Source organism: Scardinius erythrophthalmus, assembly GCF_964197995.2.
Source record: "Scardinius erythrophthalmus genome assembly, chromosome: 15".
Lineage (NCBI taxonomy): Eukaryota > Metazoa > Chordata > Actinopteri > Cypriniformes > Leuciscidae > Scardinius > Scardinius erythrophthalmus.
In genome coordinates, this window is record NC_138235.1 from 28,179,004 (window position 1) to 28,233,778 (window position 54,775).

General features: G+C 40.2%; 2 protein-coding genes across 10 annotated transcripts; one reads left to right on the forward strand and one right to left on the reverse strand.

Moving 5' to 3' along the window:
- Positions 1-1,045: 1,045 nt before the first annotated feature.
- tmem107l (transmembrane protein 107 like) lies at positions 1,046-5,454 on the reverse strand. Of its 2 annotated transcripts, none has more exons than XM_081385714.1 (6): positions 5,376-5,454; positions 2,866-2,956; positions 2,710-2,777; positions 1,755-1,855; positions 1,392-1,488; positions 1,046-1,282 (listed from the first exon to the last, which is right to left on the reverse strand). In XM_081385714.1, exons 2-6 carry the CDS (start codon positions 2,950-2,952, stop codon positions 1,213-1,215), a joined length of 423 nt encoding a protein of 140 aa, XP_081241840.1. In that variant the 5' UTR covers positions 2,953-2,956; positions 5,376-5,454; the 3' UTR covers positions 1,046-1,212. The 2 variants fall into 2 exon arrangements, with proteins under 2 accessions (XP_081241840.1, XP_081241839.1); XM_081385713.1 differs by lacking the exon at positions 5,376-5,454 and adding an exon at positions 3,078-3,244.
- Positions 4,804-53,114, forward strand: huwe1 (HECT, UBA and WWE domain containing E3 ubiquitin protein ligase 1). Of its 8 annotated transcripts, none has more exons than XM_081385708.1 (82): positions 4,804-4,868; positions 7,707-7,757; positions 9,139-9,208; positions 9,301-9,399; positions 9,479-9,685; positions 9,784-9,936; positions 10,298-10,360; positions 11,027-11,104; positions 11,266-11,313; positions 11,437-11,605; positions 11,742-11,842; positions 11,950-12,100; positions 12,193-12,320; positions 12,421-12,561; positions 12,658-12,763; positions 13,257-13,364; positions 13,466-13,567; positions 13,683-13,763; positions 14,002-14,108; positions 14,336-14,534; positions 14,640-14,731; positions 14,863-15,065; positions 15,197-15,254; positions 15,445-15,621; positions 15,755-16,000; positions 16,088-16,221; positions 18,342-18,442; positions 18,686-18,874; positions 18,977-19,193; positions 19,406-19,528; positions 20,455-20,692; positions 20,783-21,124; positions 21,402-21,524; positions 21,647-21,742; positions 21,900-22,169; positions 22,476-22,628; positions 22,755-22,882; positions 23,111-23,192; positions 23,299-23,475; positions 23,583-23,736; positions 23,962-24,359; positions 24,460-24,655; positions 24,760-24,927; positions 25,062-25,210; positions 27,299-27,365; positions 27,485-27,708; positions 27,931-28,142; positions 28,263-28,445; positions 31,325-31,497; positions 31,590-31,729; positions 31,828-31,903; positions 31,993-32,091; positions 32,451-32,578; positions 32,683-32,842; positions 32,999-33,227; positions 33,499-33,677; positions 33,751-33,840; positions 33,951-34,111; positions 35,211-35,253; positions 35,940-36,296; positions 36,515-36,725; positions 37,312-37,436; positions 37,523-37,746; positions 37,847-38,241; positions 39,080-39,749; positions 40,622-41,306; positions 41,714-41,808; positions 41,923-42,079; positions 42,289-42,421; positions 44,891-45,096; positions 45,258-45,517; positions 46,722-46,824; positions 48,245-48,394; positions 48,476-48,721; positions 48,845-48,962; positions 49,721-49,861; positions 49,991-50,278; positions 50,371-50,476; positions 50,569-50,686; positions 50,777-50,958; positions 51,687-51,877; positions 52,057-53,114. In XM_081385708.1, the coding sequence occupies exons 3-82, from the start codon at positions 9,164-9,166 to the stop codon at positions 52,157-52,159; spliced, it is 13,728 nt and encodes a 4,575-aa protein (XP_081241834.1). In that variant the 5' UTR covers positions 4,804-4,868; positions 7,707-7,757; positions 9,139-9,163; the 3' UTR covers positions 52,160-53,114. The 8 variants fall into 8 exon arrangements, with proteins under 8 accessions (XP_081241834.1, XP_081241831.1, XP_081241838.1 ...); XM_081385705.1 differs by having other exon boundaries at positions 4,827-4,868; positions 11,938-12,100; XM_081385712.1 differs by having other exon boundaries at positions 4,827-4,868; positions 11,938-12,100; positions 45,258-45,340.
- Positions 53,115-54,775: the final 1,661 nt, after the last annotated feature.

The following is a 54,775-nucleotide window of genomic DNA, read 5'->3' on the forward strand; positions in this document are numbered from 1 at the left end:
CAAATAGACCATTTTTTCCCAGTTCATAAATGGCTGGATAACTGCAATGCTGTACCGTAGCAATGAGTATTGAGCTAAAACTGAAGAGTTTGCTGTTTCTTTGGATAGTGTGAATATGTGTTCTAGTCACGGTTTATTTGTGTGTTTTCATCCATCTTAATGAAAGAGTGTGTGCAGTCCAGCTGAAGTCAGCTATGCTCAGTTCACCACGTACCTCGCAGGCTCACAGACTCATCATTCCTGTGAAGGACTAACTTCTCTTGGCAGTCCTACAGCATATCAACAAACACCTTGATGTTTGCGTAGAACATACATTTTAAGCTTATGGAATACATCGTGTAGTTATTTGGATTCACATAAAATTCTCTGTGTTGGACTTTTCTCTTCTTACTGCTGTTTTTTTTTTAATCATAGGTTTTAACTTTTAAAAATGATTATTTTAAACTAAAATAACTTATACAGCAAGTATAGTATCTGGCAATTATGCTTAAAAAAAAATAAAAATAAAAAATTCTTCTAAGTTTTCTCCAGAAACATATTTTATCCATTATAGGAAGGCATATAGAAATCTCACATAAATATTTTGTGGTATATCTTATCGATATATATAAATATATTGAAATTGCCTGCTCTGTCTGTTATTGAAGTAAGTGGTAAATAAAAATGGTAACTTGCTAAAGTGTATCTTGTGACTCTAGCAGATAGTTGGTTAGTTCTCACTCTCGATCTCCAGGAGTTGCACGCCTTCACTTCTAGCTGCAATGTCAACATATCATGATTTCAGCGTCACATTCAGCGTTCACTCACAAGAAGAAAATGAGGTTATACAGGTTTAGAATAACTTGAGGTTGAGTAAAGAGGACAGAATTAGAATTTTTTTTATGAACCTAAGCATCTATGCATTTGGGGAATGCACTTAGTATAACTGTAAATTATATAAGTATAATTCATAGTTCATCTTGTGCCTATTTTTAACAGGTTTTATGAGTAAAAATCTAATCTACTGAAAATGTGAAGCATGAACAGACTTAGTTAGTCATCAGTTGTATCAGAATATATTTTTTTATTAATTCATTACAATGGGTACAAAATATTATATATATATAAAAAAATTAGAAACACTAGTTTATTGTGCCAGTGAATGTTATTCTGAATTACTTCGGTGATGGAAGGACAATATTCGACTCGCCAGAATCAAGAGGGCAGAGACACTCAAAGAGGCTTCTTCTTAAATCCAAACACTAAAACAAAGAGGATCATCTCATATAGTGCAGGAATCACACTAAAACATGGAGAGGAACATGATTACAAAATGTTTTCAAAGAAAATTCATTAATACGTCAATTCATATTCACAGTTATGCATTGTCAGTTAATTATTTAGCGACTGACCTACAGAAGCCAAAGATCCACCAGTAGATGGTGCAGGTCCATTGCTCAAACAAGAAGAAGGCCAAAGCCACAGAGCCACTGGCGTGACATCCAATAGCTGCAAAGTGACAGTTAAGTGAAATTCTGAACCAGTATGAGAGCAATAACATTTACAACTAAAAATGACTCATTGCTAGCATTGCAAATGTCATTTTACCAGTGGCATGATCAAACACGAAGTTACGAACATCTCATTGTTTTGAAATGTACTGCGTTAGTTTTTGGACTGCTCTAGGATAATACAAGTAAAGCTATCCATCTCAAGAGGACAACTAAGCCTGCTTTGCTGAGCCTGTGGTGATGATGTGCTACTGGTAAGGATACACAGAAGAGCTTGATTATTGTTGAACATAGAGACTCCACAGAGGAACCCAACCAGCTCGATGGCAAACAGGCCCAGGGTTACGGATAATGCCACCACAAGCCTGCTCTCCAAAATGAATGATTAGGAAGATCAATGAGCATATTTACTATGCATACAGTACATATTATGAAGTAAATAACATGACGGTCATTCTCTGTTCAGAGATAACTCAGTATATATAAATATATATTACAGTTCAAAGGTTGGGGAAATTATTTTAAAGAAATGAATATGTTTATTCAGCAAGGCTGCATTAAATTGATCAAAGTGACAGTAAAATATTTTTATATTATTACAAAAGAAAAACTATTTCAAATAAATACTGATCTTTTGAAGCTACTATTTCTTTTTTAAAAAGTATCCTGAAAAAAAAAATGTATCACAGTTTCCACAAAAAAAAATTAAGTAGCACAATTGTTTTCAATATTGATAATAATGAGAAATGTTTCCTGAGCATCAAATCAGCATATTAGAATGATTTCTGAAGGATCATGAGACTGAAGACTGGAGTAATGATGCTGAAAATCCAGCTTTGCCATCACAGGAGTAAATTTAATAATAATAATTAAAAAAAAATTACAGCAGAAAACAGGTAAATTGTTTCAATTGTAATAATATTTCACAATATTACTGTTTTACTGTATTTTGATCAAATAAACGCAACCTTGGACCATAAGAAACTTCTTTCAAAAACGGTAGTGTAAATGAAAGAACTAACTAAAAGACTGAAATTATTGAAAAAAAGAAATGTCTGCATTGCATAATGATTCATTAGGCTATATCTTTTTTTTTAAGGATTAAAGCAATTTAAGAAAAGGTTAAACTAGATTTTTATCATAATATTCATTTAATTTGTCATTGGCCCACACACTTTAATGAAGCAATACTGTACATAACCAAGACAGTTGTCCTTACCGTGTGTCCTCTAACCTGTATTCTTCATTAGTGTAATCTAGTGGGAGGCAAGCTCTGACACTGTTCTCCTGTGGGATAGTTCAACTCTTAATCACAGGCCTGACTGCAATGATATAGTGTGATCAAATAATGATTATACACACGAGAAGTTCTTACCCGCGACCAGAATATGATGATGACTATTACAAGGTGCGCGATGAGAGTCAGGAAACGGGCTGGAACCAGACTGCTTAACACCGACATTGAACTAGACACAAGAACACGACATCATGCGAGATTAAACTGAAAATGAACATGCTTATTCGTCTTGTAAATTAACGTTAGCGGTTTACAGAAAGCGTGTGACTTCTAACCGCGGATATACGTACCAGTTTCTAAGGTGTTAACACCTGCTAAGATAATTCAAGTAAACGGGCGACAAAGTAGAACCTGAATATAACGCTTCTAGGCATCTGTTATAATGAATTACAAAAGCTGTGGACGGTTCTCCTTCTCACAAGCTTCAGGTTGCTACGACAATACTCTTCTTCTTGTTAATTAGCGGTTGGCAAACCAGCTTTTAGGTGCATTACCGCCATCAACTGAACCGGAGTGTGGCACAGCAATGCGGAAGAACTACCATGACAGAAAAAAAAAAAAAAAAAAAAATTACTTATTCAATTACTTAATTCTATTCTCATATATGATCTTGTTGCGTTTATATATTGCAAACCTCATCTTTCATCATATATTTTCTTGCCTTTTAATGACGTCTAGCTTTTTCCTGCAATTTTAGTAAAACTTAATTTTCATACTCTGAGTCTTTACAATATAATATAACATGTTCAACTGCCTCTTCTACATTACAATGACTGCACAACCCATTATCATGCTTTAAAAAAAAAAAAAAAAAAAAATTACAGGTTACCATTCAGTCCAGTATGACACTAGCCTGGGTTTCCCCATACTTATAATCATAAACATTGTTGTGAATTCTCTTCCTATACCCACTTTTTTTTTCAATACTATATAAATGTCTTCCCACATTTCCTTCCATATATTATTTGTAGCGTTTCTAATAATTGCCTTGGTTTCAGATTTGCTGGATTTTCTCATGAGAAATGTGATTTCAACATTATTGCATTTTAATTCGTTTTTTGTTTATCCACTATCTCATGTGCAGGAATCCAAAACACTCTTCTTCTATTTGGCGAATATGTACTACGTAGGCTACTGATGTAGCCTACTAAAAATAATAATAATAATAATAATAAAAATCTAACAGATTTTTGCTGCCACCTATTGGCAGGAGTCGCTCTCTGACTGTGGTTCTCAAGGGGGTCCTTAGTAAACTTTCAAAGGGGACAAAAAATGTCTTACAATTAATAAATTACATTTAGATGAATATGCATAATTGTTTAAGCTTGAGAAAAAATCTTGCATATTACATGCACTGCTGAGATCTTTTTCACGGCAACATAAAATTCTGGCAAATAAAACTATTTAAATGTGTCCCCTCAACAAACGTCACTGAACAGGTGGCATTGGAAAATTCTTAAAATTAATCATGATTTGGTAGGCTTTATTTATAGACCTATTTTCTGGAAGTCGCAATAAAAACATCTGTTAGAATTCTGTCAGAATTTTTGCAGAAATACAAGATAGAATGCATTCACTGCTATATCTGTTGGGATCCAAAATCAACTTTGACAATGGAGAGTTATAAAAATGTAGATATATAGGCTAGCTCTAATACAAATGCAAGATTTTTTAAATAATTTTTTTAGATTATGGTGACAAATACTTTTGCCATTTGGGCTTCAGGGTATAGAAATGACAATAATAGGCAAACACACCTTATTGCCAATTTAATCACTTGCATTATCGTATCTTTTTTGTTGCATCTGTTTTCCTTCTTGGACAGTGCATTTTGGGTACCTGAGGAGCACAAAGGGAGCCGTGTACGACCAAAAATTCATTATTATACATACATATATTTAATTATACTGAATACTGATCATATTTTGTATCGTTCTGTCTAGGAGCAGATCACTGAAGGGGCTGGTCTGTGTGTCTACAGGGGCTACTATTGGAGCAGAGGAAGCCAACTGAAATATCGCGAGATTTACATCCCCACTCGCTGCTGTAAGATGGAGAAGTTATGTTGAGGCGCAATCGAGGTAAGAGCTTAAATAAGTCTTTGTCTGTTTGGTGGAGACGTCTGTGGAAGACTCTACATGACCGTTAAGAGTAACAGACGGGTTTGCTTGCGAACTGTACGTGGATACTGTCATTAAAATGAGTGTTTTTGATGCAAAGACCGGACACTTTGCTAATATAAACCGCCATTTTTAATTTGCGGTCGGACTAGCATTGTGGTGTTGAATGCTCGCGCGATGTGCGCGCGCATAGATAGACTGAAATCTGTTTACACTCTGTAGGAAGAATCTCTAAAATTAAATATGATACTCGTGCGTGAGTGTAAATGATGTGAAATTGGCGAGTAATGTCATATATGAGTCTATCAGTGGATCACGACGAAAAGAGCATGCGTATGTGATAGCGTGTGCTTATGTGATAAATGAGATGTACAATTAAATATTTTTGTAGGATTTCTGCATTTCAATCTTCAAGGCCTCAAATTTAGGCTTCAAAACATCGTGTTCTCTGTATATGGATGTTCATACCCATTAATTTGCTGAGTCGTCAAGTCCAGCAACAGTCTTGACACCTAAATTCCTCTGGTATGGCCTTTAGGGGGTTACATTTCGCAATTTTGGGTTTAAGTTATGTGGTCCCATTATAATATACAAATTTCCTTCAGAAGAATTCACTGTTTATATCCCCCAGACATCTGTCTTTTATGATCTACTATTGAGATTACAGCTGATGGATAATATGGGTCAAACTGACCCTGACTGATGTTGTAAAGTGACTCCACCCCCCTAACAGTTACTCCCCGGTTTTGTTTTATTATTATCTAAACTGATGCTGATGACTGGAATGAAGAAATGAAACATGCCAAACTACAGTAAACAGAGTATGGCAGAAAATGATTAAAATCTAATTATAATCATACTATAAGTGTAATGCATTTATTTTCCAGCTAGTTAAGTTAATCAATATTAGAATCAATAAAATCCATATTTGGGAAATCTATATTTTATGTAATATCTTGACATGGTTCATTATCTTTTAATGTTGTGCATTAACCAAAATATTTCCAGACTGCTTTAATGATTGCAAAATACATAAGCTTTTCTTTATGGCTAATAAATGCATTCCAATTATATCTGAACTTAAACCTTCAATATATATATAGCTCCTAGGTAGTATTTCAGATAAATGTGTTTTTAACCTGATAAAGTAGACTTCAATATCATGTGTGACACGCTACGTTCGCCACAAATGCAGCTACGCACAAGTGCAGCAGTAAAAAGTGAGAAATTGAGCCGTCCACTGGAAGTCAGTGTTATGGTAGGCCCGAGTGGGAATGATTCAGCGAGATATTCTGCGTTTCTCAGCTAACCAACCACACCAGCGCATGCACGAGCATCTCATCCGCCGCCAACACCGCGCGCGCTTCACCGGCCACAGTTCATCGAGACGAAGCGCTTGCTGAAAATGTCTGACAATATACGCTACGGTACGGCTGTGGAAGCGCTGTGACAGACGCTGTTTTTGTGAGCTGGATATTTGAGGGGAGTGAGCGGGTTTGCCGGAGCAGGCCAGGCTGAGCCGGGCTCTAGATTAGACCAGAGCATGTGTGCAGCCCGGAGGAAAAATATTGACCTGTGTAACGTAGCTTCGCTCCTGACGTATTCCGCCACTCTCGAGCCTTATATGAAGGGTTTGGCAAATGTTTGGTGGAAAAGATTGGCTATGGTAAAGATTTTAAGAGTGAGTTGAAGATTGCGGGTTTGTGTTGACATGTTGAGGGGAATTATGTGCCGCTTTGAGCTCTGTAGCTCGCGAGCTCGGAATCAAAGATGTCGCGCGAGCGGCTAACGGTCAAATTTCCTTTCAGTTCGCGTCCAGTAATTGTGTTACCGTTTATTCAAAAACCGGCGATGATCGTGTTTTATCTGCGCCATTAAATAAGAATGACGTGACCACGTTTATCCGCAAAACTTAGCTTGCTGACTGAGGTAGCTTGTTAGCAAGGAAAAACTAGATAGCATGTTAGCTGCCCTTTTCCTCAAATTGGTCTCCGTTTGCTGGCTTGTTTTCGTTAGTAAATAGCCTAGTTAGTGAAATAATATGTCGGGTTATTGTTTTATTTTCACAGTGGCTGTGTTACTTTCACTTGGTCTTACAATTTGTTTGTTTACGGTGTTGTACTTTCGTTTATGGGCTCCGGTTAGTAATGTCATTGTAATTTGATGTATTCGGAAACTACTGTAAGTTAGCTGCTGTGGTGCTCGCTCCCACGACTACAACACCATTTGCTTCTCTGACAAGAACTAAATTAGTGTGTTTCTATAGTAATTGCATTTACGTTTAAATAGCTTAGCTTGGTAACGTTGAAGTTTTGTGTAATGTGTTGGCTTATTTTTCCATGTCAGGTTCCTTGATCACAGGCCAGTGCTTCTCTTTGGCCGGGTTCAAGGTCCTAAATCAGTTTTGTTTCTCAGTAGGAGTGCACAAGTTACTAAAAAACGCTACATTGACAGCCTTTTGTTTCAGGAGCAAATGGAATAGTTGAATTCATTAAGGGCATGTTTGTAAGATGCTAGAGATTGTCTGTGCCCAGAATCTATGCCCTATATCTGAACCAATGTGGGTTGCTTTTCCCTTGGCTTGTTCTCACTTTCTCTCACAAACAAACTCTCTTTTGTTAACTTTCTGTCAGCCCTGATTTAGTTTTTATTCTACAGCTAATTAGTATAGGACTGTTTTTAACCATATAGAATAATTATTTTTGTGCCTTTGTTGTGCATTCGGCAGCAAGATCACAAACATTCTTATGTTCGTTCCTAGGAACTGTTTCACTTTCGTCTTTCTTTCTTTTACTTTAGGTTTTTGCACATGAAAAATGCCGTTAAGTTGGAATTGCCAAATCATATACCGTGAGTTCGTTTACATTTTCTGAATTTGAAGGGTTATCTGCTTAAACATAATTTGGATGAATGTTTACATTGCTATTTTGGCACTTAATCCTACATTTGGATCTGATTATTTATGAATATGTAATAAAAAATACACCTCATACTTTTCATACTGCACTTAACCCTGAGTTGTTGTCATTATAAACCACTTTTTAACCCCCAGGTAAAGAAACATTTCACACTTACCCGGTTTTGTGTTAACCCCACATTACATTGCTAAACTTGTACAGTGTGAAATGATGCAGTGTTGGAATGTTACAGCTAGAAGCTAGGCAACAGACACCTAGTTGCGTGCCTCATATTCACATGCTTTAGACAGTCACAGAAACACTGCCTGTTGTAGGAACAGTAGTTTGGCGTAAAAAGTTTGACAGAAAATACGTCAATTGGCGTAAAGAAGAGCACGTTATTTTTACATTTATAGTCTGAAAAGTCCATTCAGGAAAAACTTGATAGTGTAGTCGGCAATATATAATACAAAGACTTAAGAAATGCAAAGACAGTGTACTCGTTTTACTTATTAATGGGAGAAAGTACAACGCACAATATGGCGGAATAGTCTTGCCTTCTATATAAAAAAACAAAACAATCACTGATTGGTAAAGTTACAGCAGCTGCCATTAGAAGCTTCAGATGCTATTGAAACAGTCAGTGTTCTGAGTTATTAGAACACAGCACGTAGTTATTATTCAGCACGCAGGACTGAATATGCGCATTGGCCTGAAAAATACGCTTTTTTGATGCTATTTGCGCATAAGAAAGAACATTTATGAGACCGTTGTTGTCAGATTTCATTCGTAAGCTTAGTGAACAGCTTTGGAGAATTTGATGTTTCCCCATTCAAAGAGATAGATGTACTTGCATGACTGAAACAGCTGCCCACGAGGCATTTCAAAGATGGCCGGGATTGGCTGCAAAGTGAAATAACTTGCCTTAAAGGGACTTTGGTATAATATGAGGATGCACAATGCTAGAGGCTTTATATACACAAGTCATGTGCTGCTTTCATCCAATCATGGACACTGACACTGAAGATAAGGATTAAGGACAGTATTCCAGGGTTTAGGAATGTACTGTGTGAAACTTCAATTTATGAATACCCAGTATTCATTTTTAACCCTGGGTTAAGGTCAAGTGTGAAACCTGAAGCAAGATAACCCACAATTCTGTTAATCCAGGGTTTAGAATGACCCAGGGTTAACTAATTCAAGTGGGAAAAACCCTATAGTCTTTTTTTTTTTTTTCATACTTTGGCAGTGCTATTATTGAATGTCATGCAGTGGCATGTAGATAAGCATTATTCATTTAACAATCAACATTTTTTTGATGTGCTTTTTTGTAGGAACCGAGTGTAGAAATTAGTGACCATGAAGGTTGACAGAAGTAAATTGAAGAAAACCCCCACTGAAGCGGTCAGTATGCAGGATTTCTGTGCATTTGGAGTATTTGAGGTTGTGTGTGCGCATTTCCTCATTGTTGACTTGTTCTTGCGTTCCTCCTCCAGCCTGCCGACTGCAGGACTCTCATAGAGAAGCTGAAAGGATGTAGCGATGAACAGCTGTTGCTGGAACTGCAGCAAATCAAGACCTGGAACATTGGCAAGGTATACACTAGCACATGTACCATCATAGTGTTTAATATGCATGTCCAGATCTCTAATGACGACCTGTTTCTCTTCACAGTGTGAGTTGTATCATTGGGTGGACCTGCTGGACCGTTTCGATGGCATCCTCTGTGATGCAGGGCAGACGGTGGAGACCATGGCGTGGTTGTTGGTGTGTGACCGGCCAGAGAATGGGCAGCTAAAAGCCTTATTGCTGGCAGTGCTCAACTTCACCGCGTTGTTAATCGAATACAGTTTTTCAAGACACCTGTACAGCTCTATAGAGGTACCACAACCCCTGACCAACAAAACCTGCTTCTTTTAGCCTTAACTTGTTCATCACAAGTCGATTTTGAGTGTTTTCTTTTTTCTTTTTGTCTGTAGCACTTGACCACCCTTCTAGCATCATGTGACATGCAGGTGGTTCTGTCTGTGCTGAATCTCCTGTATGTGTTCAGCAAACGTTCCAACTACATCACCAGACTTGGCTCAGACAAGAGGAGCCCACTGCTTGCCCGTCTGCAACATCTGGCCGAGGTATGAAAGCTCTACTTTTAGTCTTCATATTTTTTTTTCTCAGTTTTGATTGCTGTAGTCAAGAAGATTTAAGTGCAGTGTCAGGAAGCATCTGCAAATCAATGGCCTTTGAAATTTGCAGCGTGCAGTGTTTTAAAAACACTTGTCATTTATGAAAGTTTATTCTATGAATTGTTTGATGCTAGTGTGAATTTTTCATTTGTAGTGTTCATTTGTTTTGTATTGGTTCTAACTAAAGCAACATGCTGACCTGGTTCTGTACAGACAGATGCTTTCATGGTTTGTTCAGACATTTGAAAGTTGATGTGTGTTTTCTTTCATCCTACACCTTTTCTTGACTCTTTTATTTCCCCTGTCGTAGAGCTGGGGTGGTAAGGAGAATGGTTTTGGTCTTGCGGAGTGTTGCAGAGATCTGGCGTTGTCGGTATGCTATTGTGCTCTATTACATATTATAATGTCTTTTTGAAAAGGGCAAAAATCTACGCTTTAGTTTTAGCGATTTGAGCTGTATGTGCACACCATTGATATAAAGTTATGGCTAAGTAATAAGGATAGCACAGTAACCCAGGGCTAGGGTGAGAACGTTTAGGGCCAGTTGATGAAACCTTTACCAGTGTAGTGTTGTTACTAAATCCTACTTCCACTAACCATGTACATTTTTATACCCTGTAAACTTAACTTACTTAAGCGTTCACACCAAGAAGGATAACGGTAATTGTGTAATGTTCTAAAAATCGTTCTAAACATAAAAGAATCCTCACCACAACAATAACGATAATGGCATAGGTAAACAATCAATTTTAGAATGATTTTTTTTTTCAAGCTGATTAACTATAAAACATTGACTGCCAATCAGAATCCATCCTGCTCTAAAGAGCTTAAGCATTTAAAGTGGCAGACAATATAACTGCAGTGCGCGCTTACAATAAACAGAACGATATAGTCCGCTAATATAGTTAATCAACAAATATAGTTATTGTAATAGTGATCTTTATAGTTATTGTTCTTGGTGTGAGCGGGCCTTTAGTCTCGCAATTTCCAAGTGTTTGTTTTTTTCTGAAACATATTTTTCTATATTTGCTTTATGCAGAAATATCCACCAAGTGCCACCACATTGCACTTTGAGTTTTATGCAGAACCCAGCTCTGAGGTCAAAGTGGAGAAAAAGGTATGCATGGAGTCATGATTCCCTTTATTTTGCCTTACTCATTCAACACTGTTTTTTTGTTCCTTTTTTGTTAGGGAAAACAGTTCATTTCTTTTTGTCCTGTTTTGTTTGTAGAACCTTTTAACCTTTGTTTAAAAGGTATCTTTTTCCCCTCTTAACAGTCGAGCAGTAATACGCTACACTACATTCATATTGAACAACTTGATAAGGTGAGTTCCCATAGTTGTTTTCATTTGCCATCCTTATGGAACAGTTAATGGAAGTGCATAGACCTTTAATAGCTATTGATTGCACTTGAATTTAATTTCTGCTTTTCCCCGGTGCGCCCTCAGATTTCCGAGAGCCCCTCAGAGATCATGGAGTCTCTGACGGCTATGTACAACATCCCTAAAGACAAACAAATATTGCTTTTCACACACATTCGCCTGGCTCACGGCTTCTCCAACCACAAGAGAAGACTGCAGGCCGTGCAAGCCAGGCTGCATGCCATCTCTATACTCGGTAAGTGACCTCTCTTGTACCGACCAAAATAAGTACAGGTATTTATATTCATGAAACGGCACTAGGCTCTTGCTTTCTGTCTGGTGAGGTTGATCATATGTAAGAGTTTTTTTTGTTTTGTTTTTTTTGTGTGCAGTGTACTCCAACGCCCTCCAGGAGTCAGCCAATAGCATACTCTACAATGGGCTTATAGAGGAGCTAGTGGATGTACTTCAGATCACAGACAAACAGCTGGTGGTGGGTAGCAATTATTAATATTCACTATACGGTATAAATGCACTGTTTAGAGTGATTGCCAAGAATTTAATTTTATTGATGAACCCTCAAAAAAGTTATTGTTGCAGGACATTAAGGCCGCCTCTTTGCGCACGTTGACATCCATAGTCCACCTGGAGCGCACCCCCAAACTCTCCAACATTATCGACTGCACAGGAACAGCCTCCTACCATGGATTTCTGCCTGTGCTTGTCCGCAACTGCATACAGGCCATGATTGGTGAGGAGATTTTAGCTGATTTCTTTACTTCAGCTTTTTCTTGGGTTTTTGGTTTGGTGACTTACTGTTCTTATTTTTGCTGGGGGTTTCAGACCCGCTGATGGAGCCATACCCCCACCAATTTGCCACAGCCCTCTTCTCCTTCCTCTACCACCTGGCTAGTTATGATGCAGGCGGAGAGGCCTTAGTATCTTGTGGTATGATGGAGGCGTTGCTAAAGGTTGGTGCTTTGCTGCTTCCTCTCCAGCTTCCTCAATTTTGTAGCATTTAATAAGGTGTTATGTGAGGGTGTTATGTGATCCATGCCACTTCTGCATCAGGTGATCAAGTTCCTTGGGGACGAGCAGGACCAGATTACCTTTGTGACGCGGGCAGTGAGAGTTGTGGATCTCATCACCAATCTGGACATGGCTGCTTTTCAGTCTCATGGCGGCCTTTCAATCTTTATCTCCAGACTGGAGGTATTGAAAGCCGCCCTTGTTCCTGCGTAAAATATTCGGCTTTTTGCCCTCTGCCCTTTTGTTGACGGAATGTGACCCCATTGTTTCTCTGTGCAGCATGAGGTTGACCTCTCCAGGAAAGAGTGCCCTTTTGTAATCAAACCAAAGATCCAGAGGCCCAGCACAGCTACTGAGACCGAGGACATGGACACAGATATGGACAGTTAGTACCATCACTGTTTACTACATGTGGCAGTCACACTATATTTAGTTTATCCTCGTTCAAATCTGTGTATAGTATGCACAAACTCTCTTATCTCCACACTGGGGTTTTGTAATGACTAATTTTCGTGGTGTTATATATTCACCCTTAAAGAAATAAAATATTTACCTTTTTCTCACTAGAATGTTATTTTAAACTTGTATGACTGATTTTCTTCTGTAGAACCCAGAATACATTACCTGATGTCCAAGCTTTTTTTCTCTATACAATAAAAGAACATGGCAATCACAGGCTGTCTAGCTCCAAAAGTATTGTCATAATATGACACATGCACCATATTATAAGTCTTCTAATGCCAAATGATAGATGTAGGGGTTTGGAATGATGACACAGTTTTCTTCTTTTGTGTGAAATTCTCCTAGAATATTTGAAGAGTTTATATATTTTATATTTCATTTTTCCAAAGTCAGTAAAAATGCTTTTGTCAATGTAGTGTCAGAGGTTGCCATGGAGAGCAGTCCTGGCCCATCCACTTCTTCTGGTTCCAGAGCAGAGACAGATTCGCGAACACAGAGCAATGCAGCCAGCACCCCCAGAGCAGGTACAGCATGTACATTAATTTGCAAGTCAATGGGTTTTCTTCATAGTGGTACTAGTTAAACAATGGAAATTTGATTATGCATTTTTTTTCTTCCCTAACAGGAGTGCAATGCATCCCTCAGAGGGCCGCTCTGTTGAAATCTATGTTAAACTTCTTGAAAAAAGCCATTCAGGACCCTGCATTCTCTGACGGCATTCGTCATGGTATAAAACTCATTGGTTTTATTATTTTATTTAATGATGCTATTGTTTTTACATTGTGGTTAAGTGTTTTAATTTGCCCAAAGTGATGTTCACTGCCTTTGCACTCTCTTTATAGTAATGGATGGGTCCCTCCCTACCTCTCTGAAACACATCATCAGTAATGCAGAGTATTATGGACCCTCACTGTTTCTTCTGGGTAAGCACAAGGAGCTGGTGCTGTTGAAATATTAGCCGAACTCTATGCACAACTTTGTGTGGATCTGGCTTCAAGGTCTGCTCTGCATACAGGAGTAGAAAGTTACAAGAGCAGTATGGTTAAAAGAATACTCTCATCCCTTTGAATATTGTGAAATTAATTAGTTTGAATATTGTATATTTATTTGCCTGCCCTATATGTCACTTTCTCACTCTATTTTTCTCACTCTCTGTTTCAGCAACGGAGGTCGTGACAGTGTTTGTGTTCCAGGAGCCCTCTCTACTGTCATCTCTGCAGGACAATGGTCTCACTGATGTCATGCTACATGCACTGCTCATCAAAGACGTGAGTCTGCCATAACATAAACTTCTATTTTTTTTTTTTTACTTTTTATCTTATGCCCACATATTTTGTCCATTCAAAACTCCTGTTGTCTGTTTCAAGGTCTCTGACCACCCAAAATTCAGTCGTGCTAGACACTCCATATCCCTTTTCCTCCTAAATCCTTCTATATTTCTCCATTTGCTGTATTCCTCCTTGCATATTCCAGCAGCTCATCACACACCTTTTAGACCTTTTATTTGTTTGTAAAGGTCCCTGCCACCAGAGAAGTGCTGGGTTCCCTGCCTAACGTCTTCAGTGCCCTGTGCCTGAATGCCCGTGGTCTGCACTCATTTGTGCAATGCCAGCCCTTTGAGCGGCTCTTCAAGGTGCTGCTCTCACCAGACTACCTGCCTGCCATGCGCCGCAGACGCAGCTCTGATCCACTAGGTGAGTGTCCCCTATAGGTGTACCTGTTTCTCTGCACAGTCAGTGACTTGTGTTTGGAGATAATGGGAATGTGTTTCTAACAGTCGGTATAATTTTATGAAACAGGTGACACCGCCTCTAACTTGGGCAGTGCTGTCGACGAGCTAATGCGGCACCAGCCCACGCTTAAAACGGACGCTACAACAGCCATCATCAAGGTAAAGCAGCTTTTGGAACATTTTGACACATTGCCTTTAGAAATGCCCTTTTATTGCAATGTAATTTGCATATTTAAACTCACATTTATTCTGAGACCTGGAAGTTTGATTACTGTATTGACCTTTAACAGTTGCTAGAGGAGATCTGCAACTTGGGCCGATCGCCAGAGTACATCTGCCAGAAACCCTCCATACAGAAAGCAGACGGGACCGTCACTGTGCCTCCAGCTCGATCAAACCATGCTGCAGAGGAGGCATCCAGTGAGGATGAGGAGGAGGAAGAGGCTCTACATACCTTTAGCCAACAGCAGGGGGAGCCAGAAAGCAACAGGCAGTTAGTGCATCAAAATAGCTTCTAGTATATAGGGCAGACGAGGAAATCTAGTATTCCTTGTGTTCAATGTCATATGTGAGAAATCAATGTTGATAAATGGGCTGTTTTTAACAAATGAATGTTATTTACAGAGTGGTGGGAACAGAAGAGCGAATCCCCATTCCTCTTATGGATTACATCCTGAACGTGGTACGTGCTGATTTAGACTCTTTTTATCTCATTTTATTTAATCTTTTATCTCATTAATATTCTTCAGACTATATTCTGATTCAGTCTTATCACATAAGCTCAGTTCATTGGCTGTTTATCAAAACTCAAGTCTGTTTTTAGACAATAGAACTTAGGACTGGAACTAAAATATGTGCTTGTTTGCTTTTAGATGAAATTTGTGGAGTCCATTCTGAGTAACAACACAACAGATGACCACTGTCAGGAATTTGTCAACCAGAAAGGACTTCTACCATTGGTGTCAATCCTTGGGCTGCCCAACCTGCCCATTGACTTCCCCACCTCTGCTGCCTGCCAAGCTGTGGCAGGAGTCTGCAAATCTATACTAGTAAGTGACACCTACCTAATGGATATCCAGCAGTTTTCCCCTGTTTCAGGAATTTTACTATAGATGCAGTGAAATTTAGGCTACTCTTTAATTTGATTCTTTTAACCCTTCACTTTGTCTCACTGTGTCTTAGACTTTGTCCCATGAGCCGAAAGTTCTCCAGGAGGGTCTGTGTCAGTTGGACAGCATTCTGTCTGCTCTGGAGCCTCTTCACCGGCCCATCGAGGTTCCTGGTGGCTCTGTTCTGCTCAGAGAACTGGCCAACGCAGGCCATGTCACAGATGCCACATTGTCGGCACGTGCCACCCCACTGCTGCATGCCCTAACAGCGGCACATGCGTACATCCTCATGTTCGTTCATACCTGCAGAGTCGGACAGGTATGCATATAGGCAGCTGTTTGTAAACTTTTTCAATAATTAAAGTTTATAATCAATTAATCTGTTGATTTATTTCTTTGCTTTCAGAGTGAGATCCGTGCTATCTCAGTGAATCAGTGGGGATCTCAACTGGGTCTTAGTGTTCTGAACAAACTGAGTCAGCTCTACTGCTCTCTGGTGTGGGAGAGCACTGTGCTGCTGTCTCTCTGTACACCAAACAGGTTAGTACTGCTCTCTGTGAATGCCCATGGTGAACACATGGTGGACCTTTTATTAATCCACTCCAAAGGCATTTTTAAATCCACTTGATAGTGTTGGGCGATATGCTCCATTTTCATATCGTCCTATTGTCAGCTTGTGAGATCGGTGATACACGATATTATCGTGAGGGGGCATTACTTATTTGATTATTAACTTGCTTATTTACTCATTAATTTGCTTGTTTTATTACTTCGTTTTGTATATGAGAATCTTTTTCTATTTTGCTAGCAAAGGTGGAGTGTTTATTAATAGGCTAAATCAGGTTATTTCCCAGTATAGTGATGTAAAAAAAGATCCTAATCGTTTTTGTATCTGAGTATTTCAACAAGTCAGCGGGAAATTTACGGACACACATTATCCTCTCATGCCGTTACAGATGCAGCATTTTGACTACTTCTGCACGAGATGAGAACATGTTTTAATAATTTCTTGGGTCAAGAAAAAGTCAGAGTTTGCGATATGTCCTCCTACCAGTGCTCTCTCTGCCTGGATGCACTTCACATATGCACACTTCAATAAGCTCAAAGAATGCGGGTTAATCTGTTTTAAATGCCGGGAGAAATCAGAGTAAGGGGCAAAAATCTAGCTGAGTCGATCGGTTTATACTTAAACTTATGACTTGACTCTGATTTAGGAAAACGGGTTAATGCGTTTACATGACCCCATGCATTGTCAGTTTATTCAGCATAATCGGGTTAAGAACGTGCATGTAAACACATTCCCTGAAAAATAGACCTAAGCAAACACTTTAACTTTTAGAATGTCTTAAAATACATATATAATAACAACGAGGCAATAATATTTGGTTCAAATAGTGTCAAAAGCAAGTTATCATAGGTTTAGTTTTATAAAACAATACTGTTAAAATACATATACACAATAAAAACAATCATCTTATGTTCATACCAAATGCCTACAGAAGGCGCCAATGGCCTGGTGTTGTTACACTTTACACTTTTTGATTAATATTGGCCAAACTACATTTAATTAAAAATATTTACTCAATCTTTAATATTTGGCCACTTCTTTACAATAGAAATGCTACAGCCAGTGCAATTTCTTGATCAAGAATAGGTTGACATCAAAACATGCAAACTTTATCTTGAAATCGGGATGAACAGTTTGCATATTTAGAAACATATTGATGTGTTGGCGTAGGTTTATAAATGATTTACCTTACACATCTGAATGAAATGGCGCACATTGCGTTCCTAGATAAACGTTAAAAGCAACCCAAACCCATCTCATAGGCAGAAATGGAGTTTGAGACATGCTCCAGTTCATGTGGAGCAGCATTTACTGTGAATGGAGCCGCTCTGAGACGCACATAACCTACACGCATTCAAATAATTATAGCTCATATATATATATATAGCTCATATATATATATATATATATATATATATATATATATATATATATATATATATATGAATTCACAATAGCACTATGCTATAGTATGGTTTTTAAAGGCTTTTACATTGTGCAGCCTTAGGAAACGGTCTAAAGTGGTCGACCGATACTGTTTTTTTTTTTTTTTTTTCGATTATAGCCTATTGTTTGCCTTTGTTACTATTAATATAAAAGCAAATGCTATACTTATTAGATTGAACTGTTAAACAAAGTAAATGTATGCAAATAACGTATTAGATTTGGCTGTTAAACAGAGACTAATGCAGGAGACTAAAAAGAGACTGAAAACTAATGAAGACGGAGAATGTGAGCGATGTGAGCTCAGGTGCTGCCATTCTCAGCGCCGCCTGTCAAAATAAAAGTCCTGCTTCTAACACATCAGCCAATCAGAAAAACTAATCGGCCAATGCCGATATTTAAAAATTTGCCAGATATCAGCCTAGATATAAGTCGACGATTACTAATAGTGCGGTTCATGGATTCTCGTCTTTGGAATGCACCACTTTCGGTATTTTGCATATTACCAAACACGATCAAGGATTTTTTTAAATCGAGCACTCAAATTTAATCGAGCAATGGTGACAGCCCTAGTATAGAATTAGGTCATATCGAAGAAGGTGGTTGTCTGCTAGCTGAAACAGAATGTTGTTGTTGTTGTTTTTTGCAGTTTGCCTCCTGGATGTGAGTTTGGTCAGGCTGACATGCAGAAACTTGTGCCTAAGGAGGATAAACCCTCCAGCAGCACGGCAGCTGCAGGCCGGAGAACTGGTAAAATACTGCAATACTGCATATAAAGTCTTTAAAAAGCTCACTACCTTTCTCTGCCTCCTTTTTTGGTATGATTTTATATGTAAACAAATGTTGGGGTTATTTTAGCCACCAGTTTCACTTTTATTTCCTTCTTTCTTTCTGTCTTTCTGCATCTTAGTTTCTTTTATTTGCATTTAATGCCTTTCTTTTGCTGGTTTGCATTTGCTTTTTTTTTTTCTAAAGCCATTCTCTCTCCACCAGCTGAGACTGAGACCCTGTCTGTGGGGGTGGATCCCTCTGCTCAGGGTTTGCTGGAAGGAATGGGCCTGGATGGAGACTCTCTAGCTCCCATGGAGACGGATGAGCCCACAGCCACTGACCCAAAGACCAAGTCCAAACTCACCCCTGCCATGGCAACACGTATCAAACAAATTAAGCCTCTGCTCTCAGGTCAGCTGTCTTAGCAACTATCTACCTACTCCTAAGTAAAATGAGAAATCGTGAATAAAACCCTGCCTTGTTTTTGACTTATATATTTCTTTATCTCCCCAGCCTCCTCTCGTTTGGGCAGGGCTCTGGCTGAGCTGTTTGGACTGTTGGTGAAGCTTTGTGTGGGCTCCCCTGTCCGTCAGCGACGCTCTCACCATACCACCAGCACAGGCACAGCCCCAACACCAGCGGCTCGGGCCACAGCGTCATCTCTTACTAAACTCCTCACCAAGGGCTTGAGCTGGCAGCCTCCTCCTTACACGCCCACACCACGTTTCAGGTAAACACCTGCAACTTTGTAGCAAAGTTTACTCTATAATTCTGTTCTGAACATAGTATTTATATCTTCAATGATAGTTTAGTAAAAGGAGCTGCTGTTAGTCCAGGAGCTGCTGTTAGTCCAGTGTAAACAGACTCCCTTGTGCCTGAGCCTTGTCTTTCCTGGTGTGTATAAAACTAATATTTATTAATGTGCTGCTTTGTCCTAATCAGGCTGACTTTCTTTATCTGCTCTGTGGGCTTTACCTCACCCATGCTGTTTGATGAGAGGAAATATCCATACCATCTGATGCTGCAGAAGTTCTTCTGTTCTGGTGGCCATGATGCTTTGTTTGAGTGAGTAGAAAAGTTTTATTTATTTTCTTTTTGCTGTTTACTAGCTCATAGGCTGAGGTTCCCACGGTCATGGAAATTCTAAATCTTAGACCTGGGTGATTTGATCTTTGATCTAATATGGTCTTTAGTGAATGGGTTGTTGACATTAACTACTTTTATGTTAATTACCAAAACATTTTAACAGCGTTTATATTATTTTATAATTAATTATACATGCTGTAATTATCATGCTGTAATTTATAATTAATTATACAGTTTTTATAATTTCATATTCAGAGACTATGGAATATTTGTAAACTTAAAATACATTTTTAATACTGCAAGACCATTTAAAATGATTATTAAAGAGTATATCATTCATCAGCTATCAAAATATATATTTTCTAATTTTTTCAGCTATGAAATTAATCTAACTTATCCCCAAAAAACAACTCAAAATATGAGTTTAGGGTGGTGTAGAGAGAGTTTGTAACAAAAGCTGTTCAAAAGCATACTAAAATAACTTGCTGTTCATCAGCACTTCCTACAGACTGTATTCATCTTTATGGAAGTTCGGCAAGTTCGGCTATGTCCTCTAATTGACGTGATTTTGTGCGGTAGTAGTACCCACGCTCTGTGTCGTGTCCTTTTTTTGTTTTATGACTGGTGGCAACCAGCTTTGAAGTGCAATACCTCTACCTACTATGTTGGAGTTACCTAGATTACTGGTGCTAGTAATCTAGTGATATCATATGTGTAGAATTATCATGATATCTATCTATTTAATTTTGGCATCACAGTTATTGGTGTACTGGTGTATTGCCACACCGCTAATAACAGTATAATGTAAATTGAATTTAAAAATCCTTCTTGAGTAATTATGCTGTATTGGCTTTTAGTATTATAATTATTTCTACAAGTAAGTAAAAATACTTCATGTTCATCAGGACATTTAATTGGGCCCTGTCCATGGGTGGTAAAGTACCTGTGTCAGAGGGCTTGGAACACTCTGAGCTGCCTGATGGGACAGGAGAGTTCCTAGATGCCTGGTTGATGCTTGTAGAGAAGATGGTGAACCCCAGCACAGTTCTGGACTCCCCTCACTCTCTGCCCGCTAAAGTGCCTGGAGCAACACTCAATGCCCCACAGTTCAGCGCCTTGCGCTTTCTCATCGTCACCCAGAAGGTAGGAATGCCATTATTGTCAGTGTAAATTATATAAATACACTTGCATTGTCATAATGAATCAATTGTAATTTTTCATCTCTTGTTGTAGGCCGCATTCAGCTGTATTCGTAACCTATGGAACCGTAAGCCCTTGAAGGTCTACGGTGGACGCATGGCTGAGTCCATGCTGGCCATTCTGTGCCACATCCTACGAGGAGAACCTATCATCCAGGAGCGGCTCTCCAAAGAAAGGGAGGGTACGGTTCGACCTGAGGAGGAGAGCACCTCTACAAGTGCTGGGGGAACAAGTGGCCCTACAGCAGCAGGGGGAGTAGTTGGAGAAGGAGTGCCTGGAAGTGCCAATGGAAGCTCTACTGCAGGCTCTACAGAGGAGGGGAGCAACTCAACGACTCGCAGAGAGCCACAGGTCAACCAAGCTCAGCTCACTCAGGTAAGTCACTTCCTGTTGTTGGTCCCTATGAAATCTGTTAAAAAATTTTCCCAAATTCATCCAAGTGTTGGCAAATTCAGTGACATTCTGCGGTATACAGTAAATTCCGTTTTTATGAGTGCATTCTGTGATTATGTCTGTGTTTTCCTGCATCACAGAAATCATAGGCTCCTATTGTTGTTAGTTGATAATGAGGTTTTTGTGCTGTAATTAGAAATCTGTAATACCTGAATAAAGCTATTAGCTAGTGCTAACCAGCCAAATCTGTTCTTCACAGCTAATGGACATGGGCTTCTCCAGAGAGCATGCAATGGAGTCTCTGCTGAACACCAGCACTATGGAACAGGCCACCGAGTACCTGCTCACACACCCTCCACCACTGCTCAGCGCAGCTGTCAGAGTAAGACCCTAACACAGACAAAACCCTCTCTCTTTCTCTCATACACACACACACGCACACACAGACAGGATGCACACACGAAGTATAAGCTAGTGTAGTCACTGTGAGCTTTGTTTCTGTAGGAGTTCACCATGTCTGAAGAAGACCAGATGATGCGGGCCATTGCCATGTCTCTAGGTCAAGAAGTTAGCATGGAGCAGCGCTCAGACTCACCTGAGGTGGGCACCCACACACTCATTATTACATCACTTAAATAGGAATTAATGAGTAGTGCAGCATAGGTCATCTCACCTGCCTACTTCACATCTTCTTCAGCAAGCATTCTCTGCCTTTGAACAGACACACGATTCACACCCTGTTACTTTTTGTCCGTAGGAAGCAGCTCGCCGGCGTGAGGAGGATGAGAGGAGAGCAAGGGAGCGGGTTGAAGAGGAAGAAGCACGCTGTCTGGAGCGCTTTCTGGAAGCTGAGCCTCTAGACACCACTGAGCTACATTCCTTCACAGATTCAATGCTCCCTGGCTGCTTCCACCTGCTCGACGAGCTGCCAGACACAGTGTACCGCCTCTGTGATCTGCTCATGACTGCTGTTAAAAGGAACGGCCCTGAATACAGAGACCTCATCCTCAGACAAGTGGTCAATCAGGTCAGTATGCTTGTTAATACTCACAGCATACTATTGTTATAGGAATTTGTACAGTGTACAATTTTCACGGATTAATGTTGCTCTTTTCATCTGTTTAATTTGCTGTACAAAGCAAATTTGCAATATTTGCTGGAAATTATATAGTTATTAGAATTATTCAGTCCAGTAAAAAGGCATGATTAACAAGTAAAAGCTATAATGCTGCACCTAACGCTTTCTGGGTAGGCTGCATACTCTGTTACAAGTTATAACCATGGTGTGCTTTAGACCCTATCCTCAGCCATATTTTTGTGTATATTTACAAAGGTGTGGGAGGCCGCTGACGTGTTGATAAAGGCTGCGGTGCCGCTAACCACCAGCGACACCAAGACTGTGTCTGAGTGGACGAGACAGATGGCGACTCTCCCCCAGGCCTCCAACCTGGCCACCCGCATCCTGCTGCTCACGCTGCTTTTCGAGGTACACGGTCTGCTGCACACATCATCACTGTTTATTTTTACACTGTCCTCAAAAAAGTACTGGAGGATCTGCATTGAGAAGTACATGCACTGCTCTGATGGAAGTGCGTCTTGCTCTGTTCCACAGGAACTGAAACTCTCATGTGCTCGGGTGGTCGAGAACAGTGGTGTCTTGACTGTGCTGATTAAGCTTCTGGAGGTGGTGCAGCCCTGTCTGCAAGCTGCCAAAGAGCAGAAGGACATTCAAACACCCAAGTGAGTCGCTGTCCTTCCCCTGTCTGCATGAATGATCAGTTTATGCTCAGACATCAGCATTCCTAGAAATCTATGCTGACCCAAGCATGTTAGAAATTGAGTAGCAGAATAAGGGGAATAATCATATGTTTGAGGCCTTATTCAATACTTTACTAGTTTTTTATGTCATTTGGTTTATAAAACATTTTCCATGTCCTTCTTAACATAAGCCTATGTTTTTATCTCTAGATGGATCACCCCTGTTCTCCTGCTTATTGACTTCTATGAGAAAATGGCTGTTTCATCCAAACGAAGAGCTCAGATGAATAAGGTTGGTGCCAAATGAAGTATAAAGGATGTAAGTTATAATCATAAACGGTGAATATGGCAACAGTGAACATAGAAGTGTTATTCATTTTTATTCTTAATCATCTTAGTACCTGCAGCCCAATGGGAATAACTGGCGTTGGTTTGACGACCGTTCAGGTCGCTGGTGCAGCTACAGTGCAAGTAACAACAGCACCATCGACTCTGCCTGGAGGGCAGGAGAGACCAGTGTCCGCTTCACTGCTGGCCGCAGGAGATACACTGTCCAGTTCAACACTATGGTGCAGGTAATGGCTACAAACCTGTACATGGAAATTTGATAGTTTTTTGCCATTGCCCATACAGCATGAGTAAAAAAAGTCACTCCAATATATATTGAATATATATTATTCAGGTAAATGAGGAGACTGGGAACAGACGACCAGTTATGTTGACTGTACAGCGGGTGCCACGGATTCCCAAGACCACAAAATCTGGAAGCGTTACTGATACAGAGAGAGAAGAGAGTGAACAGAGAGCAAAGACTGAGGAGACACAGACTGATACAGGTGGAGAATTAGCAAACTTGTTCATAAAAATAAATAAATAAATACATTTTAGTGATGCATTTTGTAGTGTTTTGATTTTGACTTAGGGTTAAATAATTATCTGTTTAATTTTATTTTAGAATATAGAATAATTATAATTCATTAGTATTTGGGATTTGTGTGTGTATATATGTATATATGTGTGTGTATATAATTAATTTACAATTTTCCTTATGGCTTTTTCAGATTCCAGCTCAGTGGCTGTGGAAATGGCGCCTCCTAAAGAAGAGCCGGAGCAGAAGGATTCAAGCACGGCAGCTCCCTCCGTCCTTCAGGACCCCTCTGGTTCCAGTGCTATTGTTGTACAGGGGCTGACGGAGGACATGATCACCATTTTGATCCGCGCCTGTGTCAGTATGATCAGTGTTCCTGTGGACCCGGACACTTTGCACGCCACCTTGCGGCTCTGTTTGCGTCTCACACGTACACACCATTACGCCATGATGTTTGCAGAGCTCAAGAGCACCCGCATGATCCTGAACCTCACACAGAGCTCAGGTTTCAACGGCTTCACCCCACTGGTCACTCTGCTCTTCCGCCACATCATAGAGGACCCAGCCACACTGCGGCACACTATGGAGAAGGTGCATATTCACCTGAAAGCTACATTTATCTTATCTTAGGTGTATTATCTGAAATAGTTTATCCTTATCTTACTGTTACTTGCTCACCATCTTTTCTCAGGTGGTACGGTCTGCTGTCACCAGTGGTGCAGGAAGCACTACTTCAGGTGTGGTGTCAGGTAGTCTTGGCTCCAGGGAGATCAACTACATCCTGCGTGTCCTCGGGCCAGCGGCCTGCCGCAACCCGGAGTGCTTTACGGAAACTGCCAAGAGTTGCATCCGAATTGCTCTTCCTGCTCCAAGAGGTGCTGGCACTGGTATGGTGAAAAATCTCACAGAGATCCTCCTTAAAATTCATATATCAGCATTTATTGTTGTTGTTAAGTCAATTGCCTGATCTCAGTCTCTCTCCATTAATCAGCCTCAGATGATGAGTTTGAGAACTTTAGAATTAAGGGTCCAAATGCTGTCCAGCTAGTGAAGACCACACCTCTCAAGCTGTCCCCACTGCCCTCCATACCAGAGACGATTAAAGAGGTCATCTATGACATGCTGAATGCCCTAGCAGCATATCACGCTCCAGAAGAGGGTAAGAAATATCATCAGACAGAAAAATTAGAGCATGCTTATATTTAGTTCATGGTCCAGATCTACCAAGCTGTCATCTCTCATCAACATCCACTTCTCTTAATGCTCGGGGTCCACTTGGGTTTGTTTGTGTAGCAGAGAGAGGAGAGGAGCGAGCAGCCGCAGTACCAGGGGGTCAAGACCTTTGTCAGATCCTGCAGGATGTCGGTGATGATGTCTACCAGCAGTACAGACTCACCAGACAAGGCAGTGATTTCGACTCGCAGTCTGCCTTCCACATCAATGTAAGAGTCAACATGGTTTTATGTACATTGTGTAAGGTCTGTCAGATTTTTGTGTATTGCATCAGTTATCCAGGGATTAAAGTTCTCCGTCGCTACGACGGATTTCCGTTAATTGCAGCAAGTCTATGACGGATTTCCGTCAATTGCAGGGTTCCAGTCTGTCCTTAAAGTCTTAAATTCACTTTTCATAATTTTAAGGCCGTAAATAGGCTTTCATTTCTCAAATAGTGTAATAAATGTCTTAATTTTAGTTTGAATAGGAAAGACGAAGTGTATTCACCCTGCTGAGGGGGATGTGATCAAAGCCTGGAGTGGAGCAAAAGCACGTTCCTCTCTCCACACTAAAGCACTCTGTAATCACTCCGCTCATGATCCACTCCGGGTTTTCAATTACAGCTCACGGAAAGTGCATGTCAGGCTACAACTGAGCGCTGAGGTAGATATTTCAGTTACCATGGACACACTTATAATGCAGGTAGGGCGATATATCGATATATTTTTGAAATGCGATATGGAATTAGACCATATCACATAACGTTATATCGATATAGTTCAAATTTGCGCTGTAATCCTTGCTCCCCCCGCGCCCCCGCTCCTCCTATTCCACTCTGCGCGCGTGTTTAGAGCATGTTATGAGAGGCGAATCATGACTAACGTTACTTCAGAAAACCCAGCACAATAGGAACTACCAGGCAGTGACATAAGTGTACGCTGAATTAGTTTTTCACCTCAGAAAAACGGACTGTCTTGTCCTGTCAGCCGTTATCCTGTTCTCGTAGCGCACACTCAATTGCACGCGCAAATGCTGCGGCGCGCGCTGTATCGCCTCACTGATCAAGTGCAAAAGAAACTACGAGCATGCAACGCCGTTACGTTGTAAATTACACGAAATAAAATAAATGCTGGTATGATTTTCATTCTATTCACCAGGAGCAGTTTCCATGTTTCATTAACAGTTATTGTTAATATTGTGTCACCATGGTAACTGTCGTTTCCATAACCCCAAAATGCCACTATTTTTCTTTGTGTTATTTTTAATATTTTTAAATGACTGTAGTGGCTCATACCAACATTGTATTAACAAAAACTAGTTTGGGACTGCTATTTAATAGCTTTAGCATAGGCCTAATGTTTATTTATTAGTAGGCCTACTAGTCTTTACTATTAGTCATATTCTTACAACTTATGTTAAGTAAAGGGGAAAAGTAGGCTACTTGTGTGTGTTAAATTTGTTATAATTTGCCTATATATATATATATATATATATATATATATATATATATATATATATATATATATATATATATATATATATATATAGGCAAATTATAACACGTTTACACAAAATTTGTTAACACACACAAGTACTTTTCCCCTAATAAATATATATTACTTATTGCGCCTACTGGCAATATTAAAGCGGTTTAAAACGTCTCCCCTTAAAACGCTATTGGTCTCGACTATTTAAAAAGTTAAAGGAATATGACTTGGCCTAAAAAAAATTTCAGTCAGAAGAATTTTTTTCACTTTAATCCCTGCAGTTATCATAGAATTCCATAATTACCATCACTATGGCTAATATTTATTATTCTACCCAAAACTTAAAGGTTGTATCAGCGATTTCAGGCCCAAACATAAATGATCACATTCATCTAATCTTTCCTAACGATCCGCTACCTTCAGCTGATACACAGAAGGTTTTGATTTGTGGATTGTGCTCTCTTTTTTTTTACCACACTTGTAAAGATAAACGAATGAAGATAGAATGGGCATTTCTGTGCGTTTTCACTCAGATGTTGGATTCTTGGTGCTGTTAAAATTAAAGTCCCAATCACAACACTAATTGGCCAAACAAAAACCTAAAAATATGGCCGAAGTGTCGACCTTGCTGATATTTTGTATATTTTTCCTGCTCTAGTGCCATGGCATGAGTTTTGCATGGGCAAGCAATTTTCTTCACAATGTACAAATCTAGTTCAACTTTAGCTGCTCTGTGAGAAACACAAGTATCCCAAGTGTATGTGTACTATAATGAGCTCAGAAATGTGGGATTTGCATTAACAGTGGGTGTTAATTATACTCTATCAGACTCAGGTGTTTGCTGCAGATGGTGCCGTTGCAGAATCCTCCCAGTCTGGAACACCACAGGGAGAAGGTGAACACACACAGCTCAAAACCTTTCTTTATACAGTAACCATATTTTTCTCATTTTTGCTAGTTCCTTGAATTGCCCTTGTAAATGTTTCCTGTCATTATTTTTTTCTATGTCCCTAGCCTCTACGCCTGAGGAAATGCGTGAAGAGAAAAAGGAGCAGGAGGGAGAGAAAGGAGCTACTTCAGAGGAGAGCCGAGCTGCTAAAGCTAAGGCCAGCAAACCCCTGATGCCTACCTCCACCATCCTGAGGCTTCTGGCAGAGTTGGTGCGCTCATATGTTGGCATCGCCACGCTCATCACCTCTTACAACTACACAGCTGGCCAGTCAGAGCTTATTAAGGAGGTGAGCCATATTGGAGTTGAGATAACACCATAGTTTTTCTGGTCAAATGTTTTAACTTCAACCTTTGTCTCGTATTGTTTTTTGAGAACTGAGCCTCTTTATGCAATTTATGCTTTGAACTATCAAAGACAGTTTTTCAGTGCATTTGTAAAGTCCAGGTTTTTTTTTTATCTCAGCAAACCTCATTTGTCATGTAACATTTGTGACCTTTTATATGTACAGGATTGCAGTGTGCTGGCATTTGTTTTGGACCACTTGCTCCCACACACCCAGAATTCCGAGGACAAGGACACCCCTGCCCTTGCGCGTCTTTTCCTGGCCAGCCTTGCTGCAGCTGGCACAGGCACTGATGCCCAAGCGGCCCTGGTCAACGAGGTCAAGGCCGCTCTGAGTCGAGCATTGGGCATGGCAGAGGGCACGGAGAAACACGCCCGGTCAGTCTAGCTGCCTAGTCGATAGATCAAACTGACTTTTAAACAATTGACGTATCTAGAACATATCTACTTAATTAATACGTAAAACTTATGTAAACTTTGACTTTTATCTCTTTGCAGCTTGCAAGCAGTTATGTGCATCATCAGCACCATTATGGAGTCGTGTCCCTCCACCTCGAGCTTCTACAGCACAGCCACAGCTAAGACCCAGCACAACGGCATGAATAATATCATCCGACTCTTCCTGAAGAAAGGCCTTGTCAATGACCTCGCCCGTGTGCCTCATAGCCTCGATCTATCCAGGTAACGCAGAATACTACTAATAAATATATAAACTATTATATTTGATTTAAGTTGCATATTTGTTTTTTTTTGGTGTGTTTTTTTTAAAGGGATACTCCACTTTTTTTGGAAATAGGCTCATTTTACAACTCCCCTAGAGTTAAACAGTTGAGTTTTACCGTTTTCGAATCCATTCAGCCGAACTCCGGGTCTGGCGGTACCACTTTTAGCATAGCTTAGCATAGATCATTGAATCGGACAAGACCATTAGCATCTCTCTCAAAAAAATGACCAAAGAGTTTCGATATTTTTCCTAATGATAACAAGGCGTAATGATATGACGTAGGGATGGGCATTCGATTACATTTTCTTAGTCGATCGTCGGGAGAATTAACGATCGACTATCGATTAATCATTAATATTTTTATATTGAAATTCATTATTTCTTCAACTTTTTATAAATTAAAAATGCAATGAAAATACAAAAATACAGTTTGTTTGTCCTCGATGAGATCTTTATTACAAGAAGATCAACTTGTGGCAGTGAAACTGCACGTTACTTGAAGATGCCCTGCGGTGCTCTAAAACAGCGGAACAGCGAGCCGGCGTTCTTAAACAGAGACCCATGGCCACTTCATCCGTTTTCTGTGATCGGATAACTATGCGATCGTGAAAAGACCAAATGTAAATGCCCTCCGAAACGCATTCGAGGCGGATTTAAACCCGATCGCTCAAACCACTTCAGGAGGAGATCTGAGACGCATTCCAGACGAAACTGGACAAGAATAAATGCATCTGGTTGTTGAAACTACATATGTAAATTTGACTTATCCCAAAAATGCTAAGAAATAAACATGTGAGAGCGTTTTATAGGCCTAGGCTATATGTCATGTTATAGCCAGATATGACGGCGTTACTGGAACACGCATCACCACAGATGAGCATCTATTCAAGCCAACGTGCAAACTATCGCAAATCAAAGTGAAAGTCATTCATCAAAACACAATCATCTTCATTAAAAGTTAAGAACCGAAATGATCTTACCAGGGCTGTTGCCGCAATATTGTTGCAGTCTTTGATTTAGAAATTTTCGCTGATGATCAAAAAAATGCAGCCCATATCAGTTGCTTTCGGACGTGCAACAATTTAAATATGTAGCGCGGGAATTCAAGATCGGATTTATATCCGTTTTGCAAAAACACATTTATATGACCGGGTGTAAATGGAATCGTTTTGATAAATCAGATAGCTATTTGATCTGAGAAAACGCATGAAGTTCCCATAGAACTTCTGCACCAGTCCACTGATTTCTGTTGAGAAAGATAAGCATGTTGACATGATCTGGGATCAGATGCGACCGCAACCTGGTGACAGCCAGTCAGCCGCTGAAAACACCCGCTCTGAGGGGACTGACGTTGCCGGGATGCACAGGTACCTCCGCGCTAAAATTAATTCCATTGCTTCAAGACTCACACTACGCAACGCAACCTGCATTAGATTAATCGATAACAAATAAACGTGATCGACGAAATTCTTAACGATCGATTATCGATCGTCGATTAATTATGCCCATCCCTAATATGACGCAGCGCCTGAAAATAGTCCCCAGCTCGGTAACTTCCACCGTGACCGGGACTAAGTTTGTCTAACCTATTAGATCTATTTTCAGGCGCTGCGTCATATCATTACGCCTGCTGCACCCATGGTACGGCAGCAAAATTTCTTGATTATTACGCAGGAATGAGAGTATGGTTCCTAGCCATATCAGCCTAGAAAATCGCAACTTTACATTTTCCGTCGGTCTTAGTACACGATGTAACTACAGAAGAGTCAAGTTTTAAATAGGAAAAATATCGAAACTCTTTAGTAGGGGTGCAACGGTACAGATAGCCCACGGTACGGTCCGTACCTCGGTTTTTGGGCCACGGTCTCGGTTCGGTTTCGGTACATGTTTTGTGCAGGTCACGTGACAAGAACCAACCAGAGCGCAGCTGATGGTTGCTTTAGCAACGACAGACGCCTCCGGAGCGCGACCGCCCTAGCGCTTCGGAAAAAGGAGAACGCGGCGCGCCTAGCGTTTTCTACGCGTTTTTAGGCGCGATATGTGAACGGCGCCTAAAGCAAAAACTAAAAGGATCAGTGCGAACTCAGTGGCAAAACCGAAGTCCCGCGGGACACGAGGGTAGATTGTCCCGTGCAGGGCTGACCGAACGGTCCGGGATTTTACCGTGTACCGTTGCATCCCTACTCTTTAGTCATTTTTTTTTTTTTAGAGAGATGCTAATGTCTACAGTTAAATCCGACCTCTAGTTCATAAACGCCAGAGGAGAACTGGCCCCCGACTGAGCCCGGGTTCTCCCAAGGTTTTTTTTTCTCCATTAGGTCACCTGATGGAGTTTTTCGGTTCCTTGCCACTGTTGCCTTTGGCTTGCTCAGTTGGGGATATTTGGGGATATTTAATTTAATTAATCAATCAACGATACTATTGATCAGCATTACCGAACGTAGACGTTCCACTAGAAACAAACATTGATGTATTGTTCTAATTTATTACTGTGAAGCTGCTTTGATACAACCTGTGTTGTGAAAAGCGCTATATAAATAAACTTGACTTGACTTGACTTGACTAATGGTCTTGTCCGATTCAATGATCTATGCTAAGCTATGCTAAAAGTGGTACCGCCAGACCCGGAGATCGGCTGAATGGATTAGAAAACGGTAAAACTCAACTGTTTAACTCTGGGGGAGTGGTAAAATGAGCCTATTTCCAAAAAAAGTGGAGTATCCCTTTAAAGGTGATTTGTGTATTTTTTTTTTTCCCAACCTTAGTTGATTGGAGAAAAAATAATAATTTTGGTTTGTTTTTTTCCCTTTTCATTGTTGTTCTTTGTTTCTTTCAGTCCCAACATGGCAAACACAGTAAATGCTGCTTTGAAACCTTTGGAGACGCTGTCACGAATCGTGAACCAGCCCAGCAGCCTGTTTGGGGGTAAAGGTGCATCCAGCAAGAATAAGACAGAGCATGATGCTGTTGGCACTGTCAGGGACAGCAACAGCAACACCCAAGATCCAGGTAACGCTAAAATTATCAACGCATTGATCATTTTAACACGCATCATAGTATAGATACAGTGGCGTGTGTGTAATGGCTGATATTATCTATAGGAGAGGCCGGCGAGGCAGAGCCAGTAGAGAATCGTGACCGGGGTCAAGCCACAGATGCTGACCTGATGGATGGAGAAACCGAGGGAGACACCGTGGTCATTGCTGGACAGCCAGAGGTGCTGAGCACTCAGGCCATGCAGGTTAGAGAAACAGCAGTTTGTGGAACTGTTATCTCAGTTGATGAATATGAAAATCGACCTCCAGCTGAACAGTGTTTGTTATTCATATATCCTTGTAGGTGGAGAATGAGTTGGTGGATTTGATCGATGAACTTTTAGAGAGAGATGCAGGAACTGTTAATAGCACCATCATTGGTAAGTGATTTTTTTTTTTATTCCTGGCCAGAGATGGAAGCGATACAGAGTTGGTTGTGCGTTTTTTAATCGGTTTTACTGTTAATTAGTGGGTCGCTCTGGAGAGGATGAGTCTCAAGAGGACGTACTGATGGATGAGGCTCCTTCCAATATGAGTCAGGCCTCCACTCTCCAAGCCAACAGAGAAGGTAGGACGTGAATCTCTTACGTATTCACTCTTGGAGCTAATGATGACAATGACCCATAAATGGTATAGTCTACTCATTGGGCCTGGTAGAGAGGTGTTGCAACAGGCTCTCCATCTGAAACTAAACACCATTTATCTAACTCTTTCTTTTCTATTAGTATAATGTATTTTTTAAATACCTGAGATTTATTTAATAAACTACATGACATATTAGTGATAAAGAAAATGAACACCTGACTGTTTTGGTTAGCTTAAAGTTAATTCACAATTGTTTTTTTCACACTTTTTGTGAAGCTTCTTCATTCTTAAATCTGTCTTGGGGTGAATCCTACAGTAATTTTGTTCTCTTTGCTTATTTAGACTCTATGAACATTCTTGAGCCCGAAGATGAGGAGCACACACAGGAGGAAGACTCCAGCGGTAGCAATGAGGACGAGGATAGTCAGGATGAGGAGGAAGAGGAGGAGGAAGAAGAAGAGGAAGATCAGGTAATATTTATTTAAAAAGCCATTAAGCAAACTAAAGGTGATCTCCACATATTTCTCATTGTTTTGTGTGTTCTCTACTTATCTCCTCTGCTCATTATCCTCAGGATGATGAAGAGGGAGATGAAGATGACGATGATGAAGGCTCAGAGATGGAACTGGATGAAGATTTTCCCGACATCAATGCCGCCCCACACATTCGTTTTGAGAGATTCGACCGAGATGATGATCTCATCATTGAGTTTGATAACATGTTCTCTACGTCTGGTAAGTCATATGTATTTTAAGAAACATCTTTCAGCTACTATACATTTATTCTCTTTCCCTCTTTCTTTTCTTTCTTTTTTATTAAACAGCCATAAGATTTTTTTTTCTTTTGACTGAATGTGTCACTTGTACTCTTTCTGTCTTTGTTCACTTTAGCTGACATCCCTCCCTCACCAGGAAATATCCCTAGCTCCCACCCACTGATGGTGCGTCACGCTGACCATGGCTCGCTGACGCTGGGGGGTTCAGGGACCAGCAGCAGACTGGCTCAAGGCATGGGACGCAGTCAACGCTCTCTCCGCCAGCTCACGGCCAACACAGGTCACACTATCCATGTACATTACCCTGGCAACCGTCAGCCCAACCCTCCACTCATCTTGCAAAGGTGATTCCTTTAATAAACTTGTGTTTGCTTTTCAGTTTTCTGAAGATATGAAAATTACTTCACAGTGGTGCAGAAATTTGCATAACTCCTTTAAAGTTGATTCTGTTTTTTCCACCTTAAAAAAATCATAGCTTTCATTACTTTTCTTGTTTTCTTTAGTTCAAACATGGCAAACATCATTAATGAGACTCAAATTGCAGTTCTATTTGTTGCCACTTGTGGCGCAAAGATAAGACACTTCAACTATTTTTTTTTTGTGTTTGTGTTTCAGATTATTGGGCCCCAGTGCTGCAGCTGATATCTTGCAGCTGTCAAGCTCTCTGCCTCTGCAGTCTCGCGGTCGTGCCCGCCTCCTGGTTGGTAACGAGGATGTGCACATTATTGCCCGTTCGGATGATGAGCTGCTGGATGACTTCTTCCATGAGCAGAGCAGCACTGGAGGACAAGCTGGTGAGTCTCCCACAGATGCGCTGCTTTACATTAATAGGTACAGATGCACCTGCTAAACCCTTGTGTTCTGTAGGCACCCTTTCAAGTATACCGACCGCCTTAACCAGATGGACTGATGAGTGTAAAGTCCTGGATGCCGAGAGCATGCATGACTGTGTGGCAGGTGAGACAGTCTCAAAATGAATATATCCTAGCATCTGTTGTTTAGCATGTCCTGCAGGAAGAAATAACTGAGCGTATGTCAAATGGCAAGTCTTGTGCTTGGTGTCTCAGTGGTGAAGGTCCCCATACTGCAGCACCTGGAGAGCTTGCGTGATGAGGAGCTGGAGGAACGCAGGGAGAAAAGGAGGAGACAGTTGGCAGAGGAAGAGGAGACGGCCAAGCAGAATGAGAGCTCTGCAGCTGGAGAGGAGACCCGGGAGCAAAGCCTACAGGTAAAAAGAGCTAAATGTGAACAAATAAAAAGAGAAAACGAGTGTGAAGCATAAAGGCTGTGACATCAAGCCGACGTCAAAGAAATAGCGGCGACAAAAGCCGGCTGTGTTGACGCCTCACCTCGGCTGCGTCTGGGCCTAAAAACTGCGCTTTAACACCTCAAAAGGACTACAAGCGACTGCTAACTAGCATGTGTGCCCTCTGCCTGTGTATAAGGAAATAACTGTTTATATCAACAGGTATCCTTAGTCGATATTCGTAACTTCAATAAGTAAAATGAAATTAGGACTGCAGATATACAAACCGTAAACAAAGCAGCGCTTACATGGCATTTGAATATCAAACATTCTGATCACTTTCTTCATTCCACGCGGCTCATGTTATGAAAATATTTGCATATTGTAATGCTCAGGTAAGATGACGTAAAATTAGAACAGCCTTCTTTCTGTGCTATCTTGACGACTTTGCTCGCTTTCATCACTTTCGCTTTTATTCTTGTGCATAGACTCGTTCACTAAACTGAATAGTTAATAAGGGCGTTTGTTCTCAATGACATTCCTGACGCTGTTTCAACATGCTGAATTGTGTGACTGCCGCCGATGTGGAACACCGCAAAAACTAGCCCAACAGACGCTCACCAACGGCGGACTGTTGGCTTGGTGTGTAACGGCCTTAAAACTAATTGTAGTCTGCAGACAGGTGCTCCACACTTTGATTTATAAAGGAAGCAATTGAGTGTAACTATAGGTTGTTTATGGTGGCCAAGTAGTCACAACTTAATTAAACGCATTAATATAGAGTGGGTTATCAACTCTGGCACTCTAGATCCACTTTCCTGTTTAGCTCCACCTGCCTGTAACTTTCAAGTAATTGTGAAGACAGTGATTGTGGAAACTGAAACGGGGGTTTCTTACATTTTTTGATTTATATACATTATAGTGATATAAGATTTCTGTCATACCATTCATTACTAGCTGAATTCAATCAGTATTAATTTATGGCATGGCCATGGGTGTCAGCCAGGGCACAGGTTACATCCCTAATTTATTGTCAATTTCACCGTATGGTTGGATTAATTGTTGCTTTTATTTTCCGCAGGGCTCTGGTATTGGAACAGTCAATGGAGCAGAGAATGCTGCAGGTAAAAACATTGCATGGTTGCAGTTTTTATACATAAAAGTGTTTTTTTGTGCAATTGCTGTTTCTTTGAGCTCAAAAATGGAATTCAAACTTTTTTGTTTCTGGAATGTGAAAATGTGAAGATCCAGGGTTCTGGATGAGTTTTTATGTGGGCTGTGGGTTGAGGTAGTAGTTTGTATAGTTTTAGGATCACACCAGATCTGGGAGATAACTATACAGTCTACTGTCTTTCCCACGGTAACCGCTTCGACAACTGGATGATCTTCCTACCTACCTTCATCGCTGCGGTAACTGCTGCTAGGCAACAATCAATTGCTCAATCAAACAATTGTTTCTAGGCAACTGCTCAATTATTTATAGGTTTGCATCATGAACAAATCTTTAAAACACATTATTTGTTCATTCTTTGCCTGTGGCTGTAATATGTTTGAATGCAGTTATCATCTCTATTTGTATGAGACCACAGTGGCTGTGTTGTGGTGAGGTAGTAAGTTGTGTTGTTGGGGATCAGTATAGTGTGGCCCTCGAAGGAGATAACTATACAATTTACTGCCTTCCTCACTGCAGACCCTCAATTACATGTCCGGGCTTTATATTAACTTCTACGATTGCGCTACAATGTCATTTATCATGTTTATCTAATTGAATTGATTCTCATTTTGTCTCTTCATTTTATTATCTGGTCAGAAGGAGAACAGGCCCAGAGTGGGGTGTCGTCCTGTCTGGACCCTCCTTGCACCTCCGAGGGTTTCCTCACTGCGCCCCCATCAGGAGAAGTCACCCCAACCACCCCTGCCCCCCACGAGCAAGCCCTCGTGTCTCTGGAAACAGCCATCAGTCAGCAGGTGCACCAGCCAATCACAGAGCTGCTGCTAGCTGACTCCAATCCTGACTCTCATGGAGCCTTGGTGGGGGTGGGGCTTCCTCAGCTCTCTGCACCTGATAGGGCGAATTGTGAGGCAGAAGCATCTCAGATGGAAATGTCGCCTGCACCCACTATTGGTGAGAGAGGAGGAGGAGGAGCATTGGATGCAGTCAGGGAAGGTAGATTAACTTTGAATCCTGTAAAATTAGATTTTACTCACTGTGGTTCATTGGAGTAACAACATTTTTAAAGAGGCCGAACCAAAATTGTTGTATAATCCCACTGCATTCTACATGCATTCTACTGCATGTACAGTTCCCCATTTTTACATTGCATTTGTTGAATTGTCTACCAGATGCAAACATGAGGTTTGTTTTCCCTGCTGTCTTTGTCTTAGCTTCTCTCAGTCCAGATATAGCTGAAAGTTCAGAGCCTGTGCCAGTGGGTGTGTCTCAGCTTGAGGGTTCACCCATGGATACAAGCAGTCCCGCCTCAGGAACGCAGGAAGAGCCGGCTGCCAGCTCCGCTCCACCCAATCACATGTCTCAGGAACTGTCAGGAAGTGGTGAAAGTGGCCTCACAGACAGGCAAACAGATGCAGAAACAGGGTAAGGATTTGAACCAAAGTACTTCATAGATAAAGTAGTGTTCAGCTTTTATTACAGCCTTTATTTTTATTTTTAAAGTCTATTTGCTATCTTTATTACTCATGATATGTATTATATATTTATAAAATCAATAATAATTATTATAACCGTAATAATAATATATTTATCACTGTGTTATTGTTATTATTTTCATAAAACATTTTTAATCTGTCACTGAGTAGCTGGTATAATGTTTTTGTTTTTTTTGGTGGCAAATAAGTTTACACAAAATTTGGTCAGAATTCACAAAAAATATTTTCAAATGGTACACATCTGTTGGCAATATTTTAGACATTGGAGCTTACATAATGGACAGATCTTTTGTCAAACCTTTTGGCCTCGATCTGTCAAGCCAAGTATGTTATTGGCCTGTGATGATGGTCTCAAATGGTTAAATATTGGTTAAATTATAGGCCAGTCACTTGTTAAGAGCTAGCTTTCTTCCATTCTTTTATCTATTTTTTTCTTTAATTTACATTATTTTTTAATACAATAGTGAAAGAAATATGACTGTTGAATTCTTACCATTTTATTATCTTTATTTCAGCTCAACTTCTGTTTCGTCTCCTGGTGAGACCATGCCTCGAAGTGACAGTGCTGATAGCCAATCACAAGCCATCCAGGAGGAGCCCCTCCCATCCACCAGCAATGAGGATGACGACCCTCTGGCAGGTCGGTGTTTCAGCACAGATTAATGACAGATATAGAGCCATACCTCAACTTTGTATCACACACTTTTTTTTTTCACTTCATTGCAGGCATCAGTCTGCCAGAAGGAGTGGACCCATCTTTCTTGGCTGCACTGCCTGAAGACATCCGTCGAGAGGTGCTGCAGAACCAACTAGGAATCAGACCTCCTTCTCGGCCTCCTGTCACTTCCACACTGACACCCTCAGCTAACACTGTGTTGAGTGGAGGGCCAGGGGTGACAGAGGTCAGCCCAGAATTCCTAGCTGCTCTTCCACCTGCAATTCAGGAAGAGGTATGAGTGAACGATTGTGAAAATACTTTAAATAACTTGTCTGAACAAAAAAAGATATCCAAACATGTTATGTGTGACGAATGTTTTCTTTTTTTGTCAGGTCTTGGCTCAGCAACGGGCGGAACAGCAGCGTCGAGAGTTATCCCAGCAACCCACACAGGGCGATCAACCTCTGGACCCTGTCACATTCATCCAGACACTGCCCTCTGAGTTGCGGCGATCCGTTCTGGAGGACATGGAGGACAGCGTGCTGGCAGTAATGCCCCCAGATATTGCAGCGGAAGCTGCAGCACTGCGCAGGGAACAAGAGGCCAGGCAGAGACAACTGATGCATGAGCGGTTGTTCGGTCACAGTTCCTCCTCAGCGCTTTCTGCCATCCTACGCTCACCCGCTTTCACAAGCCGTCTCGGTGGCAACCGTGGAGTACAATACACCCGGCTGGCTGTGCAAAGAGGAGGGACATTTCAAATGGGAGGGAGTGCCAACCACAGCCGGTGAGTGTGACGATGGACAGGGCCTGATGCTTACTTTAAGGAGCATATGTGCTACTAAGTTGAAAAATTTAGGGATGATCTGGAAATGTATCAAATAAAATACATACAAGGAGATATTTACAAGCAGATTGATTTACTGTTAGAATACAAAAAGTAGGTTTTTAAATATTTCTGCTTCAAACTGTATTTATGTACTTGATACTTTAAACTGTAATACACATTCTGATTGCGATACTAGAGAAGTCTATATATTAAGTAACATATGTTAATGTTCTTAGTCTTTCTTTCCTGTGACAGAGCAGGTCAGACAAAAGATGCAAGAGTTTACTTTGAATAAAATGCCAGATACAGTTTGTGTAACCAAAATACCAGTAATAACCAGGAAAAAACTTTATGCATAATGCAGGACTCTTATTTTGAAATGTTTCGAATTTAAATGTTCAGTTCTTATAGTTATTAAACCTGTTGTAGTATGACAACACTTTTATTTATTTTTGCAATTTATTTCAATATCATGATAATACCTTTAACCGTGATAGAAGCTTCAGAAATGATCACAACATGAAAATTTGATACCGTCACATGCCTATTTCCCATCCACATTTTTTTTAATAACCTTAAATTTCATAATTTTTATATTTTTATACTGGACCTGTGGGGACTTATTATTTGCACACTTGCTCCTAAATACATTTTACAGTTTGCACACATACATTTTTTTTATTCACAAATGCGAGTGAAACTCTCGCACTGTGGAGCCCTGATGGAAGCAGTATTTGTTTGTGGGCAGTTACATTTTAATATCTCTAATTCATCTTTTGTTTATTTTTAAATCTAGGCCCTCTAGTTCTAACGTTGATTCTCTCCTGCGCCTGCGGGGGCGTCTCTTGTTGGACCACGAGGCCTTGTCCTGCCTTCTAGTGCTGCTGTTCGTGGATGAGCCCAAGCTAAATACCAGCCGCCTCCACCGAGTGCTGCGTAACTTGTGCTACCATTCTCAGACACGTGGCTGGGTCATCCGCAGCCTTCTGTCTATCCTGCAGCGCAGCAGCGAGAGCGAGCTGTGCCTGGAGAGCACACGCTTGGAGGAGTCCCGTGGCAAGCGCTCACTTGGCCAGGGCTCTTCGAGTGGAGGAAAGGGTTCCTCTTCATCCTCGCAGACGGCTGTAGCCTCTTCGTCATCGTCCTGCTCATCATCTTCCTCTCTGGAGCTGTTGAACAGAGTGGAGTCGCGTAGTTCTAGTCAGCTCTCCTGGCTGTCTGTATCAATGGATGCAGCTCTGGGATGCAGGACCAATATATTTCAGATCCAGCGGGTGTCAGGGAGGAAACACACGGAGAGGCATTCAACAGGAGGGAGCATGAGCTCGGGAGGGCTCGGAGGTGGAGTGGCAGGAACGGGAGTGGCATGTGCAAGTGGAGGAGGTGGATCAACTGTTCACATTCACCCACAGGCTGCTCCGGTTGTCTGTCGACATGTACTGGATACCCTCATCCAACTAGCTAAGGTAAGAGAGAACCTTTAGCTAACAGGGTGTTTTGCTGTTTAGTGAAATCATTTGTCACTGCATTACAGGTCTTGACACTTATCTTTTTTCCCAAGGAGCACATGTGTTCCTCTGTTAAGGAGCACATTAAAATATCAAATAATGTGATTTTCCTTATTAAAGGGATATAAGAAAGCAACTGTATAAAAATAATAAAGATTATTGTGCTGATAAAAGTAATATCTATATAATTGAATGTGTTAATTAAGGTTCTTAGTCTTTCCTTCCTGTGATGGGAAGAGTATGTGTTGAATTAAATGGCAGATACCTTTTGTGTAACCAAAATAACAAAAAATAAAAAACAGGAAAAAAATATTTCATAATATATTTCATAATTCATAATGTAGGATGTTTAATTATAAGCGAACTAAAATACACTGGTACTCTTATTTTAAAATGTTTATGCATTACTATTGCTGCCTGCTCGTTCAAAAAAATATATGGATATTTATAATATATTATACTATATATTATATACAATATGCATTCTTTAAACCTACATAACATATTAAAATGCAAACATTGTCATCAACAGTAGATTATAAGCAATCTATTGGCATAAATGTGCTGTATTGCTGTATTGTCTATTGGTGGAACTGCTCTGAAACCACGAGCTTGTAGAACGTGCAACAGTGCCACTATGCAACACTCATATTTCATTAAATAACTTAAAATCAAGTTTAATAATCACACTTTTTGACCCGCATGCTCCTGAATGCATTTTACAGTTTGTAAAGATCTATTGCTATTGCATAATGCAAGTGAAACGCTCACACCATCAAGCCCAGCTTTTTTTTTTTTAAGTCTTTGTATCTCTCTTATATTTCTTGTAGGTATTTCCCAGTCACTTCACTCAGCAACGCTGTAAAGATCCCCTGTCCGCCTCTTCATCTGAGTTGGACACTCGTCTTTGTGCTGGTTTAACACCGACCGCGAGTGCAAGCTGCCGGTCGGGTGGCACCAGTCAGAGTAACTCCTCAGCTATTCCGAGCAATCCCACTTCTACTCACAATTCCCTGAGCGCTGGCTCAGTTACACCACAGTCCCTGGGCATCTCCACTGACTTCTGGGATCTCCTGGTCAAGCTGGACAACATGAATGTGAGCCGAAAGGGCAAGGCCTCCATGAAGACTGTGCCTCTAGGGGGTGCTGGTGAGACAGAGGGTGCGTTGTTCAGCCTCGAGGCGTCTCCGCTGGGCCAGCTGATGAACATGCTGTCCCATCCAGTGATCCGCCGCAGTTCTCTCCTCACTGAGAAACTCCTCCGCCTGCTCTCTCTGATCTCCATCGCTCTACCTGACAACAAGGCCACGGAGGTTCCAGCCAGCCACCCAGTGCCTCAGGCCCCAACTGCCACACCCTCTGCACCTGCCACTCAAACCACAGCAGGGACAGGGACCATCTCATCGGTGGCAGGTGTGGGCACCGCGCAGGGTTCAATAGGCCTGATGCCCTCTCAACCAGCAACTATGGTATCTGTTGTTGCAGGCAGCACCACAACCTCCGGGAATATTGCTGGTGAGTCTGACTGAGCGTTTGAAACATAATAGATTAAAAACATGGATTAATACCAGCTGTTTTGTGTTATTCTTAATTACAGTCTCCACTAAGTTTAAATCATTATTACAAAACGGATAGTTCCGGACCTTGATTATGATTGTCTGAGCCACGTTCAAAACCGCTGTAAAATACTCTATAAACACTATATTGTTACCTCATTACAACAGTATTTATGCACCACTGCCATTCTGGTAAACATTTGTTCAATATTAGCAACAAATTTATATGGAAGATATCCATATATACACTTCTATACATTTTAAAGGTCATTCTGAAATCAAATAATTTTGTATAATGCTGCAATTTACCAGTCAATTTTTAAGGCCTCTGGCAGTACAGTATTTCACCGTATCTCACTATTTTAGCTGGAAAACAGAAGGTGGCAGTGAGCAGCACGGACATTGAAACCAAACTTGCCTCTACTGGACTAACGGAGAAACAACTGCAGCTCTCTGTGGAGGTATTTAATGATAGTGCATGCACATATGTCGCCTCATGTCTGGTTCTCCTAACCCTTGGCTCTTTTGACCTAGCTCAGCAGTCTAATTAGTTACCCCCTGTGGTTTGTGTCCAGGTACTGACATCCCACTCGTGTTCAGAGGAAGGTCTAGAGGATGCAGCCAACATCCTGCTGCAGCTGTCAAGAGGAGATGGACTAACCCGAGACACTGTACTCAAACTTCTGCTCAGTGGGGCACGTCACCTCGGATACACTCTCTGCAAACAAATCGGTCAGTACCTCATCATCAGGATTTTTTTGCCACCCTTTTTCGGTACTATACTTTCAAGATTTCTGTATGGTCGCTCGTTAGGGCTGATTAAGCTGTCCAGGCATGTGCTATTGTGCTCATGATTGTCATTACCACCATGAATATCCTGTTTTGCAGCTTAGTTTTCATTTGCAAAACTGAATCGCTGTGTGGTCTTTTTTTTTTTTCAGGCACTTTACTGGCAGAGTTGAGGGAGTATAACCTGGAGCAGCAGAGAAGAGCTCGTGCTGATGCTCAGTCTCCTGAAGCTTCTCATGATGACCCATCCATCACCACACGCCTCAAGGGCAAGATGACCAGCAGGTGATGATAGTTTCTACCTACACTACCATTCAAATGTTTGAGGTTGGTTAGATTGCATTGATTTGATTAAAAATACAGTAAAACATTTTGACGTTTAATCAAGTAATCTGAAAAAAAAACGTCTTTTTTATATTTGTGGGAATAAAAATAGACATAAATGAACAATAATCCTAAATTGACCCTATTTACTTAGTTGATGCACATTACTTGTCTTGTGGTGAATAATTTATCTGTGCAAGTTGATTCACAAAAAAAAATTGTCTTTGTAATCTTTGATCAAAATCTAAAAATGTACTTCCTCTCTGGAATGGCCTTCCTTCTCTGATGTCAGCTTGACTGTTTGAGTTGGAGAAGGATGTTCTACCCAAGCCATCAAACTGACATCATTTTTGACATCTGACATCATGCTGCAAGCTTTGACAGCGAGCTGAATGGAACACCCTCTTTTCTAGATCCAATCAATTCCCAGCAACAAAAAAACAAGCCACGCCCTCTTTCTCATTTAATATTCTGTTTCACTCGGAAAGTACGTCACAAAACTGAACTAAAGTCAGTCGCAACTAAAATGACTTCAAATACATGTTTTATAATGAGGCAATAATACTTGGTTCAAATAAAGTATCAAAACCATGTAATGATATAGTTTTATTGAACAACACCGTTAAAGTACATAGGCCCGGTTTCACAGACAGCGCTTAGATTAAATCAGGATTACGGCTTGATTCATTTAGGGCTTTTAAGTAGCTTTTATAAACGTGCCTTAGAAAACATAAAAACATTACTGGTGTGCATCTTGAGACAAAACAATGGCACTGACATATTTTAATATATTAAAACAGCTCAAACATGCATTTTAGTCTGGGACTAAGATTAAGCCTTGTCTGAAACTGGGTGATAATGTAATATACATAATATAAACAATCAACTTCATTCTGTATTATAACAAATGCCTGCAGAGGGCACCAATTGTTGTTTGATATTGGCTGAAAATTTTATTAAAATCTCCACTTAATCTTTAATATTTGGCGGCCTCTTTATGATAGAAATGCTACAGCCACTGTAATTTCTTGAACAAGAACATGTAGCCTAGACATCAAAACATGCAAACTTGCAGAGGATCGCGATGAACAACAATTTGCATATTTAGAAACATATTGACGTATTCCCCCGTGTTGGCGTGGGTTTATAAATAATTTATGTTGTAAATCTGGTGAAATTACGCTTCACTCTGAAACCCGCAACACACATAATTATTTAACTGAATTGTAGCCTTTGTGATTTCACAATAGCACTATGAAGGGATGCTCTGGTAAATCGGCTGCAGATCGGTATTGGCCAATAATCACATTATGACTCAATTTGTAGTCACTTACCGATTGCAATTTGATAACGTAAAACCATAAATAGACGCCACTGACTCTCATGTAAATAATATACTGCTTTTTAACTTCGCGAAACATTAGTAAACCTTAGTAAATCGCACATCTTTATTTAGAGCAGGTTGTCTTGATTCACACGAGCCCACACACAACATAACATGATGCGTAGATCTTGAGAAAATCCTCACGGAGTGACATGACATGCTGCTTGGCTAAAGCTATAGGACTTCCGGGATTCGATTTGTGTCGCAATCATGACACCGTGTTTCCTAATGTCATTTGAAAGTTCAACCAATGTAAACTTGTTCTCGGGTATGGTGGGTAGGGACGATGTGTTGAGGCCAATCGGACACTGTTTTACAGCAGGAGCGCGCTTCGATTGGATTGATCAATCAGATTGACTGGTCTTGATTTACTGTGCACCATAGAATAGGAGCACACAGCTTGCTATTTAAGTAGTTCTTATGTTCAGTGTAACACTCAGATCACTTGTTTGGAGAGGTTTTTGGACTTTTGAATAAAAGGCCACCATGTTTCCAAATACCCAAACTATTGTTTGCTTTGAGATATCATTACAAAATTGACATGATTGTGAACAAGCCCAAACTTTAATTTTACACACAGTACTTGAATTAAATCAAGTAATCATAATCAGAAACCATTGTAATATGTTGTTTGGGTGCTCAAGAAATACTACTTATTTTTATTGAAAAATCTTATTTTTGTGGAAACCATGTTACTTTTTTTTCCAGGATTCTTTGATTTAATAGAATATTCAAAAGAACAGTATTTATTTATTTTGTGTGTGTGTGTGTAAAATTATAAATGTTTACATTTTCTATCACTTTTGATCAATTTAATGTATCCGTGCTGAATCAAAGTATTAATTTCTTTAAAGAAAATACATCTTACTGACCCCAAACTTTTGAATGGTAATTTACCTTTGGATTTAAGCTGGTTGTAGAAAACTTGGAGGTTCAAATCACATTTGAAATAATTTAAAGAAACTTCCTAGATAAAAGATTCTGCTGAATGCTGTTCATAAAAATAACCATACTTGTCCTTTTCCTTGGGTCTGAATGGATTACAGGTTTGATGGCTCAGAGAGTGTGGTGATTGTGGCTGCTCAGAAGCGCACGTTAGGTGGCCGTGAGCTGCAGCTGCCCTGCATGAGCTCGCTCACTTCCAAGACCTCCACGCAGAAGTTTTTCCTGCGTGTTCTGCAAGTCATTATTCAGCTTAGAGAAGACACACGGCGTGCTAACAAGAAAGCTAAGCAGACAGGAGGAAGACTGAGTAAGTCACTCTCTTTTAACACAGAGGCATCCTCTAATCCTTTAAGTACGTTTCCACGCTTCACATTGAAGCTTTCAATTGAGTCTCGTCTCCCATTGAGCTCTAGACAGCTTATTTAATGTTCACGGGCCTATCTAGATTCATTCTCCATTTGTTTCCAGGTTCCACGAGTCTGGGCTCAGCCAGCAGTATCCAGGCTGCGGTCCGTCAGCTAGAGGCTGAAGCGGACGCCATCATTCAGATGGTGAGAGAGGGGCAGAGGGCCCGCCGTCTACAGCAGGCCCCCCCACCCTCTTCATCTGCATCCTCTTCCGCTGCTGCTGTTGCTGCTGCATCCGCTGCTGTGGCTGTGGCTGGATCGTCTGCCCCCAGTACCTCTGCAACCAACAACCCCCCCGCTGGCACGGCCAGCGCAGCCACGGTTAGCATGGGCCGCACTGACAGCAGGCAGACTGCTACTGACTGTACTCACCATCACACACACCCATGATGTTCATAATACCCTGTGTATTTCGTAGTGATGATATCTCACAGCCCAGGACACCACTGATTTAATAATAATAATAGTAATATTTTCTATTTATTTAGATGTAACACTGCATTACACACAGGGTACAGCGATATAGCTACAAATTTTGATTTTTCTCACCCATTTAACTATTCAATGTGTCTCTCTATTTTTACTGAATTCATTACATCTGAGATAGAGTATTAAAATAGTTTTTTTTACTAAATTAACAAAAATAATATATAATTGATGATATTATATAATATATGAATTAATAAATATTAATTATATTTAAATGCACCAATTTAACAAATGATATATAGACTCAATATATATTGAGAAGTCTGAATAATCTGCATGAATTTCCAAATGTAAACCTGAGAGCCTATTATAATCTTTTTTTTTTTCATACTCAAAAAGAGGCAAATTAAAATTACTGTGATGCTCAGAATGCTTAATTTTATATCACCAACAAAATCATCACAAATATGAACTAGATCACCAAGCCCTCAGTACTCATTAAATATAATGAAACTAGTAAACCTTTTGCTTGTAGTTCATATGAAAACTATTCATCTTCTAAAAGCACCTCAATGCTCTGTTTATCAAATACCTAGACACTATTTTAAAAGTGACAAAACTTCCGCTGAGCCCACAATTGTTTTCCAGTGACAAACCAAGTCATTCTTTCATAAGACCTACCAGTGACTCTTTTCTAAACCCCAGCTCTCTGTTTCACCTCTCTACTGCTCTGCCCTCCACTGCATTGTGCTGCATTTGACACAAAGCCTGTATGGTGCATTATTTGAGATATTTGAATGTTGCATCCAGCTTTTTGATTCTCTCCCGTCTGTAGCTTTGTCTTTTTGTGTGTGGTTTGATTTTTGGCTGGTTATCAGTGCTGCTTTGCTAAAGCTCCATCCAACCCCCCTTTTTCCTGCCAATGTCTCTGAATGTTTTGATGCATGATACTCAGTCTCTATCACTGCTTCTGGTTTCGGTCTGTGCTTACCCCCATTTTATCTTTTTTCCTACATTATACACACCATTTGTCTCTTCTCCTCTGTCGGGGGAATTGTATTGAATCTCATCCTATTCCTTGGTTCCCCTGGTTCAGTCGGAGGTGCACTCTGTTGCCGAGCCCCCAGCAGCTCAAAGAGATGATTCGCCCATGGATGTGGACCAGCCTTCACCCCTAGAACAGGACCAGGCAACCTTAGGTAAGGCCCTGTAAAACAATAGCTGTGAAATGATGACAATAGAAACATCCGTGCATGGAATTAGGGCATATGAATCACTGAACTACTTTGTCCTCATATGAGACTGCTGTAATTTATAGTGTCTATAATGGTGCTAAAATTGTCCATTTTTAGAACAGGTTCCTATTTTCCGAGAAACTTGAATTCAATAAGACGTGCACATTCCAATTCCGCTTATCAATTCTTGTGTGCACCTCTCATATAATGTGTGAATTCTGAATTGAGTTCTTTCACATCATCTTGGGTTTGAACAGACAAATGCACACCAAATTGTCAAAATATCCTCATAAACAGTCAGTTTTGTCTCTAGAGAACATAAACTGTAGAAAAAGAAAACGCATGTGTATCAGTTTATTAGATCTATGCAATTGCTTTTAAAGTGACAGCAACAGTTGCTGTCTGTCAAACAAAAGAAAAGAAAATCACTCGCTGATTAACTTTTGTTACTTTAAGGATTAATCTGTTATTTATAAAAAGAAAACCATGCAGTTATTTTGCATTTGATTTAAATTTCTGTACCTTAACTTTCAGTTGTTTATTTGTGCTATTGCTAATTTGTTTATTTGTTCTTATTTTATTACTGACTGTTTACTTGTCATTAATGTTTGACATTTATATTAGTTAGGCTTGTTGTTTTTGGTGTATTTTTGTTTAAAGTAGGCAAGTTATTTGTACAAGTGTTCTTTAGGCTGCTGATTATGGTGCATGGTATCGAGCTGCAACAATGTAACTGTTTGATATCTAAATGTTTGATTTAGAATTTTTACCTCATTGGAACTGAAACTAGAAACTGATAAGTGGAATCGAAATTTCTAAAATTCAAAGATGATCAACACTAGCAAGGAGTCTGCCAGTTATTATTGGAATATGGATAATTGTGTTTTAAGCTAAATATTATAATACAACAACACTTCTACACTACTGTTCAAAAGTTTAGGGTCACTATTTGTGTTGCTGGTTTGCATTGGTTAGCATAAGAGACTTTTTAAAAAAATCATTTTTAAAAACCTGATGACCCCAATCTTTTGAACTGCAGTGTAAATAATTTTAGTCAAAGCTAAATGTCCTTGCCTTTTCCATATTATGATTTAAGTAAACTTCAAATGTAATATCATTTGATGTACAGTCATATACTTGCATGATGATGGCTTTGCAATGTAAGCATCATACAGTAGGTGAATGCATTAATACAGTATTAGAATACTCTTTTAGGCCATTTTAGACCAGGATTGGAATGCAGAATTATTCTACAAACAATGTTATCTACAAACACATTATCCAGGGCTTATATGCCTGGTGCTGCTTTGATGCAACTTGAGAAAAATCAGTGTCTGAAACTGGTTTATATGCATGTTACAATATGGTTTATGTGTGCGAGTAGGTGAAGAGAGCAGCAGCCAGCAGGAACAGGAGGAACGTTTGCCTGACCTGCCGTTGTTGAGTGAGCAGCTGTTGTTAGACGAGCTATGGGACATGCTGGGGGAGTGCCTGAAAGAACTTGAAGAGTCTCATGACCAACATGCAGTTTTAGGTATTTTATTCATCTTTTTTTTTAAAGAATTTTTTAGAAAAGAAATTACTTAATTTAACAAATCTCTTTGTACCTCTGTAGTGCTGCAGCCTGCAGTGGAGGCCTTTTTCCTGGTGCATGCCACCGAGCGGGAAAGCAAACCTCCGGTTCGAGATACTCGGGAGAGCCAGCTGTCACACATCAAGGACGAGCCACCCCCACTATCCCCTGCCCCTCTCACCCCTGCCACCCCCTCCTCTCTGGACCCCTTCTTTTCCAGGGAGCCATCCTCTATGCACATCTCCTCCAACCTGCCTCCAGACACACAGAAGTTCCTGCGTTTTGCAGGTTAGTCAAACAAACACAAGCTGTCTCGTGGTCCCTAATAAAAGTTCACAGTGTAGAGGCGTACATGATGAATGCTGATGAAAGCTGTCCTCGATATGAACACTCTCTCTCTGCCATTAACAGAGACCCACCGCACAGTGCTGAATCAGATCCTGCGTCAGTCCACCACTCACCTGGCAGATGGGCCATTCGCCGTCTTGGTCGACTACATCCGCATCTTGGACTTTGATGTCAAGCGGAAGTAAGATACTTTTTCTGCCTTTTATACTTTTTTATATTAAGAAATGCTGGCATTATTTTCATGACAATTAAGAACATTTTCCTGGGTCATATTTCACACTAAAATAAAAAACAATGCGAAATTAGATTTTTTTTTTTTTATTGGCCTGATATGTGCCTGATAAAGACCTGACGGTCAAAACATTGGGTTTTCAATAGTTGTTTTGGAGCTGTCAATTCAGCGAGTGGACATCACACTTCTTTTTGCCTTTTTTTATTTATTTAACATTATTCTTAATATTTAATATAATTATACTGACATTATATGACAAAAAGTTAAATGAAAAAATGCAAAGGCCCCTCTTATTACTGTAATATAAAAAATTCATTCTTATTAATAAAATGCAAAACAAAAAAAATACATCATTGTGATAACTTTCATATTACCTTGATTTTTACTGTAATGCTAATAATAAATTAGTGTACTAAAGTACTGGAAGTCTATTAAAAATCTTTATGGAGAATGAATCCAGATGTTTTACTTGAGTTTTTTTTTTATAACTGTGTGTAGTAATGAGAACTTGTGGAAAATGCGCTTTACTGTTAAATTGTCAGTACAGACTAAACATAATATAATTTCTCTGTTTTTTTATTTTTAAAATAAAATAAAAAATTTCTCCCTTCTCTACTGGCCTTTTAGTCTAAAGCTGACATCTATGTATATTTCTTTTATTGTTAATTTTCTGTTTGCAGTCTTTATCTAATAAGTGTGTCTCTTAGGTATTTCCGCCAGGAGTTGGAGCGTCTGGATGAGGGGCTGAGGAAAGAGGATATGGCCGTCCATGTGAGAAGAGACCATGTCTTTGAAGATTCTTACAGAGAGCTGCACCGCAAGAGCCCAGAGGACATGAAGAACAGACTGTAAATCTCTCATGCTTTCTCACTTTGACACTCTCTCACTGATGTGCATGTTTTTTACAGATAGCTACAAGAGCAGGGCAGTTGTTTGTTCTCTTTTTTTTTTTATTCACATGGTCTCTTTCTCTACAGGTATATAGTGTTTGAAGGAGAGGAGGGTCAGGATGCAGGTGGGCTGTTAAGGGAGTGGTACATGATCATCTCCAGAGAGATGTTCAACCCCATGTATGCCCTGTTCCGCACCTCACCCGGTGACCGTGTCACCTACACCATCAATCCTTCCTCCCACTGCAACCCCAACCATCTCAGCTACTTTAAGTTTGTGGGACGTGTGGTGGCCAAAGCAGTCTATGACAACAGACTATTAGAGTGTTACTTCACACGCAGCTTCTACAAGCACATCCTGGGCAAGAGCGTCAGGTACCAGAAAGGATTATCCTCATTTATTGTGATTTAGATTGTTTTTATCTCTACAATGTATATAGAATAAGCTGGATTTTTTTGTGTCATAGGTATACAGACATGGAAAGCGAAGACTATCCCTTCTTCCAGGGTCTGGTCTACTTGTTGGAGAATGATGTGTCCACTCTGGGCTACGAGCTGACATTCAGCACAGAGGTATGGGCTGCAGTTTGCACTTAAATATTTTATTTAGTTAAGATAGTTTTGGTAGAGTTAGGCATGATAATCACTTCCTCATATGTTCACAGGTCCAAGAGTTTGGCGTGTGTGAAGTAAGAGATTTGAAGGCCAATGGTGCCAACATCATTGTCACAGAAGAGAATAAGAAGGAATATGTGCATCTGGTCTGCCAGATGAAGATGACAGGTGTGCATACACTTCAATAAATGTCATTGCTTGTGAGGAAGGGGGAGGTTCAAAAGTCTATCAGAAAGCTGAAACATCTTTGTTTCTTAGGTGCGATCCGTAAACAGCTGGCCGCCTTCTTGGAGGGCTTCTATGAGATCATCCCCAAGAGACTGATCTCCATCTTCACTGAGCAAGAGCTGGAGCTGCTCATCTCCGGCCTGCCCACCATCGACATTGACGACCTCAAAGCCAATACAGAATACCACAAATATCAGTCCAGTTCTATTCAGGTATGTACACCTCATAGGACATGAAATAATATTTTCATTGTTTTTTACTGTCTTCAACACTGCATATCTTTCTGAAGTGTTTCATGGACTATGACAAAGTGTCATAATTTTCACCACCTCCTGAAGCAGTTTTTCAAGCAAGAAAAAAGGTTGTGTCCATTAGAGCACTGCAGGGATGACATATTTTTGCATGCCAACCCGGAAGTTAGCATCACGGTGGTTCTCCAAAAAAAGGAATAAGATCTGTGACCAACATATGTTTATGATTTTATTCATCAAGAAAATCTTCAGAAACAAACAATTAATGAATTTGGAAGTTTAAATAAAAACAAGTTAGGCTATATACTAACTACACAACAGTGGCATGACTTCAGCATCACCACCATTAAGCTTCTCTTTCAGTCTTTATGTACAAGCGAACTAGTGAGTAGAGGAGTTTTCCTTTTTGGCGTGATGGTGTTTAATGTCCATGACAACCTTCGTAGTCCCATTTAGCCATTTGTTAACAACCACCTTTTTCAAGACATGTAATGATACATACTAATATTTGATGCAAAATAAAACATGAAAACATCTTGTCAAATATTTGTTTAGGCTATATGTCGTAAAATTCTAAATCCAACAGCCAACTTGTTTATTGGCGTTTGTCTGTGCGGTGTGAATTGACCTTAAGACACCTTGCTGTTCTTTACCTGGTTTTTATTTTCTGTTCTCCTTTCTCTACACAGATCCAGTGGTTCTGGCGTGCATTGCGATCCTTTGACCAGGCTGACCGGGCCAAATTCCTGCAGTTTGTTACGGGCACATCCAAAGTGCCACTGCAGGGCTTTGCTGCACTAGAGGGAATGAATGGCATCCAGAAATTCCAGATCCACCGAGATGACCGCTCCACTGACCGCCTGCCCTCTGCACACACTTGGTAAATGAACATTGTTGCCTCATAAAACACAATTCAAATGTATTCATATTGCACATTCTGAAATTTCATAATGCATGTAATTAAGCACCTCTAAAAACTGATTGGATGAGGTATGCTACTACATTGCATGGCAGTTACACAAGTGGCTTATTGCTTTTTTTGTTTCTCTCTCCTTCCAGCTTTAACCAGTTGGACCTCCCGGCGTATGAGAGCTACGAGAAGTTAAGACACATGCTGCTGCTGGCCATTCAGGAATGTTCTGAAGGCTTTGGACTGGCCTAAAGACTCTCCTAAACCTGCATACAGACACACACAGATGTAGACTTACATGTTGTTAACTTATGACACACATGCATATTCACATCACTATCATACATACGGCCAAGACCTTCTTCTAATCCACATAAAACAAACAGATGGACGGCTAAACGAGTGATAGAGATGTATTGACATTGCCCACTACACACAGAGCCTCGCATTGACACACCGAACTGTATTTGGTAAACGTGTGTGTCTCACTTCCCTATTAAAATTACAGAGCCCGGGAGAGGATCACAGAGGATATCTGCGGACTAATGTAAAAGACATTTTCTCCATTTAGTTTGGTTTCTCTGTACAAAAGGTTTGGGAGTTTATTGTTTAATCTTTTTTGTTCTTCTCTGGCTGTTAAAATAAGGAGAGGGCTGTTTTGTGTGTGTAAAGAGGATGGTTGTAACCCTCTGGCGGGGGAAAAAAAGTTGATTGTCCTCTGTTGCTAATGTGTGACCTCACTAGCTTTGCAAATGGGAACTTTAATTTGGGGGAAGGGGCAGTCATGAATACTGGCGGGAGGGCGAGAACATGAAATGAGGTTTTGGTGAAATTGCAGACGTGCAGGGATTTTCAGAACGGGGACATTTTTAGGCAACTTTTGTGGTATTTTTGGAGAGGAACACAGATTTAAGAAGTGAAGGACTGAGACGTTGAACCGCGTGTGCTCAGAGACGTGCGGTTATTACCCAACTGCTGATGCAGCCTCTCAGCAGCTAATCAGAACGTAAATTGCTACATAAATAAATGCATAAAATGAGCCCACTGTGTCCTCTAGAGTTGTTTCAATGTATGCCTTACACATTTGCACTAACAGGAGCAAATATCATTTATATGTTAAGAAATATACTGATGGAGGAGGTCCATGAAAACTAACGTGACACATGCTGTGGGGTCCAAGTATTAAAAGCTCTATTCTTCATCCTGAGTTATGTATGAGGAATTCTGTCCAGTTATTGATCACCTGCATGAATCTCACATTTATTGCTTTGGGTTTTTCTTTACTGGCATTTTAGGACAGGCTTTTTAGCCTTTGTTCTTGCCCTCTTCAACTCTTTTTGCATGAGAGCTGGTGTGAAGTGTAATGAGTGTCTCAGACCATCTGGAGCTTCCAGTAATGTCCATGCTGGGCGTCCATGCTGTTAGGATACAGTTCATCACGCCTGCTTTCTCCTCCTCACCCCACACAGCAGGAGTCCACTTGTCTAGACTGACGTCTCTCAACATAAAGTGCGATATCAAAGGTGAGAGAGGATGTTGGAGCCATGATCATGGCCTGTCTTTCAGATGTATCCTTTTGTCTATTCCATTTAAACCATCAGAATGTCCCTAAAGCTCAGTTATGCAGATGAAAGTGTTTTTTCTTTTCGTCTCACACCTAGGTCTAATTTCCAGCACTGACTGATGGAAATGATGCACCTGCAAGTAACTGCCTTTTGCATCATGCACTTGCTTTAATTCTTATTAAAGCTGTATGCAATGTGATTTGCTGTAAAAAGAGGGGTAACACTATTTTAGTGTCCTTGTTTCATGTACTTACTCTAGCGATAACGGTAAATTATGCATAATTACATGTCTAACCCTAAACCCTATAATATACCATATTCCTAACCCTATGAGTAGGCTACATTCATTAATGTTAGTCAGTACTCAAATGTTTATTTACACTATAACAAAGACACCTTAAAATAGTGTAACCAAAAGGATTTTCCAGGTTGGACAAAACAATTATGCTATGTTCACGTTTCTCGTCCAGAGATATAATATTTGACCAAGCAGTTATTACTTTATATTCTGCTCTTCAGGTTGGCCAGCAGGGGGAGTGCAGTGATCTTGTTAATAAATGTATACAGTATATTCATCTCTAATAATTCCATACATATTCTTTCAGGTAAAAATGTATCCATTAGGGTGACCTGAGTGCATTGTTTGATTAAACTGCCTTTTCAGCATGTAAGTGCCTTGGTTTTTGTTTTAGCACATCAATAAACCAATCAATAGTTATCAATAATGCAAGTGGAGTGAAGAAAGCATTTTGTGCAGGTATCCTAAACAAAGTTGTTCTTGCAGTTTTCTCAGAATGGTTTTCAGTTGTCAAAGTTTATTATCTTAAATATACTGATTCAAACTTGGAAAAATGGCTAGCGCAAGGCATAAAGCCAGTTCGTTAATGAAGTGTGTTTTTTGAGACAAAGCCAGAGCACTTTTAGTTTAGTACACTGTGTAAATCAGCTCGGTTATTGACTCTCCTGGAGAAATGATAAGGAAGGAAATAAATGGACTGCTTCATTTTTCAGGCAGACTGAAAGGCAATTAACTCCATGCTCCTAAATGAGGATGTGAGCTATATTTTAACCTTGAGTAGTGCTAGTGATCATTTCCTGTACAGACCGTCCCATTTTATGCTATGATATTAAGCTGTGAAAAGCTTTATTGTATGATCTAGCAACTCGTATTATTTGCAGAGCATGTTGCAATTAGTTTTAGGCCATTATGCTTATGTAATGACATTATCAGTGATTGTGTTAATGGGAAAAAATTAAGAGGTACTGGAATTTAAGTAAATGTGCTGATACTTTTGGATGCATG

Excerpts from the sequence above, each read along its gene's own strand:
- tmem107l (XM_081385714.1), bottom strand. The coding sequence starts at position 2,952 with ATGTCGGTGTTAAGCAGTCTGGTTCCAGCCCGTTTCCTGACTCTCATC. Across the intron at positions 1,856-2,709 it reads TACAGGTTAGAGGACACACG|GCTTGTGGTGGCATTATCCG; the intron begins GTAAGGACAACT and ends TTTGGAGAGCAG. Across the intron at positions 1,489-1,754 it reads CAATAATCAAGCTCTTCTGT|CTATTGGATGTCACGCCAGT; the intron begins GTATCCTTACCA and ends GTCACTTTGCAG.
- huwe1 (XM_081385705.1), top strand. The coding sequence starts at position 9,164 with ATGAAGGTTGACAGAAGTAAATTGAAGAAAACCCCCACTGAAGCG. Across the intron at positions 9,400-9,478 it reads AGACCTGGAACATTGGCAAG|TGTGAGTTGTATCATTGGGT; the intron begins GTATACACTAGC and ends TTCTCTTCACAG. Across the intron at positions 32,579-32,682 it reads AAGAAGAAGAGGAAGATCAG|GATGATGAAGAGGGAGATGA; the intron begins GTAATATTTATT and ends CATTATCCTCAG.